The 60,948-nt window shown below is 40.9% G+C and overlaps 2 protein-coding genes across 3 annotated transcripts; one reads left to right on the top strand and one right to left on the bottom strand.

The window, feature by feature from the left end:
• The first annotated feature begins 5,538 nt into the window (after positions 1–5,538).
• On the top strand, positions 5,539–9,156 carry ckma (creatine kinase, muscle a). Its single transcript, XM_063486207.1, has 7 exons — positions 5,539–7,243; positions 7,367–7,521; positions 7,687–7,819; positions 7,912–8,083; positions 8,193–8,316; positions 8,410–8,599; positions 8,684–9,156. Exons 1-7 carry the CDS (start codon positions 7,051–7,053, stop codon positions 8,860–8,862), a joined length of 1,146 nt encoding a protein of 381 aa, XP_063342277.1. The 5' UTR covers positions 5,539–7,050; the 3' UTR covers positions 8,863–9,156.
• Positions 9,157–9,271: 115 nt separating this feature from the next.
• mark4a (MAP/microtubule affinity-regulating kinase 4a) lies at positions 9,272–42,441 on the bottom strand. 2 transcript variants are annotated; one of them, XM_063486206.1, is made up of 18 exons: positions 41,789–42,441; positions 39,269–39,466; positions 37,828–37,881; positions 33,964–34,012; positions 33,650–33,715; positions 26,792–26,862; positions 26,642–26,698; positions 25,946–26,182; positions 24,033–24,152; positions 23,851–23,950; positions 23,638–23,747; positions 22,697–22,883; positions 22,221–22,432; positions 21,426–21,529; positions 18,666–18,950; positions 15,481–15,563; positions 14,863–14,907; positions 14,578–14,763 (listed from the first exon to the last, which is right to left on the bottom strand). In XM_063486206.1, exons 1-18 carry the CDS (start codon positions 41,840–41,842, stop codon positions 14,699–14,701), a joined length of 2,097 nt encoding a protein of 698 aa, XP_063342276.1. In that variant the 5' UTR covers positions 41,843–42,441; the 3' UTR covers positions 14,578–14,698. The 2 variants fall into 2 exon arrangements, with proteins under 2 accessions (XP_063342275.1, XP_063342276.1); XM_063486205.1 differs by lacking the exon at positions 15,481–15,563 and having other exon boundaries at positions 9,272–14,763.
• Positions 42,442–60,948: the final 18,507 nt, after the last annotated feature.

Here is a 60,948-nt window from a genome sequence, read left to right as displayed (position 1 = left end):
TGTTTCCCATTCCCTGATTGCTCCCTTTGTGTATTTAAGCCCTGTGTTTTCCTTTGTCTGTGTTGTGATCTCCCTCATCCCACGCTGTGGGTTCTGTCCATCTGCCTGCCAGTTTAAGTTTCTGTATTCCCATTTTAGCCAGTTTTCTGTTTTTTTGCCATCCACCATTAAAGTTGCATTTGAGTTCACCTTTTTGCTCCGTGTGTCTGCACTTTGGGTCCCCCACTCCTGCCTGCACACAGCCACACATGACAATAGGTGACTTTAAGCTGGACATACATCACGTCATGAGTGTATACCCTGGTAGGAAGTGAACCACCTTTGTGCCACTGTATTTAGTAAGGCTTGAAACTAATGACTGCATTTAAGAATTTTAGTACAGGTGGACTTCTTTTGGCACGAGTACCCTGGTGGTCAGTAGAGCAAATGCAGATTTAAGGTTTTATTCTCTAGACCAGGGGTGGGCAATCTCAGTCCACGAGGGCCGGTGCCCCTGCAGGTTTTAGATCTCACCTTGGGTCAACACACCTGAATCACATGATTAGTTCGTTACCAGGCTTCTGGAGAACTTCAGGACATGTTGAGGAGCTAATTTAGCCATTTAAATCAGCTGTGTTGGTTCGAGGACACATCTAAAACCAGCAGGGACACCGGCCCTCGTGGACTGAGATTGCCCACCCCTGCTCTAGACCCAACCTATGACCCATCTTTGAAATAAAGCACATGGCTTCCCTATACTTACCTCTCTTTTGTGAAAACAAAAGGTAGAAAGGACATACCTCCTCCACATAAGCTTAGATTGGTCAGTTCCACAAATCTGAGTCATCCAACAAACTTGTGTTTGTTTTTTTAATTTATGGGATACAGCAGATAATCTTACACTAACATTTATGCAAGATTTCTGACTTTCAGTGGAGGAAGAAGAGACGAAAGAAAACTTGAGAAGCAAAAATTCAAGACGACATGACATATAACCTATAAATAAATATTTTCTCTTCAGCGATGGTCCTGGACCAGGTGTGGATTCATGTTGGACAGCACACTCTTTCATTTGGGATCATTAAACATGCAAAGGTCCATGGTCACAAATTGTACTGGAAGGTTCTGGGATCCTACTGACAGACTCATTTGTTTAGAACAGAACCTGCAAGACTTAGTTGTAAATGCTTTGGTGAGCAAATGGAATAACTCTCTCGCTTCACCCACAAACTTTACTTCCATGGACGTTTGGTACACTTATTCATACTGCTTATTGCAGTCAGTGTTTGGGGTGTTTAGCCAAAGCAAAGGGACCTCGAGTCCTGTCTGTGATGGACAGACAACTGACTCAATGAAATTGAATCAGGGTTCTGGGTGTACACAGGCTGCTCTACCAGGATGGACCCAGCAAACCTGGTATAATTATAGCCTCACCCATGCCACGCTATGTACACGTGACGCAAGTGGTTAGAAGAAAGGCCAACCAGAAACATTTCAACAAGCGCTGCAACAACTGCAATACCTCAAACTCAGCTTCCATAAAATCAAATTTTTCCAGTTGATAATTTGCATAATCGTCAATCAAAATAAAATAAAAATAAAAAAAAGCTGCAATTTGGGTTTTCTTTTGAGAAGTCAGGAAAGTATAGTATAAAACACATTCTTAAAAATGTAGATATCTGGAAATTAAATAATTAAGAACAAACACATTGCATATTACATGCAGCTCATACTGTGGGCATGAGCCTGCTGGTTCTGTCCAGACAGGTGCTGAGGTTAATGTGTGAAAGAAGCTTTAAATATAGCCTGCCATAAAGGTGCTATTTTTAGCCTCTTGCTCCATCATTGTATTTGGTTGCAAAGCATCAGAAGTTACTTTTCCAATCATGATTTCTTGAAACTGTTTTATTATGAATGAACTGCCGATAAGCGTTGACACTGGAATTAAAATGATCCATTTCCCATTCCTAAACCAAGTGACACAATTTGCCCTCACCAATACTGAGAGTGTAGCATTACACGCAGCTGCAGCTTGACACTGTGCTGTTCTGACATGGGTCAGTGCAGCCAGCACAGATTCCTTTCAAAGGTTCACGCTGTTTCAAAAGTGTGTGCGAGCCTGCAGATTAATGCTCACTTGTTTGGATGTATTGAAAGAACAAAACACCAAAATTCCAGAGAAATGTAAGAAGTCATAACCGGTGAGACCAAATCATAAAACATCTTGAAATTCTCATAACTATAATTTTGGACTAGAAACATACTTCCCTTCGGTTAGCATGTGCCCAAACACGATAGGTGACTATTTCTGTAGTATGATGGTGATTCCAACTTGTTGTGACGCTGGAGGAACTCCATGAGCACCGTTTGTAGAAGGCAGCTTATGTGATGTAACCGCCCTGTTGCATAACTGCTGTAGACCAGTATTATCCAGTAGCTGTGTGTAGAAGCAGCTAGGGTCTGCTCATACTGCTTCCTCCTGAAAATTAAATGCCAAAACCTGTTCTAAGTTTTACTAACACACACCCACACACACATATATATTATATATATGCCAAAAATATATTTTGTTTACCTGAGGGAAAAAACAAACAACAAAACAACCCCAGCCACTTACAAAGTACTTAAATATTCTGCACAGACAAAAGTAGCTGCTCTAGTTAACAGGGACAGATTGGTATGTGGAGAGATAGAAGAAACCTGCACTAATTTGGTAACATCTGACTTGTTGAAGGACAGGCAGGGGACAGCTGAGAAACATGAGAAGTGGTTTCAATTCAGGGCAAGGGCACAGTGACCCTCCTCTACAATACAACAGGAGGCGAGTTAGAGTGCAAAAATGAGAGGGGACCTAGGAAAGCACGCATGCAAGCCTAAGGAGTCTGGGATGGTTGAATTGGATAGCTGGAGATGTCCTTTCTGTGCTGTGGTTCACAGACATGGTGACGTTGAAAGAGCAGCTGTGAATCTGTCAGTTGCCAGTCAAAGATGGGTGGGCCATCCCACAGAAAGAGCTGCATTCTGGGATGCCCCTCTCTCTTGGAACGATGCCGGTATTATAGCTACGATGGATTCTCTAAGTCACAGGTGGCATCGACTTTCTTCCTCAATATTCCATCACTCAGTATTCCCATCAAAGATTCAGCATCTGATAATTATCATATCAGTTTTGAGTCAAGGGTTTCAGATGTCTGTGGTGTGGGGCAGCACTGGTACCAACAACATCTCAAAACATACGTGAGAATCTTTCTCCCTTCGGTCTTCAGAGAAATCATGAAGGTTGGGCTGTCACAGAAAATATTAACACACTCCCTTAAATACATGCACAGCATATTTGAACTGCAAAAGGTTTTAATAAAAGAAAATAGTAACTCTTAATCTAATATTGCATTTGCCAAATGTATAAAAATCTGGCAAATGCAATGTTTAAGTCTTTGGTTTTACCCTCATTTTTTGGACTCTTGGGTCTTTAAGTTTCTAGACAGTGACACAGTTGTTGTAGGTTTTCCTCTGTATACCATTTTACCTGAAATATGATTGAAGTGCAAATTTTCATCATCATTTCATGGCCAGGTGAGACCTGTACCCTTGTTATTTCATGAAATAATAAGCAGGTAAAGAATATGGAGTTAATTTCAAGTGTTAAGTTTGCATTTGTATTCTTTTTGTCATGATCCTGGGTCATTTTGACCCAGCGTTTTGTGTTTCCTTGGAGTTCACTTTGTGCCTTGTGTTTATTCTGATTTTGTAGTAGTTTAGGGTTGAATCTGGAGCTCAGTGTTTATCAGCCCTACCTGTGTCTGTCCTCGGTGCTCTGTTCATGTCCCCGTGTGGTGTTGTAAATCAGTCTGTGTGTTTCCTGCTTTACTTTGAAGGCTCGTGTTCTGGATTTCCTGTTCTATTCTGAAGGTCTGTGTCTGTTGTCATTGTGTTCAGCTTGTGTCCTCCAGTCATCGTGTGTATTAGGATCAGCTGTTGTCCCCTCCTGTGTGTGATTACCCGATTACCTTGTGTGTGTATATTTAGTGGGTGTCGGTCTGTGCTCGTTGTCGGCTCGTCTGCGTTTGTCTGTGTAGTCTGCGTTCTCTGTGTCTCTCTGCATTCTCCGTTTCATATGACTTCAGGTTTGTGATTTAGTTTATCCCAGTTTAGGTCTCCTTCAGTTAGTTGTCATGCCTCACTGCCTGTTTGCCACCCTGCCACTCCTGTAAATAAACGTCACACTCTTCATCAGTCGCTTGCTTGCATTTTGGGTCCTCATTCATCCTCAACACGACTGCTGCCCCAGCCGTGACAGTTTTGCTGAAACTGTCACTCTATATAAGTGAAGAGCAAAACAAAAACAAGATCATAAAGATAGCAAAAAAGTTTAGAAGTGACCAAATCAACAACCAACAACCTGATGACTTAAGAAAATAGTCATTAGGAAGAGATAGGCGCATCACTGTCAGACTCTACAACGAAAGTACACCGATGTATACAGATGATCTGCAGCAATCTGCAAACCACTGGCTCCAAGACAAGAAGAGAAAATTAGACTTGTGGAAAACATCTATAATAGGATACAAAGACCTGCAAAATGTATTGACATGAATATCTGAAATTATTTGTCTACAGAAATATCTGTACATAAGGGTAAAGGCTGAAAATCAATATTAGATGGTTGTGATCTTCGCGGCCCAACATGACACTGCAATAAAAGCAGGTGTTACCCTGTCATGGAAATCAATGCATGGGCTCAGGAACAGTTCCATACATTGGAACACAGTTCATCATGCCATCCACAAATTCAGGGAAAAGTTTTGTATTTTTTTCTACATGATAAAGAAATACTGTGTTGCACATAAACTGCACGAAATAAAAGTGTAGAATTACAGAAAATGTTCTGTTAGCTCATTGTGCACAGTCCTATACTGCGAACCCACTGTATAAATCATACATTTCTACAGTAGTTATTGAAAAGGGAAAAAATGGGAACATTCTGTAATTTAATTGTTTATCTATTACTTAATTACTTTGGTTAGTATGAATGGCCATGGAGGAGGATCTTTATCGGCAGGAAAAGATACAGGAGTTGTTAAAATACAGTGAAAAGTTTATAAATTGTGCTCTCCTTCACATTTTCCAAAGCCACACTGCGGGCCAATTAGAGTCTTTGGGGGGCCTGTTCTGGCCCCCAGGCATTATGTTTGAAACCCCTGGTGTAGATCAAAGAAGTGCAGTGATCGAAACCTGACCAATCACTCTGTTTGTTTGATTCAGTGTGTTTATGCCTTCCATAGCGTAAACCAGCTTCGGTGGGTGATGGGACATTGCTCACCATTAAGATGCGAGGAGCATTTCTAGATAACAGCCATTTGATAAGTGAAGAAAATACCAACTCTTTCTAACCTTCACACCTACAGTAAGGAACCCTGACCTCCAAAGTGTGCTTGACAAAAGTGAAACTCAGCTTATTTCAGTGGCCTTTCCCCATTACCACCCCAGCCTCACTCATGTGACCTCCTCCTCCCCTTCCACATGCTCCCACACTCCAACTACAGCTATGTATGGGCCAAGGGTTGGTGGGGGGCTGTGCGGAGGCTGACGGGGGTGAGGTTACAGCTGCAGCACCCGTCTTGAATGACTGAGCTGTAAATGTGTCTCTTTCATAAACTGTGCAGTATCAGTGCAGAGGCTCTGGCCAATGAGGCTGCAGTAGGCACTAAAATGGCCAAGCCAATGGCTTAGTGTCTGTGTGGTATATAAAGAGGGGCCAGAGACCTCCAGAGTTGGGTGACCCCTATTTTGGCTGTGGTGAACAGGATCTGATCCCAAGGACTGTTACCTCTGTACTTGTCTGGTGTGCAGGTAAAGAAATGATTAGTTTTGTGGGGTTAAAGAAGAGCAGAGGTGGAGATATGGATGGATTGGGAGAACAAGCAAAGCATTTAAAATAGCACAAACAATTAGTTCTGGCTACCTTTTCTTTTAATGAAGAGCTGTGGACATGAAGTCCATGATGAAATCAAAGGATAATTGTGCAACAAATCTGGTACGTTTGCATCCATATGATGCATTAAAAAAAGAGCTAATTTCATTGAATTGTTCTCCGTTAAGATTAAGCTTAAAGATCATGCTTTAACATACTGACAGACAGGCTGTGGTTCCAGTGATAACTTGTGTCACTCCACTCTTTATTCTTGCTCTCTGCATATGATTTTCTTTTGGACAGTGATTTATGTGGACAGGTGCTTCGCAGTTTGATACATGTAGGAGAGACAGACTGAAGTCCCCCATGTGTCATCTGCGACTTTTGCTGTTTCAAAGTTACACTTTTGGAGCTTTTTGGCTGTAAACTAATCAGAAAATTGTCACATTGAAAGGGATTACTGATTTAAAGAACGGCTAATTTTGTAAATCAGTTTGGGACTGAGGTGCAGATCATATTTCATGTGATGTAACGAGTGCGTCATTGCATGCATCATGTATGTACTCATGTTGAACAGCTTATCAGGTAATGAGAGTAAGAAGAGTATGTCCATATATATTGTTGGATCGCAGTAGCTGGACAAGTCTGCTGCTAATCAGGCTTCTTTCAGCATTGTGACAATTATACTTTTGCAGTAATCCTGTAGAGTGACACAAAGACCTTGTAGTGCTTTCAGTGACCACTCCTGTGCTGGAACTGACCAGTCAAGTTTTCATTTATGTGCATTTATGTGTCAATGTGCAATCAGGACAGTTGTGATTGCACGTATAAAGCTTTGCTTGTAGATACTGAGGACATAAAGGGTACACAGTCAGATGTACTTGTGCTAAAAATACCCAGCCAACAGGCACTCCTCCCTGTACTCTGTTTCAAAGTGACATCTGAGCTGCTGGAAATTGAGTGACACTTGTTACCAAGATTCCTCTGCCGACACCGCTTAAAACTTGCAGCTGTCACACAGAATATCCCGTATCCCCAAATGCTGCAGAAATTTTGTGACTATTTCGATCACCTCTACAATCTCCAGATGAAACAGTTTATTATCGTTCCAAGATTTAGTCAAAGGCTTTTCCCTCACTTTGCAGTGTTAGAAAGCAATCATGCCTTTCGGAAACACCCACAACAACTTCAAGCTCAACTACAAAGTTGAGGAGGAGTTCCCAGATCTGTCCAAGCACAACAACCATATGGCCAAGGCTCTGACCAAGGAGATATATGGCAAGCTGAGGGACAAACAGACACCCAGTGGCTACACTCTGGATGATGTCATCCAGACTGGTGTTGACAACCCTGGTGAGATATGTTTCATATCAGATAAAGAAATCTGTTTCATTCGTGATTAACATTAGCCATAAAAACAAATTCTTTCATTTCTGTTCCCCCTCCGAACACACACTTCTTACTTACATTCTTCAGGTCACCCCTTCATCATGACTGTTGGCTGTGTTGCTGGTGATGAGGAGTCCTATGAGGTCTTCAAGGATCTGCTTGACCCTGTCATCTGTGACCGTCATGGTGGATACAAGGCCACTGACAAGCACAAGACTGACCTCAACCATGAGAACCTGAAGGTACCGCAGATTTCATGGAGGAGAAGTACTTTAACAAAAGACTTACTGCACAAGTCTTCAGATGTTGAACTGATTTAATGGTTTAGCACATCTGTGCATTGCTCCAGGAACTCTGTTATTTATTTATCTTTTTTCACCTGGGACTCAAAGTTTATTTGTCTTTAGGGTGGTGACGACTTGGACCCCAACTACGTTCTGTCTAGCCGTGTTCGTACTGGTCGCAGCATCAAGGGATTCACCCTGCCCCCCCACAACAGCCGTGGAGAGCGCAGAATTATTGAGAGGCTGTCCATTGAGGGTAAGTATTCAAAGGAAAAGGACTGTGTCTTTGAATTTAAGCATCCAGTGTCAGTATGGACAATATTATCCCTGCTTTGCTCCTAACTGCAGCTCTGAACAGCCTGGATGGTGAGTTCAAGGGAAAGTACTACCCCCTGAAGACCATGACTGATGCTGAGCAGGAGCAGCTGATCGCTGATCACTTCCTGTTTGACAAGCCCGTGTCTCCCCTGCTGACCTGCGCTGGTATGGCCCGTGACTGGCCTGATGGCAGAGGCATCTGGTGAGCACTGTCATTAAGTGTTAATACCTGAATGTGAAACATTTTCTCTAGAAATCTTTTGTCTGCATTATCTGTGTGTTCTGCTAAATGTGAAACTATATCTGCTCAGGCACAACGAAAACAAGACCTTCTTGGTCTGGGTGAATGAGGAGGATCACCTTCGTGTCATCTCAATGCAGAAGGGTGGCAACATGAGGGAGGTGTTCAGGCGTTTCTGCGTTGGCCTGCAGAAGGTATGCAGATATAACAGGCCTCGGAAAGCCGGGATGAAATGAAAACAATTGTTCAGGATGTTTCCACGACTCTTCTTCTTTCAAACCTGCCAGATTGAGGAGATCTTCAAGAAGCACGACCATGGCTTCATGTGGAATGAGCATCTCGGGTACATCCTGACCTGCCCCTCCAACCTGGGCACTGGCCTGCGTGGTGGCGTCCATGTCAAACTGTCCAAGCTGAGCACACATCCCAAGTTTGAGGAGATCCTCACCAGGCTGCGTCTGCAGAAGCGCGGCACAGGTAAACACTCATATGCTTGTGGACCAGCTTGAACAGCCCAGTGAAATCTCCACTGCGACTCTGACTTTTGCACTTTCTCTTTAGGTGGTGTGGACACTGCCTCTGTGGGTGGTGTGTTTGACATCTCCAACGCCGACCGTCTGGGCTCCTCTGAAGTGGAGCAGGTCCAACTGGTGGTTGACGGTGTCAAGCTGATGGTTGAGATGGAGAAGAAGCTGGAGAAGGGAGAGAGCATTGACGGCATGATCCCAGCCCAGAAGTAAAGAGGGACAATCTTCCGTTTTTTTCGTGACCGTTCATGTGTAATTGAGCCAACGGATGGACGCACAGAGGAAACAGCCGCTCACCTAGAGACTCTTGACTCTGCAAACTTCTTTCTCTTCTTTCCTGCTTTTTCTTTTCTCTGTCCTCTTTTTTTTTTTTTTAAGTTCTCCTGTGTTGGTTGGTAACATCCTGGGATCAGCCTCCACTGAGCTGGGCTTGCCTGGCAAATGTGGCATCACCTACTTTTTGTTATAAAAAGTAAAGATTATTGAAGCTGCTCATACTGCTCAATAAAAAAGTGCCCTGTAAAACAACTAAACGAGTCATTTTTGTCTTGTTGCAGTATAATCGACAGATAGAGGTTTTGGAAAGCAGTAGCTTTGAAAACAAGATGGCAAAATGACGGAAAAAATTGCCAACATCAGTGAATTTTATTCATCTTCAGCTCCATGTTCTCCTTACGCATCACACCCACTCATTTCAGGTTACAGTTTGCTTCTGATGGGAGGAATTAAACAGTAGAAGAGAGTAAAATTACTCATACAGGTCAAACTGTGTGTGTTCTTAAGTCTCTTTTGCATGTAACATTAACTGTATCCAAAATCAGTTTTGAAATGACAGTGAATGTTAAATACTGAGCTCCTCGGGTTTCTAATACTGTCATCATCCACCATTTAAACCATTTAGACCAGTGATACACCTTCTCCGAGCAGGTATACAAGCATTTACCCAAACACTCACGTCACCAAAACCTCTTTTTGAGAATTCTTCACAGTAGAATCCCCCTGATTCATCCATCTTATACTATGAGTGAGTTGTTTAACCATAAGTTATTTGCTTTTCTCTTTTTTTCAACCCATTTAGTTCAAAAATTCCAGCTGAACTGCTCAGCAAACAACCTGAAACGTTTCTATGGCTTGAATGCAGACAGGGACTTGGAAATTCAAGTTAAAACGGAGTCAAACTGCACAATTTATTCCAACTGCAGCTGTCCTCGTGCAAGATCTAAATCATTTTTCTTATGTATGAGGTGCACTCAAAGAGTTCACAGACTCCTGTTGTGCAGCATGGTACGGTCATGTGTACGTAAAAAATGTCAAGTAGGACTTTATGAAACGGGATTCCACATTTTGTCACTCTATCAACATGAAAACCTGTGATAGACAAAGTTCTGTAGATAGGCTTTTGCACTTTGTACCATGGAGCTGAGGCAGTATGTGGGCATCTTCGACACAACATTCAGACCCAGGATCTGGCATGAATTTGTCCCTCAGTGTCATATTATTGTTGGGTTTTTACCTCACAACATAAAGCGCCTTGAGGCGAATTTGTTGTGATCTGGTGCTATATAAATAAAATCAAACTGAACTGAGTATTTCCAATGTAGAGTTCTATAGTAACAGCCTACTACAGAACAATCAGCTCAAATGCACGTGCAAGTGTTTGGACCATACCAGCACAATCGTTGCTCACTGCCTGCTCTGCAACACAGAGCTGCGTCTCTGCGACCTTGTCTTCTTCACCGCAACAAGTCTTGTAATTCTTTGGCTGCACCTCATACTCTACGCTGTGGTATGTTTTACGGCATATCCAAAGACTTCTATAAACTCAAGATGCCCTCTTGAATGAGTGCTGAAGCTATCCTGTTGCAACAAGGTGGAGTGAAGTTACTGTGTCTCACATGAGCCCTTCTGTTACTTTTTGTGAAAGGGGGTGGGGGATATTCTGGCATTTCATTTAGCAACTCAAGTCTGAAAAGTGACTGTGTGTGTCTGCATTTCACAAAGCTTCCAGTCCAAGATGTGCATCACATTTCATTTTTTCCAGTATAACCCAAACTCTGAACTCATGCAAGATTGCAGCTTGGTTTTGTTCCCCATTATCACTGACAGAAACTGCTTTAATCTAGAATTACTTCCCTTGCTCTAGCTATAAATAAACCTTGAGCTCTAAGATATATACTATATTCATATATTTTATATACAGCCATCAACTGACTGATATAAATCCTGTTTTTTTAATGATATTATTCTAAAAAATAAATAAAGTACCTGTGCAAATATCCACAAATTGAAGTGTTTCACATTTAAGACATTGGCGCCTTCCAGTGGCTAGTTCTGGGTATTACCTATACAGGTACACTGGAAGGAGCTGATTCAAGTCAAAGCAAAGTGCATTGAGGTCTATATTACCTAATGCTAATATACACCACAATGAGAAACGTCCAGGGAGAGGACAAGGACAGACTCCTGGTGTCCACTCTGGTGTCTGCTTCTCACCCTGAGGGGGAGGGCAGGTCAACATCGACTTCCCCTGCTGGGCTACGTGAAACAGCAAACACCATACTGGACTGAAAAATGTAGAACAATGTGAGAGAGTGGATGATGGCTGACCATTTCCCTGCAATAAAGAAAGACGAATGCTCGACCGGATAAAGTTGGCGGTACGTATGGAGGCGGCGAACAGAAGGTCAGCGATCCCTGTAAAATGTAGGGGTGGGAATGGAATGGGGTGGGGCTGGGTGGTGGGGGTAGGTCACCATGAGCAAAGCCACAACTGAGAGACAGTATTAACAGTAAATCAGCAGCCAAACAATATGATCTCTGTAGCCTACGCAAATATCACAGTACATTATTCACTAAAAACAGGGAGGGAGAATAGAAAGCTCTCGCACTTTTCTCTCTCTCTTTTTTTTTTTTTTTTTACTTTTTTACATTAAATGTGTATTGTATGAAGGCGCTGGGGGTAGTTCACTTTAAAGGCAACTGGACTAACAAGAAGAAAACACTGTCCACACTGCCTTCGTCGTGCCTTTCCGAATACAGAGCGCTCCCCCCTCCCCTGATCCCCACGGTCATCAGTAATGGACAGAGCAGTTAATACACTGTACCACAAGAAAAAAAAAGAAAAAAGAAAGAGGGCGGGCGTTAGAGTGCACGCCGCCTCTGTGTGTGTGACGGCGAGTGTGTAATCCAAGCGCTTGCGCTGCTGCTTGGCCGATCCACTTTTTGGCGTTTCCCACCGACAGAACTGAGGCGATGACTAAAGTGAGATCACGACTGAGGTGAGATCGCACGGCACAGAATAGAAGCGGCAGAAGAGCTGCCCTGCACTGAAAATACACCAGAAATACTGAATCTCTCTAAGTCTGTGGTGGGGTGAGTGACGGCCCACCTCTGCTTTAATGACAACTGACTTATTATAAGGCTGCTAAAGAAAAGTGAAGGTTGGTGAAATCTAAATGACTCGGTTGGGGGTCGGTCACAAATACTGAAGGACATTGATTTTAGCCAATTTTAGCTCCTGTATTTATTATAGACGGTCATTAAGGACAACTTACTGCACCGAATTATCATATGTAATAATTTAAGAGCGTTATCCCAGCAAACATACTGAAATATAAATGATGGACATAGCCAGAGTGAAATCAGCAAATGGTTTTTAGCTTTGCATTCTGAAGACTCAATGGTAGCTTTGTGACAGCTGCCTTAATAGAATCTTTTTGCCCACACATTATTGCAGTGGACTGCATACAGGTAATACAGACTAATACATGGATACAGCCTCTGTGGCTGACCTATTGGTTTTTGGATTATTCAGGCAATGCTATATTATTTGCCAGATTATTTCATTATAAATTATCTAAAAGGTACCAATACCACAAACATAGTTCAAAGATCCAGTTCAGTAGCTCATATTAACAACAACATATTAACTACAGCTGCACATCTGTAAACACATCTGTAAAGGGACTGTAAAGGCCAACACTGTTTCTGTACCACAGTGCAAGCATGCTATTAAGTGCTGTGAAGAAGATGAGAGTCTATGGAGATTGATTCACATTTGGAGCCTGCCTCAAGTGGCCACTAGAAGAACTGCAGTGTTTGGCACTTAAACTTTTTTTCATTACTGGAGGTTATAACTTGGTTACTACCGGTAATGGGAAAAGAGCACCATCTGTCTTCCCTTTTTTCAACCCACGTGATTGACAGCTTAATTTTGACAGTAACTGATAGCCTTTTGACTTAAGCATAACATAGTTTGAGTCATAATTTAGGTGTCATAAATTGGTTTAGATTTAGTTTTGACTGGTAACAGTTGCTCCACACCATTTCCAAAGGATTTTTTTCTTTGACATCAAATGCAAAATGTGTCCACATGTCTGATCTTCTCTTCCTCCCAAGCGCTGGATATTTTGATTCTCACATAAGAAACAGGGAGCATGACAGCTAGCTGTAACGTAGTTGTACCATTTCACAGTGGCAGATCATATATGCGCATCTAACCTTTCTACACTTCTACACAACTTCATTAGTTCTGATTGGACCTCATCTCTCCAGGATGTTTTCATATCAATTTTATCTGTGGATGAAAGTGCATTTCATCACACTTTTTGTCCTCCTGCATTAGCTTTTATTTAGTTATCGCCTTGTTTATGTCTGAAAAAGCATTTTGTTGATGACTCTCTGTGATAAATGATCACCTGATTAGGATAAGAAATGTTTCCCTCGTGGTGAGAATGTTTTGTCCGCTCTTTGTAATCAGCACATTTTTCACTTTGGAACTATTTTTCAACCCATGTTGGATGTTTAGAATGAACATTGATCTAACTCAGCACTGAAATGTTTGCTGGGATAATAAAAGGAGGAAATCAGCTGGACTGATTTAGCGTTAAAGAAGGCTGAAAAATGGAGCTTGACCTTACAGTTACTACTGACCGACATTAGCTAAATTTGAAGCGTCTGCTCTCGTCACTCAGAGAAACTAATATGACTGAGAGGTCATAACTCCGTGCTGCACTCAAGCTTCTGACTGGCTGTTTCAACGGCCCATCAACCCCATCCCCTGACCTTAATCCGGCGTGTTTGTCACTGCTGTATTTACCCGACTCAAAGCAACGTAACACTGCGGCTGCTCGTCTGATTGCTGAGTTGGACCATTTCCTTGTTTGTGCATGTTACTATATCAGCAGGATAACTATCGGTGAGGGGGGAATATTAAAAATTAAAAAAACAAAACAGTAACACAATGTAAAGGTGACATATTAAAAAAAGTGTTAAAAAAAGGATGGACGAGGATGTCAGACAGACAGGAGGTGATTTTCTGCAGTGGTGAAAGTGACAGTGAGTAAAAACAATGACCAGAACAATAAATAACAAAATAAAGAGTCATTATGGCTAGGAGTAGCAATAAAAAATATTCAACTTATTCCATCTGATCCAGGTCCAGTGGGAGCAGTAGCTCAGGGAAGGGAAAGCTGAGCTGTGTTGGGTAGGGTGGAGAGAGAAGGGGGCAGGGGGTAGGAGGGTGGATGTTTTAGTCTGTATGACTTTACGGATCAGGTGTGTGTCTATCAGTGTGTGTGTGTGTGTGTGTGTGTGTGTGCATGTGTGCGTGCAGGGGGGAGGTTAGTCTTGAAAGAGACAGAAGGAGACGTCTTTTCTTTCGGGTCCAGCCCCTCACCTCTTCTCTGTTTTTTTGTTTTCCTTTTTTGATTTCCTTTGCGCACACACATCAACACTCACACGGAACCACGCACTCGTATGCAAACGCACCCTCTCGATCAAAGTTCAAGGTCCTTAGAGATTTGGGTGGCAATGTCCCGAAAAGCTAACGGCGCCCCCCAGAGTCGCGTGTAGCGCACCCCGTTAGAAGTCTCAGAGGTGCCTGTGGAAAGATGGCACACCTCGGCCTCGAAAGCCACGCGGCCCCCTGCCACGCCGTGGGTGCAGGAGAGCAGAAAGGGGCCGGCATGGTGGACCTGGCAGCCACATCCGAGAGCTGCCTCCCGCAGAGCCAGTACCACCTCCGCAGGGTCCCGCCGCCCGCCGCCTCTCAGATCCCAGCCACGTCCGACGGCCCGGGGCTCGGACGCTTTTTGATACCCAGGTAGATGGCAACTGAGGAGAGGGAGGGAAGAACAGGAAGAAAAAGGTCAGACACCTGACATCCTCTCTGTTTCTAAATGCTATCGACACAGGCAGAACTTATGTACTTACCTTGTGACCGCAAATCTCCTGATTCCCTCAGATTCATTTGTGACCCTGTTGGACAAACAGGCAACGTAAGAGGTAATCCACCAAAGCACAACGAGCCTCATGATGAGACGGCATTAACAAGTGGATATTACACAGTGGAACTGAGCAAGCATCAGCAACAACAAGCATGTGATGTTGCAAAACAACTTGTCCTCACAAAGGCACTCCTCACTCACTCACGACTTCTAAAGCATGCAGATATAAACAGTTTCCTTCAGCTTCTGTGTTACAACGCTTTCATTTTACTTACTTTCATTTACTCAACTTCACACGGAGAAAACATTAAATGATTTTTACCCTACCAACCACAAACTGGAAACATTATTCCTACAGGTATGCACGGGATGCTAGTGGACAGTCTTTATAGACGATGACACTGATTCTTCCTTGATTGCAACCATGCTTGAAAACAAGTGTGTGGGACCTGGACAGAATGAAGACCATTCACGAGGCATGCAGACAAGCAGTATGAAAAAACGTCAGGCATTTCTGAACTTGAGCAAATTCCAGTGTGAGCAGGCAGACAGGAAATGGGCGGCACAGGCAGACAAGAAAGAAGAGAGAGACATGGAAACTTACTAACTGTTTTTGATCCTTGTGGAAGAGTACAACCCGAGACTGATTTGTTTGAGCCCTGGCGCTTGGACGGGTCAAGATTGACCCTGATGCCATGACACGGAGAAAAGAGAACGAGATAAAGATGGAGAAAAAAGAGGGAGTAAAGGGTAAGAGCAGGGGATTTGGGGGAGGAGTAAGAGAGAGTATAAGTGAATCACAGGAAAGCAAGTGGTGGAAGAAGAGTGCAGCGCTGCAGCTGATTGGCAAGGATGAAGCTGAGGTTTGATAAGATTAGACATGTGTGATTATGATGACTAGGAGGGAGAGGGGAGCAGAGGATAATCCAGGGCCGCAGCAGGGCTTGCTGAAAGGCCTGGGTGGATAAAATGTTTTGATAAGCATGGATCCATCCCAGGCTGTGCTCAAGATGAAACATAGAACTTTACATCAACTCTACATGACTTTTTTTCATGTATTTGACGTCCTTGGTTTGAGTTCATAAGAATCTTACACCAACTGGAACAGCAAAGAAAGCCATAAACAAAAATCAAAAAACAAAAACATGTGAGAGACACTTGTGTCCTTTTTTCAATAACCATATAAGAATATGGAAATTGAATAAAAGCTACGTAGATGTAGCAAGGGCTACACTATGAGGTAGTGTAACAGATTCATTATTAAGACTGTTTTCTACTGTGCTCAAAATTAATAAGATCAAGTAAAATTGATGTCTCATGTCAAGCTCTGTAGTGAGCCAGCACAGAGCTTTTATCCTTTTTTGTTCTTGTGCATGTTTATGGATTAACACAACTTCAGTCACAAGTGAGAAGCAGCAGTCCAAGACAAACGGCAGCAGCCGTCTTGACTTCTTTGAGAAGTGAAATTTCCCAACAAGTACTCTCCCCCAACGTCACATTAGCACAACATAATACCAACATAGCGTTAGCTTAGCATATAAACATGTGTATATTGGGGGTGCCCAAATTCATAGGCTGCATCCTCCTGAGGACCCATCCTTCGCGGTCTAAGGCTACGTTCACACTGCAGGTCTTAATGCTCAATTCCGATTTTTTGATCAAATCCGATTTTTTTGTCTGCTTGTTCACACTACAAATAAAATGCGACAGCAAACGCTCTCCAGTGTGAACGCTCAAAGCGGCCCGCATGCGCAAAAGAAGATGTCACACACAACGCGCTCTGTTTAGACCCAGAGCAAACAATATTGTTTGACTGATGGCCCTTAATATAAAGACTTCGGACTTTACGTTTCCCAATTTTTGCTTGAAGTTATTTTGTTATTTACATAATAATGTAGATAACCTAATAATTATCCTTATTGCTGTTTTAGAGGAGCGGTGCTTCAAAGGATAGTTGCAGATTTCTGTCAGAATCTGCAGGTTATACAGTACAAATAAAATGTTCACGTTTCTCCAACGTTGTCTTCCCAACAGTTTCACTGACATTACACTGGATGGCCAGGAAGCGTTCACGATGTCTTCTCCAGCGCTTCTCCGGCGCTGATAATTGGCGTCTGTCTTGTGTCAGTGACGTAAAAGACGGATTTAATGCGACATGACCGTTCAAACAGCAGTCGCTTTCTAAAACATCGGATATGTATCGGATTCAGGACCACATACGAAAGTGACCCAGGTCGGATTTGAAAATATCGGATTTGTGCCGTTCACACTGTCATACCATGATCGGATATGGGTCGCATAGGGTCAAAAAAATCGGATTTGATGCGCTTTCGCCTGCAGTGTGAACGTAGCCTAAGTGGGCCGGGTCCTCTGAAGGCCGGGTAGGCCGGAAGTGAGCAGCTGTGAAATTGGACAGTCTAGCCTTCAGTTTTGCGTCATCGCTGTCTCGGTGGAGTTTAATAAACTCAGCCGTCTGCTTCTTGCTATCTAAAATATAACAGAACCCTGGTGTAAATTCTCAATCATCTCACACTTCTGTTTAATCAGTTTTCCGTTTGACATTTATTCAGCTGTAATCTCAGCCAAACCGATTTACTCATGAACAAATAAAACACTGAAAGCCAAACAATAACATTTTTTAAGTTACCTAAGTGACTTATATATCATCTTTAACCTGAGTCGCGAAAGACCGTGGGGGGTCTGAAAACGATGTGTGGTTATCGCCCGGCTAGCATCGAGCTGATGGGTAACAGACGTCTCCGAAAACGTCGGAGCACTTTTGCAAATATGTGATGCCTTGATAAACCGAGCAGATATCTGAAGTTTACACAGCTACATTCTCGCCTGAAAATATCGTAAAAGTTTATTTTGTGACCCAGAAAGAGTAATATTAAAACTAAGTAGTATTGTTGGAAACTGGAATTGGCTGGGCCGCGCTATGAGTTCTGGGATATGGTGGGCCACGAAGGATACACCCGGCCCATCCTTCAACTCTGGGGAAAAGGAGCACGCATTTGGAGGAGTCTACGAATTTGGACAGCCTTCGTCGCGTTGCTGTGACGTAATCGGCCTACAAATGCGGCCTCAGGAAGATGCAGCCTATGAATATGGACACCCCTATTATCTTCTTAATAAGTAGTAACTGCTAACGTCGTAGCAAGTGGTTTCCACAAATATATGATGCAGGGAGAAGCTGTGAGTCTGCTTCTGTTAAAAGTAAAAAAAAAAAACACAGCTCCAGCTTTCTTAAAAAGACTACAGCTTTTGTAGAGTATAGCTTATGTCAGTGGTTAAGGATACAGCTAACAGAACTACACTCACATACTACAAGCTTCTGTGTTCAAAGCCTAACCAATGAAAATTTCAAGTCACTCAGGAAACGAACAGCTGGTTGATTTTACTTGAGTTTGTAACACTTAAAAAACTTGAAGGCGTTTGGAGGTGAACTGGAGCACAGCTTTTATAATGTGCTTCTAGTCTTTATGCTAAGGTAAGCTAATGTCTCATAGCTCATTTATATTTAAGGAATACATATACCATGCTATTAAATGTTCTCATCTCGAGCCATTACTTTAAACAATATCATTCTATTGCTTATTTATTATCCTATCACTTGCAGAAGAGGCGGCTTGTACAAAGAGCAGTTTTCCCAGGCTGTCAATACTTTCCTGGTTAAATCAAATAAGTTTTGATTTCATCACCTAATGAAGACCTACAAAGCTACAGAAACTGTCATGTTTCTTGTATTCAGCAGTACTACTTTACAGATCACACGTAGTGCAAGTCTACCTGCGAGTGAGTTTCGAGGTCAACTTGGTGAAGAGGTTGGAGGTGGCCCTCGTGCGGGCATGGGTCAATGGGCTTGCGTCGTGGTGCGACAGAGTGGGTGAAGTGGGCGGGGCAGAGTAGACCGGGGGACCACGATCCCTCAGCTGTCCCCCGTGAAAGGTGCTGCGGATTGTGGAGCCTCGAGTCAGGCGGCATCGGTCTGAGGAGGAAGATGAGCCTGTAGCTCCGGCTGCAGAAATGCTGAGCGTGGAGGGAGACGCTGCCGGCATGCGGTGGCCCAGGGAACTGGAGCGAGGAAGAAAAATAAACAGGATTTAGTCTTTAGTCTTATTGACTTATAATTTTTGATAATCCGGTCTTTGAGTCTGACGTCATTAGCCGTTTCCGGGTCCAAACTCCGCCTCTAGTCCCAAAATCAAACAAACACTGACAAACTGTCTAAATTCATCTTTAATAAAATGATCAGTGTGGCTTCTTTACAAGGTGTAACAATTAAGTTTAACATCCAGGCATCCATGAAAGCAGGATTTATGGAGTTTAACGGCATTGGGAGTTAGCTCGCTAGTTTCCATCTAAAGATGACATAACATGTTCTGACTGAGGGATTTCTGAAAAAATTAAAGGGTACACAATTAAAAGGTACAGCAGTGACGTTTGCAGGGTTACTGAGGGGGGACTAACTGGTATATAATGATGTGCTACGTAGTGGCTAGCTACACGGCTATGGTTAGCATAACATAAACACATTAACACAGTGAAGCTGGAGGATGAACGCTAATTTTTTTCCTCAGGAGGATGCATAAAAGTTAACGTGAGGGTTCCCGATGGTTAGGGACAAATGCAATCGCATGGCAGGATGCTGTAAACGGACCAAACTTCAGTCAGAAGAAGAACTGAGATAATCCATCCACAATACAAGGTTAGTCATTAATATACTGCTGCATGGGTCAACGCGTTAACGAGCTAACTACGCTAACACGTTGACGCCGTGCAGCTACACGCACGGGGCGATCCGCGGTAACTCGCTTACGGATATTTGCCGTGTTAATGCGGTTATGGCGTTAACATCATTTTAAAGAGATGACGCTGACAGCACTAATTGTAAGGTTTTAAAAACTGAGCTTTAAAACATGCTGTCGATGAATAGTGGTAAAAAAAAAATCAGTTAATTTTGCAAATTGGCCACATTATCAACAAGACAACCACGTCATGGTTAAAAGGATGTCGTATTCATTTCAGAACGTACCAATATGTTGGCATCTTCAACTCCATCTCCACCATCTCCAAACCATACATCACAGCAGGTCATTACCATCTTCTAAACCTTTTCACTCTTGCTGCTGTCCCACCACACACCTCACTGTCCTCATACATGTCCTGCACCACCCACATATTTTTCTGCCACTCCTGAGTTCCTCATGCTGTACCACAGTTCCTCTCTTGGCACCCTATCACATGCTTTCTCTAGATCCACAAAGACACATTGAAGCTCATTCTGACCTTCTCTATACTATATCCCAAACCAAACATCCCATCTGTAGTGCTCACTGTTCGTCACCTGTCTTCTTAACCTAGCTTCAACAACCATAGTTTCATGGTCGACCTTTTCCCTCTACAGTTATTACATGACCCTTGTTCTAAAAAAAGCATACCAGCACACACTTCATTCCTTGAGGATCCTTTCACTCAGACTGTGTTAAACAATCTGGTCAAAAACTCGAGAGCCCTCTCTGCTAGACGTTTTCATATCTCTGCAGGTATGTTGGTTAGACCGATCCCCTTTTCATTTTTCATCCCCTTCAAGCTGCCCTCCTTGCTAACCCCCTTCAGTTCTTATTTCACTAATTTTCCTCCATCTGTGCTCCTCTCTCTCTCATTTTCTACATACATCAGCTCCTCAATATACTCTTTCCATCTTCTCAACACACTCTCGTCACTTGTTAGCCCATTTCCATCTCTATCCTTAATTATCCCATCCTTAATTCCAGCTCTGTCTCACTGCATAGCCAATTGATACAAGTCTTTTTCTCCTTCCTTAGTGTCCAGCCTCGCATGCAGCTAACTATAAGCCTCATCCTTTGCCACCTCTCTCTTTGCCATACGCCTTGCCTCTCAGTGCTCCTGTCTACTTTCTTCTTCTTCCTGACTACCTACTTTTTCTTTGCTAACCTCTTCTTTTAAATATTGTCCTGTACTTCATCCTGAACCATCTCAGTCCTTCTTGAACTCTGCGAAATGCTCTTCCTTCATCAACTTCCACCACTTAATCCTTGCCTCTGCCTTTATGCACTTCCTCTCCTTGGCCAAAGCGATCCTATAGACCTCCATCCTGACACAGATACAGTATCAGCCAGCTCTCTCCCTTTACATTTACAGCCCTCTCACCTCCACATTCCTGCCTTCTTTTTTCCTATTGCTGCCTACCAACATGCCTTCCACCTCTCCTCTTCCTTTGTCTTTGGTCAACAGCACCACATTGACTGATAGCCTACTGATTTGGTATGGTAATCTCTTGCTTTAGGATCTGCATATTTGATTCAGCTGAGATTTTATGCTGGATGCCCTCCCTGACATAACCCTCACCCTCACCAGGACACTGACTTGTGGTGCCCTGTGACTCAGTTCGTAAATATTATCAGAACAAAGGACTAAAAACCCCAATCCAATCCACCTTCCTTTGAAGGTTAATGATACCAAATATCTGCTACCTGCTTAAAGTCTCTGTGAATCTGTACGACTACTGACGACACAAAGTGGTACCTGTTGTCTTTGCCGTTCTGCAGAAGAGAGTGTCTATCAGTTCCTGAACGGTCGGTGCACACATATGTATTCCGGCGTGTCATGGCGCTTCCGGGGATGTTATTCTATCCGAGGAGAAGAGTAATTTCAGAACACATATTAGCTTAGAGAGTTGTTGAGGAAATTAAACTGTGATTCATACAGTGAAGCTGTACTGTAATGCAAATCCATAATCTGTACTGAACTTTGACATTTTACAAAGATATCTGTTGGAGCTACATTGGAAGCAGACAGGACTACGGCTGAGTGAATATAAAACACCTAAAATGCATTTTTTAAATGTTACAATATTTATTACAATGTTACAATATTTATTACAATTTACAGACCTCGAACAAACCATTTTAACCTTTTAACAACATGAAAACAAGATTTGTATCTAAAAATCTACCTTAAAAAAAGGTAGACAAAAAATATATAAATAGTTTTAGGGAAACAAAAGCCATAGCTTCGTGATTATGTAAATAATTCTTTTATGCCTTTCCTTATTTTCCATTATATATACAAAGGTGGAGCTGTTCTTGCTCTTGGCTCTGTACGATGTCCTTCTGACTATACACAGCATAAGGTTTGTGTTTTTTTAACTTGTCTAAGAAGCTATACAACCTTAATGACTACTTATGTGAGTGCTAACAGTAGTAAAACTATACTTGCTGAGGAGTAGTGAAGACCAATTTTCCGATTCTTGCAGTAAAACCTATGCTCTTGGTTCGATGCCCAGCTTTCTGCTTCTTGAAGAGTAAATGTGTCACTTACCGTGGTGGCAGTCATGTCTTTGCGACGGTCTGGGATTTCAGACTTGTTGGGGTTGTTGGCACTGCTAACCATTGGACTAGAGGGAGGCAGGCTGCGGCTCCCCATCACACTGCAGCTAGCCTTGCGCGGAGGCATCCTTCCCTCCCGCAGTTCCCGGTCGCCCGTGCTGGTTGGGCTTCGCTTGGGGTGCATGACGGGCATGGAGGGCCCGCCTTTGTTGTGGAGGACAGCAGAGCACAGACACATAGGAATTCATATAAGGAATATTCTGTAGATGACTGGGTGAAAGCAGAGCTGTCACAACAGTGCTTCCAGACCTAAATAAGACCCTCATTTGAATAACTGCCAATTTACTAGAAAACCTTCCTTGTCATATCAGCCGAGATCCAATGACAGGTTGTGGTCACTGGACAAGGAGGAAGTTCGTGGTTCCAGATTTCATCATAGCTCAGAAAGAGTTTAGAAAAGAGACTCACAGAAGTCACTGTGTCGTCGCTGCCTGTGGTAGGTGGAGGCACTACGCTGAGTCTTGCTATGTGACGAAGAGGTGGAGGAAGAGGAGGAGCCAGTGGCTGAGGAGTGCTTGTTGGTCCCGTTGGTGATAGGGCTGGGTCGTACCCTCGCCAGGGACAGGCTACTAGCAGTGCGGGCGTCACTGCCGTCCTATAATGTCCCAGTGATATTGGACAGAATGATATTAGAAAGTGTGACAGTGCAGAGCGTTTGAAGAGATAAGAAGGAGATAGCATGGTATGTAGTGATTTCAGAAACAAAGATTGAGTCAGAATTTGGAATAAGGGCTCTGAGAAGAGATATGAAAAAAGAGATTTTTGAAAACACACAACAAACAATTAAATAATATTAATTTTGTTCCATTGGACCCATTGATCCTAGCCAGATACAGTCTGCATCGATATGCACTGCAACATTGACTGAGCTAAGGAGAATTTGTGGCTATCTGGCTTTATGTTGTTTATCTACAAGCCTGGTAAAGGCATCATACTATTCTAAACTAGGCAAACTTAAACACTGATGCAAACTCTGGTTTATGGTCACACATTTTAAAGAGTTTTGGATATTAGAAAGAAAAGTTAAACGATTCCAATTCCTGCTGATCCAGCGCTAACATCTGCACCACCGTACTGGCTGGAAAGGCGGTGCAGTGGTTAGCACTGTTTCCTCACAGTCCAAAGGTTCTTGGTCCAGTGTCTTGCATCCAGTATGCATGTTCTCTGTGTGCATTTAAACCAGAAACTTCATCCTCAAGTCCAAAGGTAAACTGTTGATGCTAAACTGGTTATGTGTGAAGATGGAAGGTAGATAAAGCATTGAAGTGCTGTGTGGAAAAGGTTAATGTGCCTTATAGTCAAATATGCATAAATAAATAATACAGGTAAGATACATCTACAGAACTCACATCGCCTTTGCGGCCAAGCAGTAGGTAGGTAGCGGTGACCTCGTTATATTTTTGATTAAGCAGAGAGTCCTTGATTTCCTCTGGAGTGAAGCCCATCCCGACCATAACCTCTGAACCAAACAAATAAACAAAGATGAAGGTAAGAAAACACCGATGACCTTGTATCCTAATTACATAGACCTCAGTGGACAGGCTGACAGCCCACTGACTCACCGATGCGAGCTGGATCACTGTAGTCCTCAACAGGTTCTATATGAGGCTTCAGTTCATCCCCCTCGTACCCTGCATTTATCCACTTGTCCTTCATGACTTGCTGTAGAAACGAAAACACAGAAGAGCTTCACATTAGCGGGAATTTCACAAAACGTCTGCTCTGTTAATTGTGCGACGCTCACCTCAAGTGTGCAGCGTTTGGCGGGATTGAGCACCAGGAATCGGCGAAGGATGCCTTCACAGTCTGTGGACATATAGAAGGGCACGCGGTACTTTCCCCTCAGCACGCGCTCCCTCAGCTCCTGTTGGCCACATCAAATACATGGTTTTCCATATTTCCTTCAGCATAATACGAGAAGAACAAGACCAGGTCATTCATGTTCATTACCAATAGTGACATATGTGACAAATTAAATATACATTGGTCTCTACCAATCCTTTAGTGGAGCTCTGGGAGGAGGGAGGCATTCATTGCCAACTATTAAATTTGAGATAAAAGTTCTATTTTTCATTTTTTATTCAGCATGGCCCACTACACGGAGTAATGATATTACAAACAGAGAGAAGACTGATGATGATGCCATCTGAATGGAGTCCTTCCATGCTGCCGAAAGTCTAGCTACATTTGCCACATCCTTTCCTCTGACAGCTGTTTACTTTGATTCTCCAGGCATTATGGTATGTCAAAAAAGATGTTGCTGAAACAGTAATGGCTGTGAACGGCTAAAATCTGCAAACATACACTAAATGAAACAGTAGATAAAATTACATAAATGAGAAGAATTTTGAAAACAGCAGTCTTGAACTCAGCAACTCTGTGCTATTGTTCAAACTCTTTTTAATTTTAGCAGTATGTACGTATTTCTGGACATATTAAATAACTAGCCCACTTCCTGAGAAATGCATCACCAACAAGAAGCACTCTGAGAGCCCAAACCTCTGCCAAGGCAGCTCTCTCTCTGGGCAGTATTTTAATGAAATGGAAATAGAAATGGAATTGGTGAGGTCAGAGGTCAAATGTGACATCATATTTGGATGCAAACTACAAGGCCTGTTGAAATCATATGTGACATCTCCAGAACATATTGTCAGCATAAGCAAATACACACATTTGTTTTAACATTTATGATTCTTTTATTTTTATCACTTAGAGAAATTAGAAAACGTCTGAAATGCAAAACGCAAGAAAGATAATCATGTGCTTGTTGTTGCTTCAATGTGGAAACTGCACAGAGAGTACACTGCTCCACTTGCTGCCAGATGGACAGACCAGATATCTACAACAGTTGTCAGCATTTTACAGCATTCAACAGTTTTTAGAGGCCTCAGTAGCTGAATGGCAACATTTATATTTGTCTATTAGCTGATTAAATATGGCCTGAATACACCACCATTTTAAATCCTATCAGTTCAGTAGTGTGAGGGCTTCCTAATCAATCCTAACTTTTGTAATTAAATGCATTTTGACTGTTTTGGCATTTATAATGTCTGATATGTATGTGCCACCCACACTGTCTACATTTTAATAAACATGCACCAATCAGCCACAACACAGCTGAGTGGTGTGCCTTGTGCTGCCAAAACCGGGGATGGATACAGGACCTCTGCGGGAGTCCTTTGGTGTCTGGTACTGGAATGCTACTTGGGCATCCTTTGTGGATCCTCCAAACAAGGATCTGTGGTTCAGGATTATTTGGTGCATTCAGAGGATGCTTGGTTAAATTTGAATCAGAGGATATTGCATGTTCAGTCAGCAGCTAATTGTCCTGTTTTTGAGCAATGTCTGAGGTATGGGAGGTGGTATGGGTCTTGAAATGACGGAGGGCTGTTTGGTCTGCAAATAACCCACTTCCTACCCATTTAGGTGGGTGGTACTTGTCAAAGTTACTTTCACATGAATGCTGTGATGCAAGATTTCCCAGCCCAACATTGCATTGTAACTAGACGATCAAAGTTATTGAATAAATCAGTGATTTTAATGTTGTGGCGCACTAATGCATGAAAACCTATCGCTGCTACAATAAACCACCGAGGAAAACTCAAGTATCCCCAGGCAGACAAACAGACGGATAGTTTCCTCCAGCCTTCCACTTGCCTTCAGATTCTGCCCATCAAAGGGCAGCGAGCCGCTGACCAGCGTGTAGAGGATGACTCCCAGACTCCAGACGTCTACCTCGGGCCCGTCATACTTCTTTCCTTGGAAAAGCTCAGGCGCAGCATAGGGCGGTGAGCCACAGAACGTGTCCAGCTTGTTGCCCAGGGTGAACTCATTGCTGAAGCCGAAGTCGGCAATCTTGATGTTGGCATCGGCATCCAGCAGAAGGTTCTCTGCCTGACTCACACATCCATTCATGCAGAGGAGGAAGCAGAGACGGACAGCAGGATGGAAAGGACAAGGAAGAACAGGAAAGATGGATGGGCGAGAAAAGAGAGTACAATGAGAATAAAGTTGTACTGAATACAAAGAGTGCAAAGGGGACAGACGAGGAGAGGGAAGTTGTACTTGTGTGTTATCCACTAATGCACAAGTTCAACTGGACATGACTTATAGTGTATATATGTCACTGTGCCCACTGTGCATTTGCACATTCTACCCTCCCATACTAAAAAAACCCACCCTCTTCACTCATCAGTGTGATTAAAAACCCTTTACAGAGACATAGATTAAGACTAGTCAGAGATTACAACTTTGAGTTCAGGGTAATCTGTCAGTGAAATAAATTTTCTAGTCCTAGACTAGCCTTAATCCCCCTCTGAAAGTTGCCCCAGACATTCCTCTGAGCTTCCTCACCTTCAAATCTCTATGGACAATGTTCTTCGTGTGGCAGTAGTGGACAGCAGAAACAATCTGTGGACATAGAAAGACGCACACCCTTGAAGTACCGACAAGAAAATGCAACAACTGGTGTAACGTTGACACCGAGAGGTAACGTATTCATACTTGTCGAAATTTGGCTCTTGCTTCAACTTCCTTCATTCTCCCATGAGACACGAGGTAGTCAAAAACTTCACCTGTGAGGAGCATATCAGCACATCAGTCAGGTAACAAAGCCAGAAGCTTTATGCTGTTAGCTAAGTAAACACTGCTGATGTACACAGTCAATTTTAATCACATCGTCAGCTTTTAATATTTAATAAGATGCAAGCACTGTAAGTTAATTTTAATATCCACATATCATGTAATTGCGTGAAAACATATAATAAACAAATAATACATGCAGACTAAAGGAACAGTTTGATATTTTAGGAAATGAACTTTCTTGCCAAGAGAACCACTGAGGCATAACAGAAGAGGGCTCTGTCCAAAGGTGGTGAAAATCCATGTGAGAATAGTTTTAAGGTTTATCTTGTTTGATAAGACCAGACTACAACTTTGGAAAGACTAGATAATACTTTCTTCTGTATGCTGAGGCGTTGTGATGCTACAGTGCTAATAGGCCTGGTATGCACATTAGCTTAAAGTGGCTAAAATTAGCAAATCCTCCTAAAAAAATGGCTGTCTGTAACAATGATTGGATATTTCTCAAAGATATTTTAAAATATAAAATGCATATACATGTCTTGTTTCATGGTCAAACTGACACAAATTCACTGAAATGTATTTAATATTTCTGTTAGGCGTTCCCAGTTTATGTGACCTGTATCCACATGGCTGCCATCTATGGCAGCCTCCAGCCATAACAACTACTAACAACACGAAGGAACATCCATAACTACTGAAGCCATACAGGTCTGGTTATGTGGGCCATAAAAACTTGATAAAAGTCTTTTCTGCACCCTATTTCAATATCACAATTATCTCACTTCACATTTTTAGAGACAGAATACCTCCTGACACCTTCTAACATATAATGAAATAACATAATTAACTGCTTAATCCCAAAAACAATCAAAACATTCAGTTTTAATACTTTCTTTTGTGTGTGACCACATCTATGAAAGCAGAAGGTTTGGCCGCACTTTTTACGTGATATAAAAATGTCACATCGTGATATCATTGCTATAGTTAACACCATGTGTATATATTCAGTAGCGTGCATGATAACAAGGTAAATCTGGGAATATTTTTTTAATGCCTAAAAAAAGAAGCTACTTCAACAAATCTGAAAGAAAGCACAGTACTTGGCAAAATATCCAAGAAAACTGTCCCTGCAGTGGAAAAAAACAAACATATTTTACCACTTGAGGCAAAAACACACCATAAAGTACAACCAGGCTATGAAGGAGGAAATACTAGCAGCTGGTGATGTGTCACCCAAAGTAAACATATGACTCCACTGAGCGTCCCTGGAGCACTCTCTAGGTGCGCCCCATATGACAGGAAGAGCAAACAGTGGATGGAAATTACTGATGCGGTGAGATAGAGGAAAAACAGGGCTTTATGCAAATGGTTAAAAAGTTTGACCGAGGATACAACATCAGCTGGCAGAAAATACTTTTCAGTTCTATTAGTTGACAAAATTAAGCAACTCCTGAGGTAGTTATAGGGTTTACTTGTTAAGTGTTAAGCAGTTATTTTATCATTTTTTACACATTTTACTAAGGAAAAATCATTTGACGGAACTGAACGTGCTTTATTGATACACAGAATTCAATGAAGCTATTTGCCGATTAGACTCTGATGAAATCCCAGCGGTGACAGGGATTAGGGCCCCGTTCCCTGGAGTCTAGACGCTGGTGGTGGAAATGAAGATGGAGGCTTTGATAGAGTCTGAGTAACGTGGGAGATGCGGAGATGGCAAGAAAGGTGAATTGCATGAAGGCCTCTGCGAGGGAGAACGACAGTGATCGGTGAGATTTAAAGTAAGCAGAGCGGAGGCTGATTGGGCTGAAGAAGGCAGGCAGAAAGATGATTGGACTGGACCACAGCTGCTGCAATGAGCTTGAAAGCGTGGGAAAGTGGAAGTGATGTAATGCTTAGATTAGCCACCAAACACCTGGGAAGCAGACAGATGTGTGACTACAGAGCTTCCTTACTGAACTTACCCATAAGCTTCATTTCTATTGGAAACACCACTTTTGCACTTACATTTGACTTATGCTGTGTCACAGGCAATAATACTGTGTGACTACTATTATGTTGCTCCTGCTGCAGTATTTCAGTAGATTTACACTTAAAATGAGTAATTATGTAATCAATGTCAGTAGGGAAAGGATGGAAAATGGATTGCTAGATGATGGCATCAAGAAAATGTTCACTGTTTTCTTTCAATATTGTAAAAAAATATGATCATATATTTTATTGACATACTGTGATATCATTTTGAATTTATATCATCTACCCCTTTTCCCAGGAGTGCATGCCCCAGCAAATTCACCACCAGTGTTAGGCAGTACAAGGCTGAGAGAAATGTGAAAAACAAGACCAACAGATTCTACAGGACTCAGATAGCATTTTAAATGTTAACGTTCAGTCCCAAAAAGAACGAACGTATGGCTTGTTTGGAAGGGTTGGCAAGAGAAAGCCTCTTTATTATAAAAAGACCATAAGACTTCTGGAACAATGTCCTTTGTACAGATGAGACCAAAGTGAAGATGTTTGGCCTATCGCTACATTTGGAGAAAACCAAACAGCATATCAGCAAAAACACATTGCATCAGCTGTTAAGCCTGATGGTGGAGAGTTGATGATCTGTGCTTGTTCTGCAGCCACAGGACCTGAACAACTTGCAGCCACCAAGTCAACCACGAAATCCTCTGAATGCCAAAATTTTAGAGTCAAAGGTCAGTTTGTCTGACAGTTAACGTTAAAAGTGAGTCATGCAACAGCATAATGATCTCAAGTAGAAAATCTACAAAAGATTCAAAATGTTGCAATGGCTCAAAGTTCAGATCACAACCTGACTGAAATGCCCGAAAAAAATCCATGAACCGAATCAATATTTTTAAGAAGCGTGCACCAAAAATCCTCCACAAACATGTAAGAGATTGATAAAGTCCTGCAGACAATGATTCATGAGAATTATTGCTGCAAAAATTGATTCTACAAGCTACTGAATTATGGGGTTTACTTCGTTTTTCACAGGACTCCACATCTGCTTTCCTATATCTGCTTGGAAAACTAGCTGTAAATCTGTAAATCTTTACCCAGAATATGCATCATAAAAATACTGAAAAACATAACCCAAGTCTGACCACTAATATTTCTCTACAGTAGCTTAGCTGTTGTTTTAATGCTATCGTGTTTGTGCACTATTATGTACTCTTAAACATGCTGCAGGAAAAAGACAGAAAGCATATTATGGCCTTCACAGGCATTTTACACCACTACGACTCCCTAATACTTGTTTTTTACCCCCTGACTTAAAGGCTTGTAAAAAAAACCCACATTTGAATCAATGCCTCTGACATTCGCCAAGGTCACAGTAAGAAAATGATATGGTCTCAGACACAACACAGAAAAATGGGATTGGTGACAAGAAACTGACACAAATAGAAACCAATGGATGCAAACAGGAAAAGGATAGTGTACAGATACGTGTGCTGGCGGGTATTAATGTGTTTAAAGTTGTTTAAAAGCAACATTATTACTGCACTGAGGCTGCTCACTTATTTATGTTGAGGTCCCATATGCTATTAACTTTAAATACAGAGCAGCTATTAGCGCATAGCCCACAGTCATCTTTTTAAAGAGTCTGTCTATCACATATAGCCATAAAAAGGTTTAGGCACACTATATTCCAATATGTCATAGTGCCTGAACATGACATATGCATTTCTGGACAGCTATCACTTGAGTTCAATCGCCCACCAAAATTATTATATTTCACAATTTTAGATTAAAAGATGTGATACTGTAGTTTTGGTTATTTAGATGTTATTTAGGCTTCTTTAAATTAGCTTTGCTACAGAAGGAACGTTTCCTTTAATTTCCTTTCAGTTCAAGATCGACAACACTGCCATTTGTACTATACGTATAAGGTTACAGCCTTATAGAATAGGCTGCTTTGTTCTGCTAAGGTAAGCTAACTGACAACTGGGTCTCATATGATACTGTGGAGATGAGAGTGGAACAGACTTTCTCACCCTCAGAATAATATCTGTTTAAAATTTTTTGAGGGTGTTAATGCAATAGCATTGAGGCACATTATTTATTACTCATCAGATGTATTATTCTTATTGGGTGTGCTAGTGCATCAGCATGAAGGCACACTATTATTTGTCAGATTTACTGTTGAGTATGCCAATGCAAGAACACTGAAACACTGAGGCACATTAGATATTAATAAGTCAGACTTATTTTTATTATTCTCCTTCTTCAGCCTAAATTTTTTTATGCACGTCTCTATATCAGGATGGGAATGTAATGACAAATTTTTGCAAATTTGATAATAATAATTATTATCATTATAATGGGAGAGGATACTGAAAACGCAGAAACCCAGGCCCAGTAGTTTAAGTTTATAAACAATTTTGATTTTTTTTCTGGTGTTTTCCTGCCACAGTGTGATGATGTCATCCACTGTAAATAAATAATCAGAAAAAAATGCTTTCTTTCTTTCTTGCAAATACTTTTTATTATACTTATATAAAATATATTTTAACATGAAGGTGTTTTTGTCCTCTTTCATCTAGTGTTTTTCTCATTATGGTTGGACTTCTCTGGTTCAGCCTCCTGCAACTGCCTCGCTCATTAAGAGCGATTCGATTAATAGCAAATTCTAGCTGAAAAATCGGAAGTGCAGGGTGTCTTTAATCATAACTAAATATAAGCAAACATGCACTTTCATTGAATTTCTGCATGTAGCAACATTTTTCTAGTCAGGAATTTTTTTTTCTTTTAATATGACACCAATGCAGAGAGTGTCTACCAGGCACTGGAAATACCCCAGGAGCTATTGATTATTTTGTACATATTTTTACATATGTAGTGTACATAAATTCTCTGAATGATGAGAGACAACGTCAAAGCGATTTTTCAAATAGTGAAGAACAAATCCTGCCGAAGTGAATGAGTGTTTGGAAGGACTTAAACCCCTTAGACACTATGTTTCTATAATGGATCAATTAACTGAGTCTGACAGATCTCAGTCTTGCTATTGATATTTCTCAATGACCAACTTCAACTACATCCCTACAACATTTTATCAAAAATACAACATAACATTGCCAAAACACAAGGTTATGATTTACTCTTTCTATTGTGAAAATGTAATATCGGCATTCATGTTTGTAAAATTGGTTGTGCGCAAGCAAGAAAACAACAACTGTGTGGATGTAGCAAGCCACATAATATTAAAGCAAACCAGGAAGCTATTGTTTTCAGGCTCATAAGGCATGAAAGCAGTTCTCACAGATGGAAAAAGTATAAATATTCCTCAATTAAGTAGAAGTACAAATACTTGTAAAGTTAAAGTAGTAATTGAACTTAAAAAGTGAAAAAGTAAAAGCTCTGAAATGTACTTGAAGTATAAAAGAAAAAAAAGGGCCTAGTTGACCTCCACAATAATTTGCTTTTGTGAGCTTCAGTACTGTGGACAGTATTTTACTCTGCTCTGATCAGCTGACCTATGACACTAATGTAGGGTGACCAACCGTCCTCTTTTCCCCAGACATGTCCACTTTTCCTGTTCTGTCCGGGGCGTCCGGGGGGATTTTCGAGATGGATGAAAATGTCCGGGTTTTCCTATAGGCCTACAGAGGACCCATATGTGCAACGTCATCCCCGAACTGCTGTGTTGTAAGTGGTTGTTCCGCGCTCACAGACGGGACAGAGTGCGGAGCGGCGCGCTGAAAAGATGCCAAAGCGCAAGTGCATCTTTTCAGACAAACTGCAAAAGAAATTTCCCTCGTACCATCCCGGTCGGAATAAATGGGAAGCGTAGTGCACTGTGTGCAGAGCTGGCACATAACGTTTGTGTGTCTAACAAAGGTGCCGGAGATCTTGTTGCTTACACAGAAAAACATAAAAAGGACATAAGTTATTGATATTACATGAGCTATCAAGGATGATTTCGGTCAATGAATCTAATCAACATTCTCATCTTAAATTGAATTTGATGTCTGATACCTGCGATATAACCTAATATTGACCATGAACACTAGCCGCTCCAATCCAATATGGTACATTACTATAAACCTCACCACAGTTAGCAGCTAGCTTCAAGTTTCCAGTCTATAAAATGTCACTGAGCACTCCTTATCTTTAAAAATATTCTCTCTTCTTCCTCTCCTGCCCTGTCATTGTTACACATTTTTCTGTCTCTGCATAAAGTTGTCTCACATTATGTCTTTCCTGGGAAATACAGCCTCTGTACCGTTAGCTAACAGACACCCTGTGTGACTAGCCAAACAGGAGCTAGCTTAACTTTGTGTAAATACTAGAAAGGGGAAAGAGCCACTCTGGCTCTGTAGAACATACCAGCCATTGATTATATTTTTGAGAAAAATCCCTTTTTTGTGCATATATTAGATAAATGAAGTCAAATAAGAAGGAAAACCAGGGTGTTCTTTCAATTCCATCTGCTAAATTAGGCTAACTGGCTGCTTCCACTTATTTATATATTTTCTCTATTTACATGAGAGTAGAAATCACTCTTATTAAGCTAATATTAAACTGAACCCTTTTTTAACCTGTTCTGTGGATATGGATGAAAAAAGAAATCAGTGTTTTTAAGAAATTGTACCACTTTTATTCTGTTTTATTGCACATCCTAAAGAAAGACCGCATCTGTAAAATCAGCCACATACTGCTCTCACAAACAGTTTTCATTTTGGAGCTTAGATGCCAAATCTGCAACCCTATACATCATTTGGGGTCCATCATAGCTTTCCTGGACATGATGGTTGATGTACCTACCTCCACTGGCATATTCCATGACTAGGTAAAGGGTCTTATCCGTCTCAATCACCTCGAAAAGCTGCACTGTAGCCCGAAACAGAACCAGATCAAAATCAAAACACAAAACAAAAGCTGTTAATGTTATAAAAATGTACAGGTATCTGTCTGGCTCTCTTAATATGTAGGAAAGTCATTAGTGCAATGGGAGATATTGATACATGTGAGATGTCACTCTGCACTTCAGTCAGTGACTGCTTAAGAGCTCAAACCTTTTTACTACTGCCTGCGCACACACCTTGTGACAAAGTACAGTAATGTGTACATTAACTTACCTATGTTTGGGTGATTTAAGCCTTTCATTATCCGTACCTCCCGAAAAAGCTGGAAGAAGAAACAAAATTTACATTTCATGATAAATAAAACCTCAGTGGAATTAGGTGCTCAGGAGAACTGGTTTCAACTATGGAACCAGTCTCTATACAGTGGTGGAGAGGGCATTTCTGCATTCACTTTGTAGAGATCCATGTCAGTTAAACTAGAGTTTCCCTGAAGTTTTATGATCCCAGAGAACCATGAAAATGTCAAGCAATTATAAGTAGGTTGAGCTTCTCATTTGAAGCATGTTGCTGTTAATTCCCACATGTGACATTGAATGCTAAAATAGTTGAAATGTCAGTAGAAACTAAGCATAGTTAAACACTTCATGTAAACTATTTTCTCCATTTTATTTAATTCACTTTTAAATTAAAATAATAAATCTGTCACTTTCTAATTGCACAATTTAGAACTTTTCACAGATAAATTCCATTTATCTCACATTTGTCCATTGCATGTTGCTCGTTGTACATACATATACATATCATGCTCATTTCCAGCCATACACTTTATTCTTGGACATCTCTAAAGTAGCTCGTCATGATTCACATTAACAAATATTATTTTTTTATCTAATACTGTATGTTATGAAGGTGAGGCTCTCCCTAAAGTGTGCAATATTAGCTGCATACACCTTAATGACCCCTACCTAAAACCACGATTTCGTTTCACATGCAGATTTAGTAAGTCTGTCGAAGGGCAGCATCCAGTGCTTGCGAGCACTTGCCTTGACAATTCGCCAGTTTAAAGGTTCCAGAAAATTTAAAGTAACACCATTTCTCGTTCTTTATCAACAAGTCGAACTGTTATATGAGAGCAGGAGAGCCCGAGACAAACCTTTCTCAACAAACGGGGACCAATTGAAGCAACTACAAATGAGACAGCAAGATACTGTTGACCGACATATTACCTGGTAGTAAATACATTATTGGGGTATCTAGGTAACCACAAACAGGCAGGAGTTAGCTTTAAAGCAACAGGTAATGAGTGTGAGCGTTAGAAATGTGTTTACTGAGATCTCAGCATCTATGCAACCAGAAAGCTTTTATAAAACAGAGGTGCTGCCCAGCTGGTCACTGGCATGAATAAATTGCCTCACTTTTCAAAATTGGAAATTACAGCCCTTTTGTACAGTACATGTACAGTCTGTGATGTAAATAACGATGTGCCCTATAATGCCCACAATGCTTTTATAACAAAGAATTTATAACATATCTTGTAATGCATCCCTTCTGACCTGAACAGAGTATACATATAGTCATTCGTCTTTATAGTACAGTAATGTGCAATTCATTTTACCACAAAAAACCAAAGAGGAGCAGACAAATGTATAATAATCCTCATAATAAAATGATTTTCATTTTAAGAGCAAGCAAAGCCCACACAGCAGTGTGATGAATTTGGAGCCAAATTCAGACCAACATCTACTCTGAGCCCTCCTCCTGTCTGTGATACTGTGGGGCACATATTTGTACACTTCAGTCAGGGGCTTTAAAATGTATGCCAGCTCTCCCAGTTCCATGAACATACAGTAACAGTACCACTGTCATAACAAAAGGCAGTTGGTGGCAACTCTCTTCCATGATGTCAACTACAAAAAAAAAGGAAGAAGAAAAAAACGATGGTGCGATAAGCAATTCTATTCTTTTTTTCCTCACTCCCCTTTCCCACGTCTCCCTCCATCCCCTCCTCCTCCTCCTCCATTCAATTCCTTCAGCAGTGCCCCAATATCACTGTTGCCATAGCAACCTAGGTATTAAGACCAAGCTCCTTCCCAACTTCTCCAGCTGTGCTAGAGGGAATCTTGGGATGCGTAGCGCTTAAGTGTCTTATCATCCAGGCCATCCCATTAATTCCTTGCTCATCACAACGAGGCTGAGAAGAGTCAGATCCATCAAAACAATAAACAATCCCCCAACACTGCAAAGAAACAGCAGGTCTATGTCAGGATGCATGTGAACAGTGGTTATAAGCTTCCTGGCCGTAGCTAAGACAGAGCAGAAGCGCGCTGAAATAGAAATTTCTGCTTGGATGCGATGTGTTTTTAACACACACTTCATTTCAGACAGGACTGTCGTATAAAGAGAAGACAATTACTTCGATCTGCAGCAATTTATATTTGGCGGCAAGGCTCTGTTCTGTGGCCTCTCCACCAATTCTATGCACATGTATGGAAGGCAGGGAGAGCAATAAGACCCCATCGCATTATAAAGTAGACGATGGATGGCACTGATGAAGTCAGAAATAGCCAGAACAAGAGGAACTGGAATGGTGGTGAGCTGCAAAGTGGCACACACCTGTAGCAAGTGCGGACAGGTTGAAGCAGTTCGAATATCACACTCTAAACGAGATTGACCAGTTACATATATACAAAGGTGTCAACTGATGTGGGATGTCACTGTTAGCTTTTGTATTCTGCCTGAATTAACATGCTTAAGTTCGGACTTTGTTATCTTTCAACTAATCTCTACAAAACCATCCACATTGTGTTAATATTGCCTCTTTTGTGTGTTTATATCTAAGGACTTTCACTAGCCCACAGGTATGTGAAAAACTTTAACCAGTGGCCAGGTGTTGAGTTTTCTCCCTAATTGGTGGAAATTCCTTCACCTCTCTCGTCTCCCACAAGAGCCAATCCAATCCAAAAAAAGGTGCACCCAGGAAGATGGCATGACGTGGAAGTTAGGATTACAGCTCCTGAACCGGATGCCATGAAATAAGCACCAGAAATATGATTTTAAGAATGAGGATTGCAGGAAGTCAGTGATCAAAATCTTCCAGGACATTTTTGCAATGGTGTTACCCTCCACATTAGTGTAAACAAGGGGTCCTATCCTATAGAATTAGTGTCTTGTTGACTGCATCAAGCCAGACATGCAGATGTCTTCAGTCAAATGAAATCACACACATACTACACACAAATAAAACTGGATTATTTTGTCCCTGATTTGATTTTGTCTGGTCTGTTCACTTCTTGTGCACAGGCAGAGGAGCTTGTGCATGTTGTGATGTTGAGACTTTGGCCCTTATGTGGATATTATAGGAAGCAGCACATGTCACATGCATTTTCTGAGCTTCTATATACCTTTTATTTTTCTACATCACACAGCTACATGAGGCACACATTTTGAGACACAACAGCTTTTAATTAATAAAATAATGAAATCTTCAATCCATGTCTCCAGCTCCAAGTGTCTATAAACCCAGCTCTTGCTCCATCTATACCAGACATCCATGTATAACAAGCCATACAAGTATCTACAGTTCAGACTCACATCTCAACATTCTGCCCAGCAGGAACAAGAAACCAGACTGTGCCATGCACCCGACAGACACCAAGGACAGCTGATTTTGTACCAGTCCACCTCTGAACTGCTACAAAATCTTCTGTTTTCTTTGTTATGCATAGAAACAAGCTTTTCATGGCAATTTAAGAAGGTATAGGTTGCGTGACCGTGGTTTATGAAATAACTCAGTCCCTCTCAGGCCGGTGATTAGCCCAGAGAGAGACAAGAGTTGATCTCTGGAGCAGAGGTCTCCTCTCACTCCCATCCAGTCCCTAGCACCTGTCAAACAGCATCACATCCCATGAGCCCTCTCTCTATCAGATGCTGTCTCATTCCTGTCCCTTGTGAGAGGGTGGAAGCAGCTGAGGACAAACCTGACCAGCCTCTAAACCCCCAACAGAATCCACCTTACTTAATGCTTTGTTTCTGCTTATGAAGACAAATAACATCAAACCAGTGTGCGTTTCCATTTTGTACCTGAGCACATAACACATATATTCCCTCGTCTCATTAGTATCAAAAGGAAAAACTCACCTTTTGTAGGCTGGTTGGGTTCAACTGAGTTTTGTCAATGATTTTTATTGCAACCTGGAAAAGACATCAAGGAATTTTTGATGAGTGAAAAAAAGATAGCACCACTCTTATATGATGCTGTGAAGCCTTTCCTACTGATATAACTGACTCATATCTAAGAATTCTTTTCTCAGCACTCAGAAATGCAGAAAAATCTCATTTTGAGAGGCATATTTAAATCGTCTTCTACAGCAAGTAAACATGGACTGAGGCCACTCGGAACATTTACTTCCACAAGCTGTTGTCACGCGAATTTGAGCGGATTTAATCCCTACTGACTAGAACTGGTTCTGCTAAACCAGGCGCTGCTAAGTAGATGATGAAAGTTCTTTCCGAGCTTTGTTAAATACATAATTAATCATAAAGTGTCATAAAGAAAACATGTACTACAAATTATAAAAACATGTATTGAAAGTTATTAATCTCTGGCTCTCTTCCACAGCATGTCTTTATCCTGTCTTCCTTCTCTCACCCCAAAGGGTCACAGCAGATGGCCCCGCCCCTCCCTGAGCCTGGTTCTGCCGGAGGTTTCTTCCTGTTAAAAGGGAGTTTTTCCTTCCCACTGACGCCAAAGTGCTTGCTCATAGGGGGTCATATGATTGTTGGGTTTTCTCTGTATGTATTATTTTAGGGTCTACATTACAATATAAAGCGCCTTGAGGCGACTGTTGTTGCTGTATAAATAAAATGGAACTGAATTGAAAAACTTGTTAACTCTTATCTTATTAGACATAATGCATAAGACATAATATTTAGTTGTGTGTTTAGATTAGGTTGTTTTTACCCACAGTTTGAAATAATTTCACTTCATAGTTTCCCAGTTTCCCTTAAAAGGACCTAGTATGTGTTTCCTTATTTCCTGTCATACATGTAGTATTGCAGTGCTGCATGCTCATGTTAAACATGGCTATAGTTTAATATAATGAGTCCACTGTATCCACAACTAACGCCTTGTGAGCACATTAGCCCCTCCTCTCTGTTTGTGAGTGGCAGCCGATGAGAAGAAAGGTGGCTTAAACTGAAGGACTTCGCTGAGGTACATGCAGTATATAAGGACTATTTTGAACTTTGAGTCATCCAAAGAAATTCTACTTGAGTCCAAGAATAAAATATGGAGCTTGAAGCTCAGCATTAAAGATACAGAAGATAATCTGTTTGTGTTAAAATAGCTGGCTCAAAGAAACGTACACAAATAAATTTTAGAGAAGGACTAATTAGGAGGAAAGGAAAATGTACTTTTTAGAAAATATAATTAAAAGGAGGGCTCTCGTGAAGACATACTACTGGATTCTTAAGATAATATTAAGGACACCAGCACATCGGCCAAGTGTTACCTTTCATTTTTCACAGTTATATCCATCACTCACTCCCACCTATGATGTCTGTTTCTCTTGTAACTCACCTCCCTGCCCGTCAAAATGTGGCGGGCTAGCTTGACCTTGGCAAAGTTTCCTTTGCCAATGGTCTTGAGCAGGCGGTAGTTGCCTATGTGCGGCTGTTCGTCAGAGCAAGAGGCAATGGAGTTCCTGCACCGGGCACCCAGAGAGCGGCTGGACTGGCTGGTGGCCTTATCTGAGCGGCTGGCCCCCAGTGACACATGCTGGAGGAAAATGAAGGGGAAGAGGTTAGGTCACTGTGCCAACAGCAATATCACACAGAGCAGCAGCAGCAGGCTGGAAAAGGACTTTAAGGATGATCTACAACCTCAAACGACTGATGGGCCTCCAGAAGTAAAATAGCATGCATTAGTTAGTGCCTGCAGCCTCTTCAAGCTACTCATAAACTCTGTCTCCAAACAATAAGACACCTCTATCTTTTAGTAGCTAAAGTGTTTGTCACATTGATCGCTGCACAGTGTAACACATACTGTGTAAGTGTCAAAAAACACATTGGTAACAACACTTACAATAAGCAACCCAGCTTTGTATATCAAATACTGCTAAGCTCATAATGACAAGTTGGTGCCATATCCCATAATCATTCCAACAGATGTTTGACCCATAATGACAAAGAACAACAACCTGGAGCTGATCTGCATGTGACTACATGTCCCTCGTTCCTGGGCTAACAGCTGTATTCCAACACAACATAATGTTTCCATTTTGGGCTCAGCATCATCTTCTTCAGAGGTCTGCTACTTCACTGCTGAGAGATGTCTTCATCCATTTTGACAGGGGATACAGGTAACGCTGTTGCTAGAATATGTGGTGGCCCTGAAGCTTTCACAACCCTGTAAACAGTTTATCCTGGACCCCAACACTTTAGAGCATTGCTGTGCAGTTCTGATAGTCTCAAGCTTGAGTCACAGATCATTTTCAAGGGGAAAACGACAACATGCAATCACACAAGCGAAGCCTGATGCAGCACAGCATGAAACAGCTACTTGTCATGTGACAAACAAAGGGAAGATATTAAAGAGGGAAACATAAGGATAGGTGGTAGTGAGTGGGGCAATAAAGAGGTATCACCTTTCACTGTTTGTAAGAGGAAGAAGTAAAAAAAAACAACAACACAAAAACAAAAAAATAGGGAGCAGATGCCGACACAGTGGTCCCTGGCCAGCCCTGGGCCCTGAGGCATCACACTTCCATTCCCCCCCAGCATGTCATCTTGCTCTTAGTTTCACACGCAAACACAACCACTCATAGCCTTAACCCCCACCTTCCGTTATTCCTTCTCTTGCTTCCAGTCATGTTCCTATGCCCCACCTTGGTGCCAATCGGGATCCAAACTCCACAATCAAACATCTCCAACCAATACCACGGGCAGCACACACATGCATGCGTGGCGAGCAAGCGAGTGCATTAATCCCCCTGCACTGTTCGTTGCACATCAAGCCAAGCCTCACCTGTGACTGCCAATATGGCAAGACACCGTTTCATCCGCTCCATCCACTCATCTGTCATCATCGTATAATCGAGATTCAACAGCAACAGCTCCAGATCACTTCTAATAGAGGAATCTCCATTCACAATCAATCATACACCTCGTAAAGTCACACACTCCTGCACATTCACTTCCACACACACACATCCACACATCTATTGGCTTAACCATCCTTCTGTGCTGAAAGCTCTGCTAACAAACAGATGGGGTTGGGGTGGGGGGAGGGGGTGCAAAAGTGTTGAGGGCAATGAAATGACATAATGCAACATAAATCAGTCATGCGCCCATTTAGATATTAGATGGATAGATTCCACATATGCAGAACCTGTTCGGTGTCAGCTTGCTTCTTTTCTGCAGGCCGTTTCTGTTTTCCACAGCATACAATGTATGGCGCTGTCTGACACCCACTGGCTCTGGGGTTGATCGCTTTGTAGGCTGCGCAGCAATGGACTGCACATCATTTTACGCAGTAATCCCCTGGCTTCAGCCGAACAGTCCAGATATTCTCTCTACGTTTATTTTGGCCTCTTGTGCTGCTCTCGTCCCACCCATCCAATTTCTAGGGAACACACACACACACACACACACACACACACACAACAGCAGCAGCAGCAGCAGCAAGGAGTATAATGTGACATCACTATCTCTCCAAGCCTTATAATAAGAGGTGACGGCTGGTTTTCAGGCTTTCTGCGCATATCCGCTGAGCGTTATCGTATGCGGATGGACTCATTCCGGGCTGTTTGCCTGCCATCAGCTCTTTCCCTGCACAGACACCCAAGGTTAGCCTTTTTTTTCAAAGAGCCTGCTCTGTTTAAATATCCGTCCAATATCAGGGCAGCAGAGCCTCAAACGGGAAAAACATCACCATCTATGACCCCCTCTCCTCAACCATCCGCACAATGAATAAAACCACAGACTGCCCAAAGCCACACATATGCAGATATCTTTTTTTCTTCTTTTTCTTTTTTAAGGGATGCACGATCTATCGTCTGCAGGCACACAAACACAGGCTGCAGACTGGAATTGCACTTACATGGTCTCCACTACTCCTGTCGTTTCCAGACGGTAATGCAGATCGAGAAGACATGTTGTTTTCTTTCTCCTTTTTTTTCCCTGAGTAAGAATCACGGTGTGCGCGCGCGGATGAGATTTACAGGCTCCACAGACGGAATAACATCCGCAGATATGACCCACCGTCCCAAATCAATCTGCCTCTTCTCCAACCGGCCGAGCCACGGTCGAGAGGAGACCTCTGCCTATCATGGCAGCAATGGGTATGTGGAAGGGGGGTGTCCTCAAACAAGCTGCATGTTCCACCATGCACTGTCAAGAAAGGGAAAAAATGAGCGGTGCAGCAGATGCCGTGTAACGCAAATCCCGAGCACTGAAGAAGTGCTAAAATGCGGTGATGTTTGGACGGAACCCAGCGTCTCTGTGGCGACTCTCCACCCCCTGCCTCATCCTCATTTCGCCATACAAAACAAACACAGCTCCCTCTGGATGTGTGTCATCTCCCTCTGTCATAATACCGACCAACAGAGCCTGTCCTTAACCCCACAACGCCAATGCAAGCCGCAGCACGAAAACGCGGCTTTACGGTGCAGCGGAGGGAAAAGGCCGAAATGTTCAGAAATCGGTATTCCCGGTCGGTGAGATGCGCACCACCGTAAAGTCAGGAAGAAGACACAGGGACGAGACTTCCGGTCGGTTTGGGGGACTGACAATATGAAAGTTATGTTTGATGTTCGAGACAAAACGACTCAAATATCTATTATCTGATCTATCAGGTGATCACTTTCACCCTTTGTGTATGAGGGTAAGAACCAGGGCCTCTCCCTCCGGGGGCTTTAAACTGAATGCACACTAAACCTATATTGTGGTCAGTTGTTACGCTCCATTAAATACCTTTGTGTTGTGTCTTTATGTAAAGGAACACACAAAATAGTCATCAACATAAGGAACATATGCTATAATGCAGTAATGCTCTCATATTGTGTATCGTTTCCAAACAATTATCTCCTTCTAATGTTAATGATGATGAGATTAAAATAATAATGATGATGATAAAAGAGGCTACTGGGGTCAGGCGGAGGCCGATGATTCCCTAAAACATATTGTTACATATTTGTATTTTTCTTTTTGCTGGCTTCTGGCACCCGGATGTTCTTGTACCTAAAGTTTAATGTTCATTTACGTATTATGTTGTTTTTACTCAGAGTTTCAATGAGTGGTTAATTCATTTTAAACCTTTTTTATTTTCACGTGTGTATCTTAATCTGTCTCCATAAAGAGCATTAATGTAGCTACAAATTAACCAGTAATAAAGCAGGCCGTAGAAGTATCACCCTCTCGTTGTGCTAACTGGGGCCAAGTCAGACCGAAGCGCTCCACACATCGACCAACTTCACCATTTTATTTTGGAAACTCAATTTCCTAACTTCCTGCCTGAGCTGTCTAACCGTATTGCGTTTGATGCGACTTAGATGCGCCACATCAAAGATGCTGACAGGTCCAGCACAACACAACCCACTACCGGTTATACCAGCGTAGTTTTGTGCGTAAATGAGCATAAACTATCCAAAGATGGCCGAAGTGCAAGGCTTCTCCATCCAAAACAGTGATTCATAAAGCGGTTCTCTGCCTTTATAAGACCTGGTGTCTGGCTGAGGCCTGCACAGGGAGAGAGATAGTGTTTGCTGTTGGAGCTGAGGCTCTTCTCTCTGTTAGAGCGAATGCTTTAAAAGGCAGAGGCATCACAGAGTTAAAACGTGAATCCCTTTGTGTATAATGTAATGAAATCCCCTGAAACTTAACATAATGGGTGGAAAACAGTTTTGAAATTGTAACCAGGCAAATAAAAGTGCTAAGTTACTTCATGTCCACTCATCAGCTCTGAAATAATGATACTTTTTTCTTCACACTGTCAGTGAGGTGCTTCCTGGTTCCCTCTAGGCTACTGGCTTCATATGAGCACATGTGTGTATATGTGAGTGTCTGCACACACACATATACATGCTTTGCATTCTATCTGATGGCCAGCAGGAGGTGACATTTATGGTTGCAGAACATGTCTGACTATATAGAAGTCTGTGATTAAATGGCCCTCAGCTCCCTTCATCTATCACCTCAGTCAAAGCTTTTCTGACTAGTTTTTTGGTCTCAGTTGCTGGTTTCAGTTCTTACTGAATACAGTATGATGTTTATTTTGTAAATTATTGCCTCCATTAATTTCCAGAAGGATGATAAAGAAGAATATATTTTGCCTGCTGTATGAACAGTGTGCCTCAGTTTAACACTTGCTCACGACACACTGTTTCAAAAATATGGAATATAACAACGATGCTCCACTCAAGGCTTTAAAAAAAGAAGTTCACAAAGCAACTTAGGATCATGTTGGGTTTGCTCATGTTTAATGTCTATTCTATGGTCCACACTGGGTTTGTGGTGGAACACACCAACACACAGTGATGACACTACAACCTGTGCAGAGGTACTGTGACTGATGCCTTATCTGTCTGTCGGGTCTTGCACTTAGTAAAAGATGCACATGTGCATGTCTACAGCTCCCTAGAACTAGGAATTAAGAAGCTATGGCTAGTTAGCCTGTTTGTCTCTTTTGCTGTGCTTTAATGGCATTTTGTTATTTGCTTAGGTAGAGATGCCTTTTCTGCACTCACCAAAGAACTCTATAATAAGTAACTTTTGCATCCGTTGTCATTCAAACTATCTCCTTATTGTTACTCAAATTCCAGCTTTATTTAGGTCTGTGAGGCAAAATCAGGTTTTCTGAAACACAAGGCTTTTCCCTCTATTTCCTCCACCTCAAATGCTTTATTACACATCTGTCAAGTTGTTTTCTGTGTGGCTCATGCCTGATGGCTTATCTTATGTTTCTAAGAATGAAGGCCCCTGTTAAAGGTGCCATCCAGACTTTAATTAAATTGTGCTTGCCCTACTTTTGTTAAGCATATAGCCGTTCCTGAGAAACCAATTTATGTCATTTCCACTGACCCTCCTACAACTACACTGTGATCTTCCTAATAGTAGGCTACTTTCACAAGATGACTCCTTACACACTCTCCCCAGACTTCCAACAGAGACAGTAATCTGTCATCCATCATGTTTTCATAGCCCTCCTGTCTGCTGTCTTCTAGGAGGACTGTCCTTCAGTTCATACTTCCATCACAGCGCTCAGGTTTGTAAAATGTAAATGAGTGCAAAATATACATTTTCTCAGTGATAATATGTGAAGTTGCTACAACAAAACCAAATTCCAGCATCACCAGCAGTCCTTGCTGGTTCATAAGTAAATAGCTCAATAGTCTGACAATTGCTAAGAATTTAGGGATTTCATCCTCTGCTGTACATGATATCATTAACATTCTGAAAAGTAGACTGAAAGCCAGTAATGAATCAATCTTTGGGTCTTCACGCAGCATTGCATTAGCTTTAAACTTTAGGGAAAAATTTCAGTGTTGAACAAGTGCTGCTGGTTTCTCCGGGTGTAAATTCATTTAAGATGGACCGATGCAAAGGAGAAAAATGTACTAGATAATCAGTTTTTTCTCTCTGTGCAGTCATATCGTTATAAAATATCAGACTGAAGCACTTAAATGAGCTTTGAAAATTTTGCCTCTGAATCTGCCACTTCTGGCATCGCTCTAAATTTTGTAGGACTGTCATCTACAGTTTCCCTCTACTTTCTTTGCACTTGGATCACAGCGATAGGAGCTCATTGTTAAATTAAAAGGTAAATGTTACAGTTGACTACACTGATTTAAGAATGTGAACACCTAACCGCCTTGCTAGGACCTGTATGAGACTGTAATTGGACACAAGACTGCTTGGAACTCAATGCTAATGTCAGCATGCTAACAGTGAAAATGCTGACATGCTGATCAGTCTAATGTCTAATGTTTGTGTGTTGTGCCATCTAAGATTAGTATGTTAGCATACTAACATTGGCCCATGTACACATGTAGATGCTACACTGGTCACTGGAATTATGTCAACGCAGCCACCATGTTGTTACAGAGCCTTGTAATGCATGCTAATCTAGAGAGGCAGAAATATGTAATTAAAATTATTATAACTCACTCACTGAATTTTCAAACAAATTTCAAGCATTGTTTTTCTTTTTAAATATTAAAAAAATGCTTATATTATGTTGATAGTAATCATAATGGTTCTTTAGTGTAATGTTTAAAATTAACATTACAGTTCTTCCCAATTTATAACTGAGCAACAGGCAGTATTAATCCATCATTTAAATGGCTTTATGGTCCAGTCCTGTCAAAGTTTAGCTTAAATGAGAGCTCCAGGCAAATCTTTTAGTCTCCTTTCATCAGTGGCTCTTTCAATCTGTGTCTTTTTGGGAACTTGCACGCAAAATAAATTCAGTCTGTGCTGCGCTGCATGTTTTGCTTGAAACAATCTAGGTATCTATTTTAAATGTTAACTGTCACTGCACGCTGTGTTAGTGCCATAAAAAGATGTTGATAATTTAGGACCACCTGATATAACAACAGATACAGCAGGATAGTGTCCTAACAAACACCATTTCACATCTTATTAATGTAGCACTTTAATTAAAATATTCTTCTTCTTTTTTTGATTTAATGTCAGGACAGTCACTTAATATTAGGTCAGAGTAAAAGAAGTTATTATATATTCTATTATATTAAGTTGAACAAACTAAATTACAAATGTGCATAATCATAAAATGTTATAAAGAACTTCTCCTCACAGAAACTTTAATCCTGATTAATTTAGTCAGTTTTGTCACCTGAACAATAGAGCGAACTTTTATATAATCCAAAGACATGCATGTTAGGTTAAACTGGTGATTCTAAACTGTCCATGGTGATGTAGACAGAGTGGCTAAAGTGTATAGAATAAAGCCCTGCAAGAACTTGTAGTTAAATGGGACTTATTTCACTACAAAATTCAGTTTTTAAATTATAATTTCTTTGTTTATGGGGAAAACAAACTACAAGTTGTTGTGTTTAGATCGCTGTCTTGCCCCGTCTCTCACTCTATGGTAGCTGGGATAGGCTGAATAGATTAAAATCTCTCCTGGTATAGGTACCAGATGAAGTAAGGACTAACAGACAGTATCACAAGTCATCATGTCTTCATCAAGTTTCATGGTACTCACCATGAGTTGTAATTTTGTATCTGTACACTGCAACAGTGAATCAAACAATCAGAAAAAATGAAAAGTGCAGGCTTTCAGCTTTAATACAAGGAGTTTAACAAAACTTTACATGAACTAATATATATTTCGTTATTTTGTTCTACTGAGTTGAGATCAGGTGACTGACTTGGCCATTGAAGAATATCCCATTCGTTTGCTTAAAAAACTCTTAGATTACTTTTGCAGTATGCTTTAAGTAATTATCTATTTGTGCTGTTAATTAGTGCCTGACCTGTTTTTACAGTAGCTGATTGAATCTGCACAGAAAGCACGTTTCACTTCAGCATTCATACTCCTACTTCTATTCACAGTAACATCATCAATAAACACCAGTGACCCAACTCCACTGGCAGCCATACATGCTATAACACTGCCTCTACCATATCTGACAGATGAGCGGTTGAACATGGTCAAACATGAGCTGTTTCTCTGCTTCAATCATGACTTTTTATCATTACCAGTTCATCTGGATTTCATCGGTACAAAGAATTTGTTTTCAGAACTGTGCAGATGCTTTCTGCAAAGTTTTCTGTTGAACTCTAATCTGCTCTTCCTGTTCTTGAGTGTAACCAGTGGTTTTCAGCTTGGCTTGGTTAAATATTGTGGAGTTCACCATGGAAGTAATTCTGTTTTCATGTCCTTTATTTGCCTTTTGTAGGCTTCCATCCGTTTGGTATTGCTGGGCTGGCCAAAGCATTCCTTCTTTTTAAGAATGTTCACAATTTTTGATTTGACCACTCTGAAAGTTTTTGCTGTCTCTCAGATTGTATTTTTTCTTAATGGTGGTCTCCTGGGCTTGCACTGGCATCTCCTTGGGCTTCATATTTAAAATTACAGTTCAAAGCTATAAAATTCAAATTCGATGCGTCAGATATTATGTTATTAGGAGGCTTAGATAAATGTCACTAGAATGAATGCTTTAGGGATTAGTTATTTTATTTGTCAAGAAATAACAAGGGAACTAGTCTTACCTGTCCATCAAACTGCTTGTAAATCAGTTCTCCCATCACTTTTGAATCTCTCGAAATGGGGGATTATGTATGAAAACGTCAGTAATTAACAATTAACACTTGTTTTTGTACCATCCTTTGAATTAAGGCTGAAAGTCTGCACTTCAATCACATATTGACTGATTGATTAAAAATAGGTTTGGTGGTGCAGAGAGGCAAAAGTACTACAATTATCCAGGAAATTCTGAGCCTAAATGTGTTTGACTCAAAATCACAAAATCACATGACACTGCAGGAAAAGTGAGGGGATTATAAACATCTCTAGAATGAATACTCTGGGGGAACTTTGACTGTCTATACAAAATTACAAGAGAGTCAAGCCAAGTGTGGACAGATGACTGGTGGAACAAGCTTGGCATCCTCAGAGCTTTGCCACTAGCTTGGCTAAAAATCAAGATGAATTGTGTAAATCCATTAGGTATACCCAATATACTCACTCATATTTAAGGAAAGAATACATTTAGATAAACACTATAGAGTGCTTGACTCATCATGGAATGATATCCAGATCGCCCAGTCCTGGGAATGCAGATGGCACAGAATAGCACAGCTATGGCCTCTGTAAAGAGCATTAAGTACAAAGGCTCATTTGGACTGATGACAGATATTACTGTTTGATATTAGTCCATCACAGCTATATCAATAGTGATGCATACAATCCCCAATATAATCCAACATGAAAACTATTTTTCTTACAGAGCATCATGAATAAAAAGATGTGTGAGGTACTTTAGAAATGTTTCCATAGTTTGTCCAGCTGTCTTAAACTTGAAATGTCTCCATGTTCAAAATGTGCCATAGATTAAAAAAAAAAGTCACATCAGCTTTGTGAAGTCTTCTAGTTTGGTGTGGCAATGTTTTGCAATAGCCACCAGAGGGAGACAATGTGTAGCTAATGTTGTTGCCAATGGCCGTCATCTGGATTAAATGATATGGCCGTTAAAAGATATATAGCAATATTTGATTTGATATACCTTTATTAGTCCCACAAGGGGAAATTTCATAAGGCTGCCGACCTATTGCACGCAGTGGCGGCGCCGCAATATGCGGACAAATCAGTTTAAACTTAATGACCATGATGTTTCATGATTCACTGATATTTAATATATGCTTTAGAATAATCATTAGTTAGAATTGCTGAGGTTATGACATAAGATTTATAGATATGGAGTCAAGAACTGTTGAAAATATTCAACTTAATATCATTCTGCTGACTGGACACAAGAAACATACAAAGTTATAATCAAACTGTGTCCACAGGGTTCACACATGGTATCTATGCTAACCTGGCATCTGTCTCGCTGCCCCTCAACTGTTTTTTTTCTTTTCCAAGATCCACAGACAGCGACCTGTTGTGCAACAATGACGTTGTTACACAACAGATTTACTGATGAGCATGAAAAAGATATGGTTCTTATGTCAGAGGTCACAAGTGTGAGTGGGAAGGGAGAAGCAGCGTCAGCAGGAGACAGGAGAGGATGTGGAATCATTAGACTCAAGTTTTACGTCTCTGTTGATGAATGATGGTGCTGAGTGAGGTCAGGAAGAGGTGATGCTGGCTGATATAGCCTCATGTGCACTCACAAGACACCCAGATTTTTTATTTTATTTTATTTTATTTTATTAATTTAAGGTGCTTAATTTTTAAACATGTGATTTGGATGTGTATTACTGGAGCTGACAAGTATAAAGGATACTTACTCATATTCAGAGTAACCACATTACTGTTGACCCGTATGCTCAGAGAAGAACTTCTACAGACCAAAAACTGCTACTGATCGAGAGTAGGACGCAACCTTATTATGAGTCAGGCAAACAATGATGATACTTGGATAAAAAGAAAACAAACAAACAAACAAACAAAACAAAACTGCAGCCCCACCAAAAAGCCCTTAAGATAGTTTAGGTAACACCATGCACACTGACTTGCCTCACTATTCTCATGTCATATACCACAAGCCTTCTCAGCTTGGTTGTATTGTTAAGCATCTCTGCCGGCTCTTTCAAGCCCATCATCCTACTAGAATCAGATCATCATGATGTCATGATATAAGGTCCTATGTATAGGACATAAAAGTGATCTAGTCCTTACCGGGTCTTAAAATTAGGCAAAAAAGCTAAATAAGCTGAGATGAACACAATTAGAGGCAATACCTTGAAGTATTTGTTTACTGTATAACTTTATCAGCGTCTCACATTATTGTTGAAGAATTTAGACTCACTCTTTTTTAAAAAATATTATTTCAATTTGTTGAGGTTTTACAGGCATGTGTTTATGTACAACTCTCTTAAGGCCAGGACTTTGACTGGCCCATTGCAGCATGTTGATTCCTTTCAGCTATTCTGTTGTTGCTGTGCTTGGAATCTTTAGTCTTTGGAAAGACGTTCTCACATTCGACTCTAGAATACTTTGGTATTCAGAGAAATTTATGGTTGAATCAGTGAGTGAAAGCTCCTATAGCTGCAAAACAAGCCCAAATCATCATCCCTTCACCACCATGCTTTATAGCCGTCAAGGTGTTTGTGCTGATATGCTGTGTTTGGTTTTTAGTAAACGTGGCTCTGTGCACTATGGCCACACATCTCTACTTTGGTGAAATAAGTCCAAAGGACATTGTTCCTGAAATCTTCAGGAATGTTCAGATTTAAGTTACTTTTCTAAGATCAGTGCAGATGTCTTTCATCCTTGACACTGTGTTAACACACACCTTAATATTCCAGACCAACAAACTGCCAAAACATCTGTTTTTATAGAGGTGGGCACACGTGCTCATAATCTGTTAATCAATAGGATCTGAAAAGCAGTAGATCCTATTCTCTTAAGTTTCTCACACATTGCTTTTGCATTTTCACTCAGTTTTTGTTTTGTTGCAGTCGCCTAATTTTAAGCCCTGAGAATGGGCAGAGCTTCTGGGGTGGAGCCAGGAGACAGGGTACGCCCTGGACATGTCGCCAGTGGAGACAGTCAACCATTTGCATTTACATCCACAATTTAGACTTACTAACTGATCTAACCGCATGTCTTTGGAATGTGGGAGAAGGTTGGAGTATCCGGAGAGAACCCACGCAGACTCAGGGAGGACATGCAAACTCCACCCAGAAAGGGTGGAACTCAGGACCTTCTTGCTGTGAGTCAACAGCGCTAATCACCGCACCACCGAGCTGCTTCTTTTGACCATGACTGCATTTATGAAATGAGCTGTTCAAATGTCACCTGCTTTATTTTCAGCATACTTCATTGTCTTTTCAATGCCCCGCAAGGGACATTGGAGGAAAAAAATGAAGATGTTTTGTAAGATCCGGCAGAGAAAGACTTTGCCCTGCATTTACCAAACTTTCATTGGTACCTGTGAAGCTGTCCAGAGTACTGCAGTTGGTGGTTAGCGGATTCAACTACCACCTTGCATGGGTCTCCTTGCACTAAGAACTCTCTTCAGATGTCTCTCACATAAAAACTGTGTCTACAGCCAAGCACAGGTTTAATTTCATAGTTCAGGCCAAATCTATGAATCTCTCCCATGGGTGTGTGTCCTCCATAACTGTGATTGTATCCAAGGTTTCAATACTGACATGGCAGTGCATCAACTTCAATCAAAGGCTTTTGCAGGATCTTCAGGTTTTTTTCCTTTTTTTTCCTCCAATTTAATTTTGTTTGTTTTTAGTTAAAGTCCACGTCTATTTCATAGCATTTTTTATTGTTTTGTCACTGGAGCTGAAAAGCTTTTCATATTTCAATCATTTTACTGATTTAATTAAATCTGACATGTGTAGCCTCACCAATCAAATTAACATTTAAAATGTGCTTGAAAAAAAGTTCAGACTTTTTAAACTGATTTTTGGAAACATTGTTTTAAAAAAAGGCCTGTCATTTAATTTAGTGAAAATAAACATTGTGCATGCAGAAATCTTGGTAACATCAATTTCTTCTTTAAATGTTTCTGAAATGTTCTTGTTTCATTCTTCTTTGGGTTATCACATTTTTAGATTCTGCCTTTCAAAGTTTATTGTGCACCAAAAAACATCTTAATGATAATCAGTATTGCTAGAATCAAACACAATGAACAGGTAACACTATAAGTCAACATAAATAACCCCCCACGAATGTGAAAACATTACACCCAGTGATTTCTGGTGCACAGGTCACACTCATGTTTACCCTTTTTTTCCACCTCCCTCTGGGATCAGATAAGCTGTCTTTTGGGGTCTAATGTTGTGAGTTTGCGCTAAATCCTACCTCAGTTTTGGGTTTCCTGCAACACCTCTTCCTGATGGGGTACAGGACACAACGTGCTTACGTAAATAAGCCGGGGGAGAAGGCACAAGGAGCCAAAGGTGAGACCCTGTTGCCATATTTCACAAGAGTAACCATTGTTTAGTTCCAGACTTACTCCTCGCCATGTAAAGCAGTTTCCGTTGTTGCAAATGGCCCGAGCCAATAAATTTGTTGTTAACAGCAGGAACAGGCAACTTACTGGCAAGTACAGGACAAAACAAACTGGGAGTCTATCACCTCTGTTTGTGGGCAGAAACACCAGCAGACACAAACAAGCCGTCATTGGGAAACTGCTCCAGAATGTGTTAAAGTTTAAGTGACCGTTTCTCTTTCAGTTTTTTGATGTTTCCCAAATGGTGAATTTGGAGCAGAACAAAACAGAAACACAAACATCACAGTCCAAACATTTGAATTTCTTACAGTTGTGTGTTATGTTTCCAGAGACTAAAGGTGAGGCTTTTCTCATAAATACAGCCTTTAAGGATGTCCGTTTGTCCACCCTGTTTTCCATGAAAAGATCCGGCATCACAGTCACTCACTGTCATATCCACTCTCTCTTCTTTCTTTTGCCTTCCACCTATTTTTAACCTCTTGTGAGTGTCAAGTTCTGAAGAGAACGCCGCAAATGTCAACTAGCAGATAACAAGGGGGAAGGCTAATGAGTAATTCTGCCAAGGAATAATTAACGCATAAAAATAATCGTAATTTTTATGGGAGTTTTGTGTCTGAGAAAAACTAAATGTGCATGGTACACCTCGGGGGAATGTTTTGGATCATCAATCTAAATGTTTCTCTAAAATAAACAGTGCATTTGAATTTTTTTACGCTTGGCCTTTAATTTTACTTCCTTACAGTGACTTTTCTGCACTTTTCAATATATCCTTGCGTGTAGAGACTCCGGGTACTGTTATTGTCTGAAATCATTAGTTCATATTGCAGGACTACAGACATTGATTTTGCCATGGCTGTGTGATGTGGGCTCCCACCACACTGACTGAGACTCTTTTAATGTTTAATAACTTCCAGCCAGTGATCACGACTGAGGCTGTTCTATAAGTGTGAAATAAGCTGGTGCAGCAGTGAAGTGTACAGCTCTCAGCCTCCTGACAGGTAATGCTGTGTACAAGCAGAGCAGAATTTATGGAAAAATATCTAATTAATAAAAGAAATACAGCTGGAGATTGGCTGCTAACATGGAGGGCGCATGTACTTGTGCGTTTATTGGTATTTCAGTCTCCTGTGAGCTTCCAGATACAGATTGGGTCTATAAGCAGTGGTTGAGCCTAACTTTTATCACAGGCGTGGTGAGCCTGAGACCATTAATTACATTTGTATGGCACAGAAGCAAGATCATTATTATATTATTTTTATTTTCTGCATGGCAAATCACTGCGTGCTGAACAGTCAGCTAATCCTGTACAGGGTTGATTGCAATGTAAAAGTACACTATCAGGACTCACAGTGAAACAGCTGTGACTGTCAGTGGACTATAAAACATGGAATGAGTTATTCCACATGCAGAGTGTAAATGTGTTTCATCAGCCTGTCAATATGTTATGTTATATATGTTCATTTTAATTCCATTTTATTTATACAGCGCCAAATCACAACAGCAGTCGCCTCAAGGTGCTTTATATTGTAAGGTAGACCCTACAATAATACATACAGAGAAAAACCCAACAATCATATGATCCCCTATGAGCGAGCACTTTGGCTACAGTGGAAGGAAAAACTCCCTTTTAACAGGAAGAAACCTCCGACAGAACCAGGCTCAGGGAGGGGCGGGGCGAGAGAAGGAAGACAGAATAAAAGACGTGCTCTGGAAGAGAGCCAGAGATTAATAACTATATATATATATATATATATATATATATATATATATATATATATATATATAGATATATACACAACATTTTCTTATTGATGCTAGTCACAGAACAGACTAGCAGAGGTAGCTGGAGGCTGTTTTGCAGATCTCTTCATTCACCTGCAAAGTCCTTCTGCAAGTTAGACTTGCCATTCTGTGGCCACTTTGAATGATAATTTAAATACACTATCATTTCTATGGTCTCCCTCTGTATCTATATCTGTAAATCTGTATTATTTTTAGATGCACTTGTGAAATATGAAAAAAGAAAAAGTTTGGGAAGATAATGTTTAAGTTGAAAAAAAAAAAGCTTTTAGAAATGCTCTTTTTTGCTTTTTGCAGAATTCTCCCATAGATCACAATTCAGGATTTTTGGACTTATTACACAGCAATCAGCTGTGCGCTTTTTGTTTTTTACACCTTTCCTTTTTACACCAATTGTTTTTGGAAGACATACCGACACATTTTAGAGCGGAGGAATATCCCAACTTTAGGATAAATAAAAGTTGACACTTCCAACCACCAGTTATCAACATGTTTTGCCTGTGAATCTGTGACTAGTTAGACAAAACAATACAAATCTAGAGCTGCACTTATAGCCCTGCCAAAACGCAGTCTCGTAGTTTTTGAGGCTTATAATTCACTTTCATTACTTCTGTTATTATGATCATCACCTGGAGGGCAGAGGTCTTCCTTCTGCTTATTTACTCAAGTATCACTGCTCGACTGGCGGTGATGCTGAGCATCCTGCCAGGTCTGTGAGGTTAGGGGATGTGCTTGCATAAATACAGACAATCGGGGCGAAAAAAGCATCCCCCTGTTTTTTTTTCTCACTATTATATGGACGTCAAAATGGTTTAAACAAAGGAAAACAAATAACTCTACAGGTTGGGATGTTTACAGTGTAAGTGGCTTCAGGCCAAAGCTAAATATTTATATCCATGGATCCACCCAGTGTCACTTTTAACACTGATCACATGGCTCAAGAGTAAACGGAATGAATTCTCATGCGTGTGTAAGGACTGTTGACTCATTTTAAGAAAAATAATTTAAGATATAGTCAGAGTTTATTTTAGATAGCGTCCCCGCTTTGAACAAAGGTGAACTTCCTCTGCTCTGCCCGAGTCCTGAAAACGATGATTTAATATGACCGCTGCGAAACAAACAGGTTGCCGTGTCGCTTCGGCGCAGCGTGGATTGAACGGGCACACACACAGGCAGGGTCCTGCATTCCCCCCATCGCTAAATAAAGATCCACTTGATGGATAAACTCTGATAACATAAATCAGGATATCCCAAAAGGAGTGACGAAGTGCACCATTGTTTTGGTTCAAGTGGGCAGCCATCCTGACAGACGGTGTACACTGGACATGGGAGAGGACAGGAGGTTCTCTCTATTGAGTTTTCCTTGATGGGTCAGGTCAGAGGCAGTTTTTCACACGTAGTTATGCAATCTTCTGACGACAGAACTGTCTTTTGTGTTTCGTTTGAAGGAATAGATGTCTTATAATCTTCATAAACAGGTATATGAATATGCAGAATGTGTAGGCGCTGGGTAAGGTAAATGTTTGTGCTTGCAGGCCGCATCTCACTGACACTTGAGCAGACTTTGATTGCGCAAACGTCTGAATGCAGAGCAGTCTTTACATTTTTGGATGTGATCATGATATTTAGATTTAGTCTCACTCAAAGTGTGTAATTAACCATAGATGTTATGCACTGTGTGTAGAATAAACTTATTAGACAACATGGGGAAAAAAAACAAGAAATTTACAAACCTGTCAAAAGCTTGTTTAGAAGTAAAAGTGACTGAATTCACATTTTTACACCCAAATTTGAGAAATTAGTCGAGCATAACATTTGCACAATAAAACAGATTTTTCTGTTCAGGAATGCAAGTAAATATATGTATTTTTGGCAGCTTAACCAAAAATGAGCAAACCAGTAAAAATATAATTATTTATAAATAATGAAATATGATTAATAAATATGATTATTGATAATAAATATGATTATTTGTCCACACTGATGGATTAAATACTACAGAAACATTAAAAAAGGATTTCTTTATTTGTGTTTTTGTAAAATGACACTCGGGAGTTTTAGAAAGTTTGTCTTCTCACCACAAAGAAGAGAATTTCCTAAATGTTGAACTATTCCTGTTAATTCTTGACTAAATGTTGAAGAAAAGTAGGATTTTTGTGTGCTGCTATACAATATCACCTACATGCATCTGCTGTTGGTTCATTCCATGTCTGGCTCATTTGGCCAGTGTTAAACATGATAACTTGACTATTTCTTAAATAGCGCTTTTCAACCCCCTGCATGATTTCTCATTTTGCAAATCAAGCTCAACACTGCCCCTAGCGTCCTGGAGCACCTCTGTTGTGTTTTGGAATTTGTAGGTGTTTTGGAAATTGTACGTGCTTCGGAGTTTGTATGTGCTTTGTCTCTAGGGGCCACTGTAGACAGTAAATAACTACTTGTTACAACAAAGTCATGCAGAAGAGCAACTGTGACTGAACCTTGAAGCAGACAACCACATCAGGTGCCGCTACAAACAGGAAACTGAGGCTACGATTTGCACAGGCTCGCCTAACTGCACCATCTCAATCATCATGTCAGCATGGACCAGATCTCTGAGCAGTGTTTCCAGCGTGTTGAATCTGTGCCATGAAGAACTAAGAGATTTCTGAGAAATGGGTCAAAGTGACCGAGAGAAACTACAGTGGTGCCTTGGAGTTGGTGCAAGTAGAGCTTTACTGCCATCGCCTGCTTTTTTACAGCGTTCAGAAAGAATGACACCAATAAAGGAAAACAAAGTGGAGCTTGCTTCTCTTTAATCCTTTTTAGACTCTAGTTCCTGAGGGCCGAGAGCAGGAAATGTAATAAAAAGTCACCTGATGACGGATTCAAGGATGATCTGACACTTGAGAGTTGACCATTTTCTGCGGAAATTCATGAGATTCTTGAGATGTTCTGTTGAACAGTCAAATCCAGAGTACACACTATAAATTGACATGGCTATTGTAAAACGGTCTGTGTTAATTCAGTTGTTTCCTGCGTTTAAAGGATGCTGTTTGCATGAGTGCGTTAGCACGTGTCAAGGAGAAAGTCTGCATCTACAACAGCAGGAAAAAAAAACAGTACTTCACGGTTAAGACTACCCCAAATTCTGTTCCTGAAAGTTCATTTAAAGCTTTCTGAAAGCTAAATAATATCTATGGAAGCTATTTGGTTTCGTGTTAAACATGTTGTTAAAACTTTTGTCCTCTGAGCAGAAACAAATCAAGATTTATTTCCTTTTACAGACTGACCCAAATGTCAATCTCAAATATCGTCACATTCAAGAGTGTGAATTGTTAGCAGGTCCTGCATGTCAAGTGCGCGGATCAGACCAGTACTTCAGTAAGCAGTCATATCAGTCCAGACTGAGTTATGAGCACTCATTTAGAGAGGAAAAAACAAACACTGGAATGAATTGTCTAGACTAAATCAAACCCAGTGCCCGGAGCTGAGCCAAAACAAATGCCATTCTTGACAACACAATCTTAAGGGGTGTTTTTTCTTCTTTTGCTTCTTTTTTAATAGAAAGCAGAGTGCTGCTTGAGAAACAAAAAGAAAAACTTCTAACTGTCAAAAGTGCATGACAGTGTGAACAAAGACAGGGTACAGCTTGCTTCCAAAAACAAACAGCAAATACAGCCAGATGGATTTTCCATTGCAGAGCTGTGTTAATGAGAGGAAGCAGAGGAGTGCTTCCCAGGGATTGCATTGTGAACCCGTGCACCACTCCACCTTAACTGCTTGATCGAGGGAAACCTCCTAGAGTTTGGCCCTCATTCTTACCTGCCCTTCTCAGTCAGAGATGGTAATCCCCACATGGGATCACTTGAAAACAGCCGTCCAGCATCCGCTTTCAGCCTGCTATATAAGAGGATGTCTGATAATGCTCTTAGGTATATGTATGACTCAAAAGCTGAACTGCCAAACTTAACAGTTAGTTGATGCCAACTCCACTTAATGTTCTTCCTGTTCTGGCCTACAAATTCGTGGAACATATTTAAAAAAAAAAATGCACAGTGCAGTCCAAGGTCAGAAATATCCGAGAGCTATTGTGGGTAAACATCTTGAAGAAATATTTAGATATGTCTGAAATCTTTTTTTAACACATGTATGAGTCTTTGTTGCATTCGCAGTCTTGGAACTGATCATACAAAGTCTTAAATCAAACACATGTCGTTAGCTTGAAGGTGGTACACCTCTCTCTGGCTGCTCATCATGGAAACCAATAAAAGTGGGGCAAAGGAGATAAACAGCCCACTGTTTATCTTCCATCTGCAATAGAGTCTGTTGTCTATCCCAACTCTTATGAACGGAGAGGCGGGGTACACCCTGGAGAAGTTTGCTAGTGTGTCAGAGGGATAATGCATAGAGATACACAACCGTTTGTGCTCACATTTACACTTACAGCAAATTTAGAATCACCATTTAAACTCACATTCATGTCTTTGAAATGCGGGAGGAAGCTAGAATGTCCGCAGGGCTCTCTCCTAAAGACCAATAACAGGAAGAAAAAAGGACCGCATCCAAAACTTGTTCGCACTTTGACTCTGTTTTGACAGAAAGGTGAAAACCCAGTGAAATCCTAACTCTAACAGGTTGTCTAAAGAAATAAAAAGGACAAAGACGTGTGTTCAGAGTTTGATTTTTGCATTTGTTAGCTGATGGGGAACATTTCTCTAGACTCACCTTTAATCAGGATTTCTTTGGTTTTTTTTGACATAGCTGCTTTGAAATCCAGTCATGATGTTTCTTTCAGTATACTTATGTTCATAAATTCTATGTGTAAAAGACATTCTGCGTATAAAAAAAGTATCTCTGGCTCTCTTCCACAGTTTGTCTTTCTTCCCGTTTCCCTCCTCTCATCCTCAGCAGGTCGTAACCAGGGTCTGGTTATGCTGGAGGTTTCTTCCTGTTAAAAAGGAGTTTTTCCTTTCCATTGTCGCTAAGTGCTTGCTCATAGGAGGTCATGGGATTGTTGGGCTTTTCTCTGTATTATAGTAGAGTCTTTACCATATAAAGCGTCCTGGGGAGACAGTTTTTGTGTCTGGAAAAGCACAAAAACAGTGCTATAGAAATTGAATTGAATTGAATTTGATTGACCTGAAAAATTTCTAGTAAAACTTAAACAATACTTTAGTTAAACCACTTGTATTAAAGTTGAAAGTCTAATCACAGTACCACAGTGGCTGCGGTACTGTAGGAAAGCTACAAAAAAACAATTTCATCAGACTACCACCACAGCTGCCCTAAATTAAATATACATTTTAGTGGAGCAGGTTGAGTTTTATAACAGCTACAGTGTGTCCCAGAATGGTGACTCGGATCTTTGTCAGTGTCATGTAGCGTGGGGTTTCTGCTGAATTTTGAGTTTTGTCGTTAATTTTGGATTCCTGTGTTTATGATGTTTTGAGATTTGTATTCTGTTCATGTACTTGTTATTTCCTCGTTAGTTTCTTAGTTTTAGCTTTGCTATTGTCTGCGGTCTTGTCTCTGTTTGGGGTTAGAGTTACAGTTTATATTCAGTTCATTGAGTTTCAGTTTATCCTGCCTCCTCTGCGTCCCCATGTCTTGTTGTTTAGTCTCTGGCTCTGTGTTATGTTACTTCCTGTTTTATTTTGGTAGTCTTCTGTCCCTTATATCTTGCCTTTAGAGTTTTTTTTTCCTTTATCCCCTTATCCCTTTGCTGTGTGTTTACCCACCTGTTCCTCATTCCCCTAATTAGCCTTTTGTGTGTGTATATATAGCTTTAGCCCTCCCTTTGTCCTTGTTATGTCATACTGTTGTCTTTACTCTGTCTATTTGTAATTCCTCATTCCTAGTGTTTTTCATGGAGCTCTAGTCTTTAGTTGAACATTGTTTTGCCACCATCTACTTATACCAGCCTTAATAAATGGCCCATTATTTATTTACTACTGCTCTTTCACTCTCCATCTATACATTTGTGTCCTTGCTTCATCACACTCCAACATGACTGTCAGACGGGCAGTAGTAATAGTGCTGTTACTATTTTCTATATTATCATTTTAGAGTTATTTGGTTTTATAATAAAACCACTGTTTTAAGACTTTTTTTTTTTTTTACTATACTTACAGATCAGAAAACAGAAAAGGCAAATGTATGCAATCAGAGAGCATACCACTAACTACTGTACAGTCCAATAAAGTCACACTGCACACATTCAGCAGCCACTTTATTACTTACACCTGTCAAAACAAGCTGCTGATGTTCAAACTGAACGTCAGGACGAAAGGTGAGTGAAAGTGGCGTGGTTGTTGGTCTGAGTGCTGATCTACTTGACTCTAATGGATTTTCCCACACAATGAGGCAATGGTACAAAAATGACCAAATATCTTATGAGCCACAGTTGTCTGGTTGAAAATAACTTTTTGAAAATGCGCAACAAATCAACACAGTAAGAAATATCTTTACTACTGAACAATACATGGAAACCATAGCACTGAGTATAAAAAACTGATTTGAGAGCTGCATTAATAGTAGTGACAAAGACTGTTCTACTGTGAGGTTAGTGGCAAAGTGGAGAGGATTCTTACTTTTTATCTGAAAACATGTCTGCAGGACTAAATGTGTTGTTTTCTGTCAATATTTCCAAATGGAATACAAGGTTATTATTGAATAATTAGTAGTCGTTTTTAATGATCAGAAATTGAAATGAATCAGTGTGAAGCAGCAAGTTTATATGTGAATGTAAATTTACCAAAAGCACTTAAAATAAACTTGCTGGATCGTGTCGTGTGACCACCCTTTACTACACTGACCTTAC

Source organism: Pelmatolapia mariae, linkage group LG10_11 (assembly GCF_036321145.2).
Source record: "Pelmatolapia mariae isolate MD_Pm_ZW linkage group LG10_11, Pm_UMD_F_2, whole genome shotgun sequence".
NCBI lineage: Eukaryota > Metazoa > Chordata > Actinopteri > Cichliformes > Cichlidae > Pelmatolapia > Pelmatolapia mariae.
The sequence above is the reverse complement of the archived record's forward strand: the minus strand, read 5'-3'. Positions and strand labels throughout refer to the sequence as shown.

Coding starts and splice junctions, on each gene's coding strand:
- ckma (XM_063486207.1), top strand. CDS start 7,051: ATGCCTTTCGGAAACACCCACAACAACTTCAAGCTCAACTACAAAGTT. Junction 7,522..7,686: donor TCAACCATGAGAACCTGAAG/GTACCGCAGATT, acceptor ATTTGTCTTTAG/GGTGGTGACGACTTGGACCC. Junction 8,317..8,409: donor TCTGCGTTGGCCTGCAGAAG/GTATGCAGATAT, acceptor CAAACCTGCCAG/ATTGAGGAGATCTTCAAGAA.
- mark4a (XM_063486205.1), bottom strand. CDS start 41,842: ATGTCTTCTCGATCTGCATTACCGTCTGGAAACGACAGGAGTAGTGGA. Junction 22,884..23,637: donor TGCTTGGCCGCAAAGGCGAT/GTGAGTTCTGTA, acceptor GGGACATTATAG/GACGGCAGTGACGCCCGCAC. Junction 18,951..21,425: donor CAGAACGGCAAAGACAACAG/GTACCACTTTGT, acceptor TCCTCGCTCCAG/TTCCCTGGGCCACCGCATGC.